General features: G+C 49.3%; 2 protein-coding genes across 2 annotated transcripts; one reads left to right on the top strand and one right to left on the bottom strand.

Annotated features, from left to right (window-relative positions):
• Positions 1-27,177: 27,177 nt before the first annotated feature.
• Positions 27,178-32,976, bottom strand: ZIC4 (Zic family member 4; the record flags this gene model as incomplete). The annotated part of the gene is made up of 2 exons (XM_079539581.1): positions 31,914-32,976; positions 27,178-27,584 (listed from the first exon to the last, which is right to left on the bottom strand). The coding sequence occupies exons 1-2, from the start codon at positions 32,953-32,955 to the stop codon at positions 27,178-27,180; spliced, it is 1,449 nt and encodes a 482-aa protein (XP_079395707.1). The 5' UTR covers positions 32,956-32,976.
• A 10,596-nt stretch (positions 32,977-43,572) lies between these two features.
• LOC306949825 (zinc finger protein ZIC 1) lies at positions 43,573-46,386 on the top strand (the record flags this gene model as incomplete). Its single annotated transcript, XM_079539861.1, has 3 exons — positions 43,573-44,545; positions 45,614-45,777; positions 46,189-46,386. The coding sequence occupies 3 exons, from the start codon at positions 43,573-43,575 to the stop codon at positions 46,384-46,386; spliced, it is 1,335 nt and encodes a 444-aa protein (XP_079395987.1).
• Between the last annotated feature and the right edge of the window lie 24,928 nt (positions 46,387-71,314).

Here is a 71,314-nt window from a genome sequence, read left to right on the forward strand (position 1 = left end):
GACAAAAAGCACCTCTGTTTAACAAGATAATTCTTGCTTTCAGTTTTATTTCTATTTTCAACTTCCTATTCTTTTGTCCCATGACATGGCGCTTTTTTCCCCCTCGGGGACTCCTTTCTCTTCTTTCTCCCCTCCTATTCTGAACTGTTTTACAGCCCTGCTTTGTTACTGTCAGGAAAAAATGTCTGGAGAGCCCTGTCTCCTAAAGAAGGAACAGAAAAGAGAGGACTGGGGCTGCAATGTTGCCTATGCATGCAGAACATCCCAATCTGTTTTTGTGCATTGAGTTGGGGAGAGGGCAGCAGGGAGCGTGCACCCAGCCTCAGCCTGGACAAAGGGAGGCCGGACAGCTGCGCACCCGCCACAAAAGATTCACTCTTCTGTCAACTCTGTTTACTTAGTGTTGTTTCTGACCTCTGTGCTACACTTGTTGCTAATACATATGCTTATCAAACCATTTTAATTGGCTTTCTTCATAACATTAGTCCCAGCACTTTTTTCTGCGTGTGTTTCCAAACAACTTAATTGACTTCTCCAATATTCATCTTCTCGGGTTCTATAACAACGGGTTCCTGCCCTCCCCCCACCCCCACTCCCCAGCCCCCAGAAAAAGAAAATGTCCAGAGGTGTCTGCACAGGCAGAGCTTCCCCTTCCCACAGGGGTGTCTTCGCTGGGATTAGGGCCCCGAGGGACAGCCGTGTCGCAGATAAGCGGGCTGCCTACCCCTAGCTCTTTTAAATGTGTTTTTGCTTTGTTTTATGGCACAAGGTGGAGTGACGCCTGCCCAAGCAGACCCGACACCACCCTCAGAGCCTCCAATGGGGCCAAGCAGCACACACCGCCCACAGTGCCCTCCGCTGATGCACATGGATCCTTATGGTCCTGTGTTCTGCCAGACTGGGGTACAGAGGGCTGCCTCCCACATCACCCAGCCCCCAAACGCATAGCCTTTATCCGCTGTATCAACCCCTTCACTTGAGCCTTTCTCCCCACCACCACCCTTCTTTCTTTCTTTCCTTTTCTTTTCTTTTTGCTTCTTTTCTTTTTTTTTTAAACAATTTCGTAATTAATTGTTGCGCCCGGGTTTGTAATGGAAACAATCCTGCGAGGCCGGATGGTTGTTATGATTTTCTTTCTTTAGCGCTTCTCCCCCTTCACAAGCATTGTTCGCGGTGACTGTCTGGGCTCAGATATGATGTTGGGACAGCGCCTCCCTTGAAATGGAAACAGAGGCCTGAATAAAGGAGGGTGGAAAAAAAGTACTTTGTAGTCTGCATCGTCCATCTTTAATTCAGAGACGCATCTATACTCCTGGGAGCGCCGCCTTTGATCTCTTTGATTTTTACACCAGATCTGTTATGGACTAAAATTCCTAGGTTTTCCATAGAAACATCTCCATTCCTTCGGGATATTGATGTTTTCTTCTTCCTAGGGGTTATGATATGGTAAATCAGATTCAGAAAAGCATGGACAATGCCAGCATTCATGGGTCGGGGGGCGGGGGTGGGGGGGTGGGAGCCTCTCTCTCTTCTCCCAATGAATCAAAATATTGTTTATTCTGTTGCTCTTTAAGCCCAGTCACTTCAGCTGCCTTTCAGTGCCTTCAACTCTGGAAGAGGGGCAGCAGCAGCAGCAGCAGCAGGTTGCGTTGCCATGGGGACCCTACTGTATGGCAGCAGCGCCAGCCCCAAAGACAATGCCTCGCAAAGGGGCTTGAAAAGTGAGGTTTCTCCCTTTGCCACGCAGCCACTTCCGATGGAGCAAGCATTCTCCTTTCGGGACCCTCATCTTGTCACTAGAACAATGTCTATCTTTGCCTGCCAATTTTTTTTTTTTCTCTATCCTGCCTTTGATCTATAAAAAATCAAAAGAACAAAGTCAGGGGAGAATAGGGGGCTTTTTTTGTTGTTGATGCACAGAACAGGCTTTTATAATTTGGGTCTACTTTTGTGCCTGAGGATTGCAGGGGCAGGGAAGGAGGGTAGCTGATTTGTGTGCTGGGCTCCCTACGGCCCTGCCAACCTCAGGCACGGCGTGTGCCAAAGAGTCCCTTCCCTTTCCCTCCTCCCCAGAGCAACTTGAGTCCAGCCAGGTGCTGCCCTTGGCCCTAAGGGTTCTGCTTCAGGCCGGGACCTTCCCACCGCCAGGCCCAGGCTGCCATTGGAAGGCACTAACCCTGCCTGGGTCGGTGGGACTGCCCAAGCCTACTGCTTAATGCTGGTATCAATAACAGAGGTGGATGCAAAAACAGCAGCACACTCATTGCAGTAGATTTTAATGCATAAAAATGGCCAGGATAAAAATGGACGCTTTTTTTTTTTTCCAATTAATGGTTTTGTGTGAATATTAGAGAAATCAACATGTCACTAATGTTTTTTTCCTTAGAAATCAGATAAATCTGGGCAGCATGAGGCTCTGAAATGATATCTTGGCTTTACACACCAGTAAGGCAAAGAAAAAGGAGTGCCCATTCAAATCCACAAGCATGCGTTTGACTTCTCTGTTAGTAAGCAGCAACAGGCATTGTTACACGTGTGTAGGGCAGGCTATAAATAACCCTGGGAGGAAAACCGAGTCCAGCTTTGGTTCCTTCCATGAGGACAAGTGGCTGGTTGGGCTCACATGTCACACTAGGCACCCCCTGGAATTAACCTTAATCACACAACTTAGTTCCTTGCCTCACTTTGAGCAGTAGGAAGTGTTGATTTCTCCAAAAGGACTGCATTACAGCTGCTTTCTTTTCATGAAAACACCAGTGAAGGAAACACCAGAAATGGCTGGTCTGTGCTGTATCAGTTACATTGACATTGGTGCCTCTGCTAAAACGTGATCCTGTACGATTCAGTGATTGACTCCATCATAGACTGCTTTTCCACTTGACTGGAGTCGATTTCTGGGCAATACAATACATCAGGTTGGAGAGGTAATGGAAATTAGAAGATTTCCCAGAATCAGAAATCCTTGGAGAAAGCTTGTTCTGTCCCTGAGTGTTTTTTCTCAGTTATTTCCTAGAGAAACTCCCTAGTTTCAAAATCCCACATTAATGAACATGGACATGGGCATCTGGGTTTGTGCTGCTGGTGAACACTCGCTCTGCTCTGCACGTGGAGGCAGAGGATTCTCGTAGGGAGCTGTGAGCAGGGAGAGGGGCTGGCTGCAAAGTGCTCAGGTGCCTCACTGCAGCCTCAGAGTCAAATGGCAAAGAGCAGGGATGATTTTCAGCCCTTTTGCAGAATGGGAGAACTTCATGTGGGCAGGATGGTCTATGTGCACCAGCCAGCACCTAGAGGCAGCTGAGTGTCCACTGCTACACCTGCTTGGCATCATTTCACCCTAATAGATGCCCTTTAGCATCTTCCTATAACCAGGATGGAACTTCTGGTCCACTGGTCCCATCCCTAGTCCACAAAGTCCTTGAGCCCAGGAATTGACCCTTCACTGTCTGGGGTATCTCTATGCCACAGAATTTGCCAGGAGACCGCAGAAAGGATGCTGCTGTAATCCTGGTTATTGAAGCAGTGGTTTTTCATGGCACCAGGAGGACTTGGAAACCACAACATCACCTTGTAGGCAGTGTCTGGGCCTCAGAGTGAGGAAGAAGTGGATTGGGCCATGTTTCACCTGTTTCAGAGATAACCACTGGGATGAATTGCAGCAGGTCTGGGGCCCAGGATCAACTCCCCTCCCCTCCTCCTTCTGATTCCCCAGGGAAGAGGCTTCCCACCCTATCTGGTCACTTTCTCTCCCCAAGATTAATCGTTAGGTCAGGGCAGATTCACCATTGTGTCTGCCTGTGAGTGCCATTCTTTTTATTTTTCTTTTTTTTTTTCTTTTCTTTTCTTTTTTTTTTTTTTTTTTTTTTTTTTTTTTTTTTCTTTAAGAGAGCCTCTGTCAAACTTCGGGCCCCTCTCTCATCTTTTAGTGCGAGGGCTACTACCCCGTTCCAACCTTCTGGGCAGAGATGCATCAGCCATGCCTTTTAACTTTTCAATTATGCACACTCCCTAAATGTTGTTTTAATAACAGCATTTGGGGAGGGGGGGGGGGGGAAAAGTCGCATCGGGTCGGTGTTCAGCAAAGCCGTGAGATGTAGATGCCTGCAGCAGCTCGCTGCTTCCCTCGCACACACGCAGACACACCCCTGGAGATGGGCAGCTCCCGGGTAGGGGGGCACAGTGAGCACACAGTAAGCGCACACCTCGCCTCGCCCTCGCTCCGAGGAGACCCTTGCTGCAGAGAGCAGCGCCCGGTGGCTGCGGGGCGGGCGGGCACAGGCGTGGAAGAGGCACAGGAAGGCTCTGATGGCCCCGGGCTGAGCAGAGGGCTCAGGGAGGCGGTGTCTCCATGCTCACTTCAGCGCGACGCAGCGTGGAGACGGCGGGGGCAGCGCCCGACGCTCCGGTGCAGCGCGACCCGAAGGGCAGAGATGTGCGGGCAGAGCCCTTCGGGCACCCCGAGCTCCCCGGCTTCAGCAGCCGCACCGCTCCCGGGAGTGATCCCCGCCCTCCTCCCGAGCCCGTATGGAGGCACACAGCCTGGGGCTCGTTTCCCGTCCAAAGCCGCCGTGTAAGGGGTACTGTGAAAGAGACTCGGAGACCTTCATATCTCAATTTTTCTTCCTTAGACAGGAAATATGTGTGTGGAAGGGAGGCGTGGGTCGAGATCGTAAATGTCATTGATTACTTGCAGATTGTACAGAGTATATTCAAGCTTTCACGACAGCTTCTGAAGACGTAACGACTGGACAATATTGCCCGAACAGTACAAAGTCTCTTTAACTACCACAAAGAAATCAGCAGGTAATTATAGTCTCGACTGTACACATAATAGGCATCGGAAATCAGAGAACAACTGTAAGCAGCGATTCTGAACCAAAAGAGGAACAGTAGTGCTTCAAACTCCCATACAATCGCTACTCATTGTGCTGGTTGTCTTATTCTAATTAGAGATACCTGCACAGCATTGCAAACATAGACGAGACACGCACATCCTTACTCTTCCTGCCAGTAAAACTCATCCCTTAAAAAATGAAGCTAGAAAGACAAAGAAACGGGTGGCGATGCCGAGATGTGCCCTGCGCCTCTGGAGTGCGCTCTGTGCGGGGCAGAACGAGCGCGGCTTGGTGGGGGCATTTCGGACAGCAGTGGGGCTGCTGGCAAAGCAACTGTCCTCCAGGTGAGCAGAGAACTGCCCCTGCACAGGGGATGTTAATAAATATAAACGAGAGTTTGGCCAAAATGTACCGAAAACAACAATCGCTTGGGGAACATCGCACAGCTCTTGTTTCATTTGGAGTTTTTTGTATTTGAAATTATTTTTATTGACTTAAGAAAAATTCAAAAGGCACCTAAATGAAAACAAATACACATCTCTAATACAGACTTTGTTCCTTTAAACAAATGTTTTCCTTCTGAAATCACTCTCCCTGCACAGAATCATCCATCTCTCCTCTCGCAATCCTCCTAACAGACCCTAACCCCTAGCAAAACCGAGAAGAACGCTCCTAGCCACCCCCATCCCCTCCTCTCCGTGTCGGTACCCATTTCACGTGAGGGCTTCCTCCTTTTCCGTTCCTTCCAGGTGCGGTTTCCCCCCGGGCTGCCGGGGCCAAGCCGAGGCAGAGGGACCCGTGCGGATGTGCGTGATGGTCCCGCACCGCAGCCCCGTCCGGCAACCCCGTCCCAGCTCTCCCTGCCCGAGGGGAGCGGCAGAGGATCCTACCCCGCTTCGCAGTGAATTACCGCCTGGCCTTGGAGTTCGCTTTGCCTCCAGGAATAGGTGCTACGTTATTCCAGGTCACCAGTGACCTGTATGCTCGGGTGAACACGTGTCCGCATCAAAACCAGCCACACAGAAGCAAATCACGTAAAACACCATTTCAACTCTAGGAAAATTTTTCCCACCAGGTCACTTAGACTTAGTCACAAAGCAGAGAGGAGTGAAGTGGCCAGTACAGCCTCCCAGCCCTGGTCACCAACTCGGGGCAATGTCTGGGCAGAACACTGCGCTGCTGTGACCTTTGCAATGGACGTTGCTTTGCTGTAACTCGGTGCGAGCCGGGTTGCAGCGCTGGACACACTTCACGCTTATCTACGTGAACAGAAATACACCCATCAGGGAGCAGACAGTCTCGAAATAAATTAGATCTGGACTCCTTTCATTTACAAATAGATCATTTGCGAAGTCCGATCGCTATTTTTCTCGTGATCGTTTGCTACACCGTCGTAAACGAGATAATGTCGTTGTTGGAATAAAAAACTGAAATGATGGATCTAAATAATATCTCTGTCTAAGTGGCAACTAGTAACAGTGAAATATTTCAGTCGGTGAGGCGCCGTCCCACTCCTACAAGAAACGTTTTGTGTGAACTGCACTGCTGACTTCTGCCTGTCCCTTCGGTTGTAGTGCTACGCTACACTTAGAGCTAAAGCTGCTTATTCACAGAAATATGAATCAACTCTTTTTTCTTTTCTTTTCAAAAGGCTCCTGACTAAACCGTGCCGTGAAAATAAAACACAGAGGGAGAGAAGGAGGGGAAGTTGTGTTTCCCAAAACTGAAAGACAGTAAAAAAAAGGTCGTCAAAAATATCCAGATGAAGACAGTAAAGGTAAATCAAAGCAGAACAACTGTTTGCAATACCACTTGTACTTTTCCTATTGGGCTGCGCAGTATTTTTTTACCGAGTGGAAGCACGGGCAAGATGTGCAGGTATCCGCTTACATTATAAACTGCAGTCGGTATAAATATTCTGCTCCGGAGAACAGCTTTATCACACGCTCCCAAACACCCAAGTAGCCTTTCAAACAAAAGCCACACCTCAGGCGGCGAGTTATTAACGAGAGCTGCTCTGCCCGCTCCCCGCGGCCGGGTCTGCAGCCGCCCCGCACCGCCGCCCGTCCCGGCACTGCCCCGCCGTTACACCGAGCCCCGACGGGCGGCCCCGACGGCGAGCTGCCGCTGCCTGCTGCCCAGCGCCGGCTATCCGCTGCTGGGGCTTCGGGGGAATTCATCACATCCAAAACGCTGCCATCAAATGGCAACTTTTTTTTTTTTTTTTTAACTGAACTTTTTGCCCTCTCGGTTTCGGTAAGACACATTCGTGGGGCGAAGGATAGGGCAGATTTATCTCGCGACAATCTGCCCGTCTCCATCCTGACGCTGTGTCACCTATGGATCTCTCAGGTGCGCGTCCTTCTGCAGCAGGCAGCTCCAGGCAGTGCCCGAGTGCAGCGCCGGGTCCCGGATGCTGAGCACAAATTCGCCGATCGCTCTTCACCACCAGTTTGGTTTTCTGCCCTTTCATTCTATTCCCGCGGGTTGTCGGTTTCGGTCCGGTTTGGGCTTTTTTTTTTTTTAACTGACTTTTATTCTACGTGTTAAATGGTCGGCTCTTTAACCAGCAACTAGCAATCATCAGACATTAATTTATACGGCTTTTACAAATACCTAAGCTATTTAAAATGCTGAACTGGGTTGTGTGTGGCAGGGAACATCTATCTATTGAATAGGCAGTGTCACACGGTAGCATGCTCTCTTGTCAAGGGTGATTGTGTTTTAGGCAAACATTTGAGCAAACATAAAGGCAAAGGTCAAGTACTGTTCAGTTGCAGTGTGTGCTAATTCACCTAGCTAACCAATGGGGCAAAAGTTGCATTTTATGCGAGCACCGCAGACCAAACCTCTGCAAAGGGCATTATGAGCTGGGAGCTGGCGGGGAGTGCTCGCAGAGAGCTCCCGGGCGGAGGGGCTGCGGGCTCCGAGGTGCCCGGGGTGCATCACCAACCTCCCCTCGCTAACAAGCTGCTCCCAACGAACTGGGGCTTTGGGAGCTCTTCTCCCCCGCTCTTTTATTTATTTATTTTCTTTCTTTCTTTCCTTCTTTTTTTTTTTTTTTTTTTTTCCTTTTTTTTCCCCTTTTCTTTCTTTCTCCTCGTTACGCATTTTTTTTCCTGCACTCTCTCCCTCCCCCCCCCTCCCTCCCCCCCGCGCAACGAAGCGGGCTGAGCGCTGCCGCTCGCTGCCCGGAGCACAGGGAGAAGGGCGATGCGGGCACGTCCCGAGAAACTGCGAGTGGAGAGCAGTGCAGGGAAATGCTCCCATTGAAAGTGCGTGCAGAGGAGGAGGGAGAGGGACTGAGTTACTTTATTATCCTCATTCCTCCCCACGTCGTTGCAATAAACCAAAGCCTTGTTTTGAATAGGAAAGGTTGGAATTTATCTCTGAGGGTGATCTGCCTGCAGAATTTTCCAAGAAAACCTTATTATTTGTCATAGGGAAATTGTTCCTGCTGTCCAGAAAAAAAAAGAAAAAAAAGAAAAAGAAAAAGAAAGAAAAAAAAAACAGAGGAATCAAAGGGCTGGGTGGTGGTTGTCACACTCGCAGCTTAGAAGTCTCTCTCTTTCAAGGGGAAAGAAAAAAAAATTTAAAAAAAAAAAAAAAAGAATTCCTTCCCTCTCGGATCAGCCTGGAGGGCTCGCACTTTGAATCAATAGTCATTTCCTTTGAACCAATGGCTGTGCTTCCATCCAGGCTGTAAGTACAGTAGTTTTCATCATAAACCCGGCTTTCACAGTTGTGATCTGAAAGTGCTCAAGGTTTGGCGTTTGCACGTGCAAAATGAATGAATAAATAAATAAATAAAGTGAGATTTAAAAAAAAAAAAAAAAAAAAAAAAAAAAAAAAAACCACAAAAACAAACACGCACACACAGAGGGAAAAAAAAAAAAAAAAAAAAAAAAAAAAAAAAAAAAAACCCACGCACAGAAAACCCCACAGCCACCTCCAACTCAAAACGATTCGTCTGAACCCGAACGAAAGTTGGTGAAATCCGTACTTGTTGCCTGGTGCTATGGAGGCAGCCGCCCAGCAGTGTGGGGTCTGAGTGCTGCGGGGTTCTGCTGCTGACAGAATCTACATATTTTTTTTTTCTTCCCCTTGACAAAATTCCAGGAAGATCATCAACAACGTTAGGGACGTGATTCTAAGAGCAAAAATGGTTTCTGGCTAAAATGACATTAAAATCACGAGGGCATATTTTCTTCGCAGCGCAGCTTTCACACACGAGCATACACACATGAGAAAACACGTTTTAAAAAATGAACTTACCCCCGCCTGCCAAATCCTCCCAACTTGTGGGACTGTTCCTTAGAGCTGCACACAACCTGGTCCTCCAAACCCTGCGTTAAACACTGCTGATACAGTGAAACGGGAATAAAATTTAAAAAAAAAAATATTTTGTCATTTATTTTTTAAATAGACTAATCTCCTTCAAATGTCTCGGATTTCTTTACAACCCACTGGCTACGGTCCTATAAACACCACCTGGGCAGTTTCACAAGCTTTAAAGTTTTGTGTGAGTGCGTGTGTGCGTGCGTGTGTGTGTGCGGGTGTGTGCGTGTGTGCAGTAAGTTGTTATAAAGGCATCGTTACCATGCGGAGGTATTAACGTGTTGCCCTGATCTTTGGCGTGGGGGGGAGGGGGGTTATTTTTTGGATTTGGGAAGTTTTTCGACACGCACCTCTCACTTTGCTTAACTTTTTAAAGATGAGAAAAGCTGGAAGCTTTAGCTTTCGGGAGACTTTTCTCGTTATTCATCTGTTTGGTCGCCTTAGCTGCACAAAAGCGTATCAGCTGCGTTATGAAAAATGGCCTAAGCCCAGAGAATGTCACAGTGGTCGACTTATTATTTTAGCCCTTCTTAAAAAAAAAAAAAAAAAAAAAAAACTCAGGGAAAGTTTGCTTTTGATGAATTCAATAAAAGCGGCTCTGCAACGGAAGAGATTTTAAGCTAAAATCATACAGCATGGGGGCAAAAGCTTAAACCAGCCAGATGGCCAAAGGTAGCCAGAATCCCCCCGCCTCAAACCCAGCCACCGAAGTTACAGTCCTCCAGACTTTCCGCTTTTTTTTTCTTGTTTATCGTGCTTTGTTTGCCCCCATTACAAATATCTCAACAAATAAATAAACAAAAGTGAACTTTTACGATTCGTTTGTCACGCACCGTTCTTCTTTCCGCCCCTAGAAAAAGGACAAGGCAACTTTCTTTTTTTTTTTTTTGGGGGGGGGGGGGGTGGTAGGGGGGGAAGGTTAGTTTTTAAAAGGACGCGTGGTCTCGAAGCCCCTGGGCAAGGTGTTAGGTTTTAATTTCCAGCACCTCATCTCTCGCCCCCTGGGAAGGCTCCCGGCCGCAACCTGAGCGGACAGCCGGAAGGGTTGCAGGGATTGAACCGCAGGCTGTGCCTCCCTTCTTCTCAGTAATAATTAGCTCTAAATAATAACCGTTTCCAATAGTAATCATAAATGCCCCAGACCAAGGACTCTGTGGAGCAGGGTATGAATTCGGTGTGAATTGTTTGCACTTAGGAAACATCCATAAACTGCTCCCGAATAAACTCTTCCTTCCCCTGTGAAATTCCCGTAATTTTGGTGTGAGGGAGGGGCGGTCACTGGCTTCCAGAAAGTAGCCCTTTCTGGAAGAGAGTTCATAGGTTTGGCCCTTTCGCCTTTATCCGGCGCTGTGTCCACAGGGCTGCGTTCACCTGCTCTGTCAGCAGTCGATGCTTCCGCTCCGAGGTGTCGATGTGCTGCGCACTGGGGGAAGGGGAACTTTCTCCAGAGGTGCGAGCTCAAGGAGTCTGTGTCCACCCCCCGGGTCCCCTCGCCTCTGTTTCCCCATTGTCCCCACTCTGCCATCCCGGCGTCCCGCCCTCCCGACCGGCAGCGTAACACCGGGTCACACCCCGCGCCCTTCGCCTCTGCCCTCCAGCACCGGGCGGTGGCAGCGGCAAAACCCTGAGCCACCTGTGCTTGGCAGAGACCGAGGGCTCCGTGCCGGACAGCCGCGTGTTCCAGTGCTGTCCTCGCGAGGTGGGAGAGTGGGGACGGCAGGTGCTGCCCACGCCGTCGGAGGGAAGGAGCTGACTGCTGGTCCTGCCCAGATCCGAGCTGAGGGCGCAAGGGGCAGAGGGGGATCCCTGTGAGCCGGGTGCTTCCCCGGGGAGGGGGGCATTAAAAACCCGATGTTGGGGTCCATTTGTAAACGATTAAACGAAATGGATAGGAAACATCGCGCAACCAAGCTAAAAGTTAGCTATAAGGCAGGAGTGTGCGTTTGCGTGTCCGGACGGAAGTGCGATTCATGCACCGGCACGGCCACCTTTCATAGCAAAACCGACTCCGCAGGTTCCTAACGCCTAGCGACCTCAGTGTCTGGCACTGCTCCCCGACAGCCCCTGCACCGCTGACCACGGCTGCAGCAGTGCCCGCAGGCAGGAGCAGAAACCTGTTCGCAGTCGTTTCCACCACCGGTGCGGTCGCTCTCGGGAAGCGCAGAAGTAGGTAAAAGGAGATGCTGATGGAAACTACGAAATAAACAGCTCGAAGGCAGCCCCAGCCGATGTGCGCATTGGGCTGAGCAGCGCCGGCCGCCGGGATGGGAATGGGCAAATACGTCCGCTGGGCACACCTCACCTCGCCGCAGCCCCCGCCTCAGTCGCGCTCGGGTCTGACCATGGTTCCTGCCCGCCTGCGGGGCTGTCCCGAATGGGGACGTTCCAGCGTTGGCAGGGGACACGTCCTGGGGAACCCCGGTTACCTCCCGGACGTATTTTTCCCCAAACGTTTGGGAAATCCGTTAAATCAAAGACACCGAGCAGCTGGCAATTGCCCTAAGCATCCCTCAAAAACACAGGCTGGTGAAACTTGGTGAGACTTCATCCCGATGGGAATGACAGTGCACAATAGAGAGGCGTTTAGACAATTTGGAAAAGGCAGTTCAGTCAGTCAGACAAAAGGGTTTTGGTTTTGGTTTGGGTATAATTTGTTCCCCAGAAAATTACTATCAATTCGGAGCGGTTTTGTGGAAGAAGGGATAAATCGGGCGCTTAAAGCGCGTATCTCTGCCGCTCGCTGCCAGGAGCGTACCGTGCCCGCTCGCACGAGTAACCGGGCGGCACGCACCCCGCTCTGCCTACGCCTCGCACTCTCCCGGCACCGTGCCTGGAGTCCCCGGGCAGGAGGGGGGAAAGCGCGAGGGGCTGCAGAAGTTCCCACCGCCTTCGGGGCTCCGCCGCGAGACCGGCCCCAGGCTGCCCCCGGCGGGCGGAGGGCCCAAAGTTCGGGCATTTCAGGCTCAGAGGGCGTGGTGTCCCGGCCCCGCTGCACTCCCGGCCCAGAATGCGCTGCCCACAGTGCCGGGGTGCGGGAGCGTCGGGTGATTCAACTCGCTCGGGGCCCGCAACCACCTCTGTTGCCTGCAACCACACCGCTCCCCTGGGCGAGATCCCGGTTTGCGTGCTCAATCACTAGCTTACGGGCTCCAAGGCACTGCTGTGCCCTCCCAACCCCGCCATTGCTACCGGAACACTGTCGTTCCATTCTCCCCGCGTTGTTCTTCAACCTTGCGGGGAAACACTTAGGCTCCGAGCTTCCTTGCTCCATGCTCCACATCTCCTTGGGACCGACCCTGGAGTTCACATCCAGCACTAACATCCCCGGTGCCGGGAGCAGTGTATTCACACGTCGGGGCGCAGCTCAGAGCGTGGCAGAGGCATTCTCCCGAAGTGCCCGCTGAGGGCGACTTGAGGCCGGGGGCACCTCGGAAGTCCTCGCGATTCTCGGACCGCGGTGCCTTATTCCAGTGTTTACTCCCCGCACTGCAAATGTCACCAGAATGCAACTTTAGTGCTTTGCGGTTAATATTTTTTGCCCGAGGTCTATCACTTGCATTAATTGTCCCAATAAATTGAGATATACTGTGCATAATGCAATGTAACAATATGGTTATATTCCACGTGTATGACTTAATTAAGCTATTTGCAGCCTGATGCTGCAAGTCAACGGGTGTGCAAGTGGATTAACAATGTACTGTTCTCGTATCCTCAGGATGGTGCATAATTACTTTACTGGCGGTACATATCAATTTTTGATGATTGCAGAACACATGCTCACTTTACCAACAAGCGCTTTAATAACTCTCCATTGTGTTTTAAAAAAGCGTTGTTTGGAAATATTTGGAAGCCTCTGCAAACAATGTTAGAGGTTCTGAGCGCGAGGTTCAGACCCCATCTATATTTGATGAAGCGGAGGATGAAGGCAGCGGCCATCCCAGGCTCCCCGCTCCGGGGCCGGAGCTCGGTGTCCGACGGTTCCCCATGCGGCCCCGGGGGGAGGCAGGCGGGGGGGCACGGCGCCCCGACACATGCTCCTGCCATTTGCCGGCGGGGTAATGCAATTAGGAAACTCGATTACAGGGCGAGGCCGGGGGATCCCTGCGTCTTTGTTCCCAGGAAGATGGCGCCGGGCTCTGGCCGGAGGGACTCAGCGTGTGCCTCCCAGCAAAGGTGGAGGGGGATGAGGGCCAGTCTCTCCGGGGGCAACTTAATTCCCGCAGCCTAATCGTGTTGGGGAGGCGGCCACCATCCGTCAGCGCGAGTTCCCGCACGGCGCTGAGCGGGGACGGGCAGCGTGTCCGGCCCGGGCACCGCCGCACCCGGCCCGGCGCCTGAGAACGTCCGAAAGCATCGGGCAAAACAAAAGAAAAACGTCCAAAAAGCTGCAGCTCCGTAGTCCTGGCAAGCTGCCCCCGCGGCTCAGGAGCCCGAGCAGGAGGGCCCCGAGGGGCCGCTGGGGCGGGTGGGTGCGCCTGGCTGCCGGGCTCGTAATCAAACGCACATGGGTTTCTTGGCTTGGGAGGGCATTTAATAACTCCCGACTGCGGGAGGCGGCTGGGGAGCGGGCTGGCAGCACCGTCCGGGGCGGTGAGCAGAGCTCCCGTGCCTCCCGGATCCCCCATCCAGGGCCGGCGGTGCTTCGGAGCCTTCCTGGAAGAAGTCGATTTGTTCCCGTACCTGAAGCAGGTGATGTTTATGCAGAGACATCTGAATGACAGCAGGAGTGAAGGACAAATCTAATAAAGCCTAATAAACCGTGAGAGTCTAAATGTCATTAAACTTACAAAGATGAGACTCCAAATCACCAAAAAGGTAAATGTCTTCATTAGTCTGATCTCTGAAGACTGTCGAACATTTCATTAATTTATAATTTATGATTGTTTGACAAATATTGAAAAGTATGTAAATATGAGGGGGATAATGTCTTTTCTGCGGGAGATAAGGAAATGACCCAAACTGTACGTGCCTGCTAGATTACACACGAGGTTCCATCTATCTGTTATCAAACTGTGCTTTCCCTTTATACAACATATTGTGCAACTGACAAGTGAAATAGTGCAGATAAACCAATGGTTTAAAACGTAATAAAGACAACAGCCATTTGCATTTTTTACATTTTATTACAAAGGTAATTTACTATGACACATTTCTGAATGTAATTTATGAAAACATTTTAAAGCAATTATATAATGTATACAGCACTCGGAGACGCACAAAGTCAGATAAATAATAATCTTATGGATCTTCAGAGACTTTCTATAACGCCAGAAATATAGACTTGAGCGGGGGAAAAAAGCAACAGCAGTAAAACATAAAATCATAGAAATAAAATGCTGAATGATGTAATAAAGAGGAAATGAGTATACTACTTCGAAGTGGAATTGCAGCATTAGATATTCAAGGAGACAATCTCATCTATTGCAGAGAACTAGGTCTCTGATTTTTTTTATTTTTATTCTTTTTCTTTCTCTGCCTTCTGAAATGGGGTTCTTAGCAGAGGTTCTGAGGGAAGGAGGAGAGCAGTTTGGACGAGAGGACGGGTGGATTTCTGAGGGAAACATCTCACAGCGCTCTTTGGTGGACCAAGAAGTGGACCTTCCAGCGGGTGTCCTGGGGAGGAGAGGAGCAGCATCTCCTGTTACGAAGGGGAACTACTCATTTATTAGCCCTCTACGGAGTGGGAATCGACCCGAGGAGGCGACGCTTAGCATTGATCCAGAGGTAGTCCATGCGCTCAGAGCTCTGGCACTCAGGCCGAAGCGGCGGCCAGGCCACCCCTGCCCTCTGCACCAATGCCTGGCCAAGGTCTCTACGGTTTCCCCGTGTGTTTCTTCCATAGGGAATTCTACACAACGTTTCTGTTCTTTCTCCTGGTGAACGTCCCTAGGTGCCTAGAGCAAAAAAGCATCCCTAGGAGAAGGGCACGAAGCTCATCGCGTGGGAACGCCTGGCTTTTTTTCCAAGCCACCCAGTAGACAATGAACGATGGGGCATAGTTGTGTAAAAGACCCTCATTCCCCAGAACGGGCTCTGTGTCTTTGTCTTTACATAAAACTGTGCCCTTTGGCCAAACGCGCCTGTTAATGAGCTTGTAAAACAAACCAGAAATCTCAGCTCTTCCTCAAGTCCACAAGCGAGCCGCTTCATTCCCAAATCTTGCAAATATGTTGGGAGTGTTAGAAGTGGGACTAAAAGACCCCCTGGCAGAGATGGTTACCTGCTGCGACCCTCGCTGCCACAGTCCCCTTCACCAGACATATTAAATCCCTTGCCCAAAGAAAACAGGCACTTGTCACAATTGAAGCCTGACCTACAGGGGCGGTGGGATGTAACCATTTAGGGGACTTCACATTTTCCCCTGAAGCCCTTCTGAGCAGAGGTCCTTCGCACGCCTCCACTAGAGGCCTGCAGGGTCCAAGCTGCCCCAGTCTGAGCGTTCCCGAGATCCTTTTCCAGAGACGTCTCTCCTCCTGAGACGTCCACCTCGCTGTCCTCTCTGCTCAGCCCCATCACCTCACCCCTTGCCTTGCAATCTGTTCTTTGCGGAGGATCCGACAGAGGGGCAGGTGAATCCCCCCCAAAAGACCTTTGTGACGCCACCCCCCAACCCGTCCCGTCGGTCCCCCCTCGACGGAAGGTGCCAGGCCGAGCCCTCGGCTGCGGGGAGCGGTGCCTCCAGCCGGCCCCCGCCCTCCGAGAGCACGCTGCCATTCTTTCCCAGCTCCGAAGTATGCGTTTTATTATAGATTATTTAATTTGATGAGCAACATTCCCACCGCCCTGAGCACAGGCTAAGTGGAAAAAGGTTTACTTGGCATTGCGAACCAATTTCAGCTAAAAAAAAAAAAAAAGAAAAGAAAAGAAAAAAAAGAAAAAAAAAAAAGCCAACGACACGCACGCGAGCAAAGAAGCTCTCCACATATCGCCTGAGGGCTAAGCAAGCTTCCAAGGACCTGAGTCGTAAGGTTCCCCACCCAAAGCTGCCCTCGGCTCTTTTCTAGCAGAGAGTCAGCAAGAAGGGGTGTCCTCTGTCACCCAGCATCTGGACAGCCCCCCTGCCCTCCCCGCTCCCCCCGCCCGCTGCTTGCCAGCATCTTGGCTAACGACCGGCGATTGCTGAGCACTGGAGAAATGTCCCACGTAGCTGAAGTTCAATATCTGTCAGGCGACTGAACGACGGAAAGATTCATTTTTAGGGCGTGAATGATTTCTTAGCCCGCTCGCGGCTTTGTAACTTCCAACGAAAAGGCAGAAAAAAGGCAGGAGCGGCCGCAGGCGCGATTCGGAGGAGCCCACCGATCGCTCAGTCATAAAAGTGTACAATGGAGGGACTTTATTGTCCCTCGTTAAGCGGTTCATAAGTGACCCCGTTTATTTCTGAATAGCCGTGTTTTGATGACTTATAGTATATGCAAAAACAAACTTTCCCGCGGTGTTTTTTTTTTTTCTCCGTCATGCTTTTCTTTTCAAACAGCCAGATGATTTTAAAAAGAAAAACACCCAGAAATGATAAATCGCGTCGCATAGCTAATGGCTGGAGGGCGCGTTTACCAATTCATAATCATTTATTCTTGGTGATGTATGACCCTTACTCTTAAATCTCAAAAGCTTCTATTTGAAGGTGTAAATAGCTTTTTCCCCCCTTGCAGTAAACCTTACTGCATTAGCAGTGATTGATCTCCTGTACAATTCGTCCCAGAGTGCTATTTTAGAGGGGGAACACTGGCTTTTGGAGATTAACTGGGGAGTCTGTTACATATTAATGAACCTAGGAGATATACTAACGTTTTGGTAATTTAGTTATTTGTGTCTATAGCTTTCGCCGTTATTTTCTCTTAGACCCCCGCGGTTGTTATACATCGAATTAAAAAGTGGTCCTTCAGTATCATTTTTTCAGTGGCAACTAAACGCCATTTAACGTGAAAAACAAATGTTGACTTGTCTGTTGAAGGAAGTGTGTTTCTTGGCAAGACATCAAAGTGTTTTAAACTGTATTAGAAGGGTTTGTTAGTTTTCTTACCCGGAGCCTACGGTAATGTCAGAAAATAGGCTCCCGGTGGAGGCGGCCGTCGGAGGGGGGAGCGGGCGCTGCGCGGCTCCGCGTAAAGGTGCGCGCTCGGGAGGAGGTTTGAGCCGCAGCACAAACGCACGGGCACCTCTTCGCCGGGATTACAGCCTTGATTAGCGTGCTAATGAATGGGGATGTTAAAGAGCCGCCCGGAAACCCGTCTGTGAGAAGGAGGAGTGAGAAACTCCTAGGTTGGGCTTAGCCCACCGAGAGACCAACTTCACTGAAATGCCATTAACCTACTGCTCCTTAGCAGACAGTGGGGCAGAACGCCTCGGAAATGCCTCCGACGGGGCCGGGGAGGCGGCGGGAGATGGGAGCCCTGCCGGGCTCTGCCCGCGCTCTGGAGTGGGGCAGCTGCTGCCCGGCTCCGGTCTGCAGAACCGGGTCGGGAAACGGGGGAGGCGAGAATAGGGGGTCGAGGGGAGCCCGGCGGGGTCAATAGGAATGATGCGGGTCCGCTCCCCATTGACTCGGGCGTCTTGCGCGCGTTTCTAAATTAGAGTTCATTATCCTCGGAGGTCGCTAATATAGGCAGCTCCGCTAAGGATGAACGCGTGCAGCCGGCTCACTACAGCTGGCTTCGTCCCGCTCTGCCTGGTGGGCTCGGGAAGAGGGCGGAGGCTGCGGCCGTCCAGCGGGCAGGGACAGGCGGCCGTCTTTCCGCCCTCCGCCGCGCCATGTGTTGCTGCCGACCGAAAGGCTGAAGAGCGGCCGGCCACCAGGCTGGGGACAGCAGCGAGCGCATCCCCGAGTCAAATGGCTCCGTCCCCACTGCTGGAGAGAACGAACACGGTTCTCCCCCCTCGTCCCGTCCCGGAGTTAAACGTTTGTTTAGGACAAACTAGAGAAGCAACAGCCTTTGCTAGAACCTTGTTGTCCCCTTCTTCTCCTCGTGAATAACAAAGTGATCATAGGCTACTCGGCCAGTTGGCGAGGAAAGAACTTTTGTTTTCTGGGGCGATTTATGTTCTTTATAAATATGTGGTTTGGAAAATAAAAAGAGACTTGAAAACGTTGTTACAATGAAAAAGGACAAATTAGAAGACATTTTCTGTGATCAAAGGAGGAAGAGAAAGCGAGTAGGGGTATTCAAAAAGCTTGACTTATTCACACAACTCCTTTGGAGCCCAGGGGCAACAAGCGTGTCTTACATTGAAAAGGCGGCTCTATTCAGAGTGCAGGTGCGAAGTGGTGTGGCACATTCTGCCACATTATGTAAAGGTTGTTGGAGATTAGTGTTCAGACTTAATAACTAAAGCGCTTGATTTACATTGGAAAAAAGCCTCCTCATCCGTGAAAGCAAAATAATTTAACGCGTGATCATTTCGAGTGCTGCTGATATCCTAATACTTGCATTGTTCTCGGCCAAGTACTAGAGGAGCGCGGATTGATGCTTTTGGGAACCTATCATTTACAGCCACTGAACTCTGCTCAGAACTGGAGGTCCGGAGGGAAGATAAAAGAGGGGCACAAGATAAAAGTTTCTCATTGGAAAAAAAGAAAACAATATAAATGGGACAGATCCCCTCCTCCCTGCACGCAGCCCCGTCCCGGTGCCAGGCTGCGCCCAGCTCTGAAGAGCCCAAAATTGGGCTGAGGGCTCAGGCGCTCTCCCGCTCCGCCTTCCCCCGTCGGAGCAGAATTACTTACCTTACTAATTATTCATATTTATGTAAATGTCATTAGTTAATGTAACTTTCTATAAAAAGATAATCAGGCGAGAACGGAGCATAGGTATTACCTTAAGTGCATTGGCTCTGCTCGTTTCATTCATATGTTAATACACGTGATGCAGTAGTGCCAGGCGTGGGGAGGGGGGAGAGGAGGGGTGAGGAGGAAGGCGAGGGAAAGAAATTAAATAATAATAACAAAGACCACAAAGGCTTGAAGTTTGCATTGCGGGATCAAGGAGCACGATGCCTTGTGATGCGCTGAACAAAGGGGGACCGGCGCCGGCCCCGCCGATCCGGCTGCCCGGGCATCCCGGCAACTTCCAGCGGCGCTGGGTTGCTGTGCTCCCCATCAAACCACCTCGGTCCGCCCAAATTCCCGTGCTGGACGGAGACCCTCCGCTTCAGAACGACCCACAAAGAAAGTATCTTTACTCGGGACGCGCACCAATTAAAATTGCAATACCTTTCTGCATCCCTCTTTAGTGTAAGCATTTGGGGGCCATTTCCATAAATTCTCTCCGAGAATAAAGGCTATAATGGGAACAAGGTGAGAAAGCTGTTAACCATTGTTTCAGCAAGAAAAGGTCGTAAGTCAGGCAATTGGTGTCTGACCTGTCAGGATAAGGTATAAAGGCTTTATTCATGCAGTCGCTCACGATTTTCTCAGCTCTCACAAAAGTGTTTTTATGATTCTGTTTTCTTACCTCGTTCCTTAATTAAAAAGCTGAATGATTAGAATAGCACCTGCATAATGTCTGGACGACGCCTGCATACTAATTCGCGAGTCTTTACATCTAGTAATTATAACATAAAATCAGAGATTGAATAAAACAGAAGGATTTTGCCCCTAAAGCCCTGCTAATCCCCTTTTAAAAGAGTCTGCTGAAATAATTCAGAACAGTTTCCGGAAGTTGGATTACTGACTCTTTTTTTGGCTATTTACAATGAAATGATATTTCACACTTAAAGGAGTCTCTGTATTTCTACAACAGGTTTTTAAAGGTGGCCCGCTTTCCAGACAATAACAATCCAGTGACTCCTTCCTTCTTTTCCTACCGATTTTTCCCCGTTCTCCCAGCAAGATCTTCATCTTTATCAGCTATATGCGAGGATTAATCAGTCTTCAGGTAGAGAGAACAAAACCTCCCCCTCGAGCCCTCCCTCTGAGTTCCCTTCCAGGACTTCCAGCCCCACCACCCCCGGCCCTGGAGGAGCAGCAGGGCAGCGGCAGAGCAGCCCGAGTTCAGCTGCACCCCGTTTCCCCGCCGCCCGCAGGAGCTCCCGTTGCTACACTGTTACCCCCCATGATAAAGGATAATTTAAGCCAGCAGAGGCTAGTCAAAAGTTGGAGAATACTTTTTTTTTTTTTTTTTTTTTGTCTTCCAAAACTGCTGGGTGGGGAGGAAGGGATGGGGGAAAGGGGGAGATGTGCGCTTTTGTTTGGCTTCAGGGAGGGCTCTAGCAGGTATCCCGAGGGGCAGCAGAGAGGGGGCAGGGACCGCTGGCAGAGCAGTGCCGTCGGGAAACGCTCTCGGGACCCCCACCCAACCCCGTGCACGCCGGGGTGGCCCCCCACGTCCGCTCATCACCGACACAGCGACTCTGAGAAGGTTTGGCAGCAGTGAGGAGCCGATCTTCTGGGTGGCATTGACCTGAGAAGGGAAAGATTAAATAGCCGATTTTATTGGGCGTCCTGTTTATTTTAGTGAAAATCAAATCAAAATAAAATAAAATAAAAGGTATCGGTATTTCATCGTTGCCCAACGTGCTCCCAGCCGCGGCTGAGGAAGGAGCCCGATGCCCGGAGCCGCGGGTCCCAATCCTCTCCCATTCCTCGGACCGCTCAGAACACGATGAGGAACTGTGGCGGCTTTTGTATGCTGTTGCCATCATTAGGAACACCTTGATCTCTCGTGATATATATATATATATATTTCTTATGCGAAAGAGTTGTTTTTGCGGTGACTTTTGTCGTCGTCCCCCCTCCCTCCCCCCCCCCCCCCCCCCCCCCTTCTTCTCCTTCCCCAGAGTAATCGTAAAAAACTCTAAATCATCCACAAGAAAAATGGAGTCATTCTGTCAGTCAGCATTAAAAATCTGAGAGTTTTAACTAAAAGCTTTAATTGCTATTCTGGCCCTTTTATAACCATGGGAACGCCGTGCTCTGTTGGGATCTGTGCGATGTTACACATCCCTTTAGCAGGCACTCCCTTGTATGTTCACTCTTGCTTACTTTCATTTGTATCCCAGGAATATCCTTGCACCAGGCGACACGGGAAAAGACAAAGGGTATAAATAAACTAACATATGGCCCAGAGGTTTTAGCGGAGCTGGAGCCGCTTAGCAGTCATGTGGGCGATGCTGGGGAGCCGGCTTCTCTCCTTCCCCCGCGTAACCTCCGCGCTCCTCTTCCACCTTATCGCGATAAGCCACGCGCCTGTCGCAGCCGGCCTGGCCGGACCAGCTGGGTTTCCCTTTGGGCTGTAAAAATCGAGACACCGAAGGCATGGGGAAGGATGAGTAAGCTTGTGTGCGTGTCTGTGCCCGTAAAGTGTGTGTGCATGGAGACAGCTGGAAAATCCCATTTGGGGTGATGGTCCCCGGGCAGGGGCTCAGCCCCGGGTCACTGCGGGTCCGACCCCTCGGAAAGGAGAGGGGAGGGCCGGGCAGAACGCTGCACGTTCAGACATCGACAACGGGTTCTTGGCAATGTAAACCAGTTCAGGGCTTCTGTCCCAAACTGCTCAGTCCTACTCGGTGTGTCTGACAGCCCCTCCCGCCCCTCCGCTTCTCCCGATATCGTGGAGGAAATGGCCTTTGGTTACTGATTCATATTTCTAATCTTCCTTTCCTGAACATACAATGTGCTTTTGTTAAATGAATGGTCTTTAATTAATGCACTTGCACAATGCAGGGGCTTGCACGGGGATCGATGATAGGAAGCAACAGGGGATGGTTCCCTCCAAAATGGTTTGTCAGCATTGAGAAAGAAAAGGCAATGTCTTTAAAGGGCCACTAATAATGCCCACACGTCTCTCACCATGCTGTCTGAGGGGACATTCCTTCCCTTGTTGACAGTCAAGTGCAATAAGTACATGTCTTCGCTCAATCATTAGAGACCATAGAATTGTATTCTTTAATTAGCATGTACTGTTAGCCCTCCTTGCCTTTTTGTGCCTTTTTTTTTTTTGTCTTCTACACATCAGCAAAAATGTTTTCCTCTCTTTTTCTTTCATTCCCTTCTTCCTGTAATTCTTTACTTTCTTTCATTCTCTCTCTTTCTGTAGTCAAACGCATTCTTAGTGACAATATTCGTGCCACCCAAAGCCAGCTTTTTGTCATCTCTGTGTGTTAGTCAACTTCTTTCAAGTTTTCCATTAGGGAAAAAAAAAAAAGGTAAAGGCAGCGCGCATGCGCACTACACCGGCCGGGGTTGGGGCTGCTGTGCTCAGGGCTGCATTCACCCAAATGGCAAAGCTGGGCTCTGAGCAGCCCTGCCAAGGGAATTCTGAGCGAGCTGGGAGCTGCAAGGCGTCAAAATCAGTCGGTGCAATTCGTATGGCCCGGAAGGGTTATCTTCGTGCTACTTCACCTGATGAATTCATTTCCTCTCTTAGATATATACATACAAATACTCATCAAATGAAATAAGTGGCACTGTGTCAGGGCTCATTTTAGGGGGATATTTCCTCAAACAATGTTATCCCACGCCTTCCTGCCAAGAGAACACACACCATGGGACAGAGGCAGGAGCAGCGGAACTGGGGGGGCTCTGCCAGGAGCCCTGCGCCCATCCCCGGCGGTCGGGGACCTCCCGAGAGCGGAGCTGCCCGCCCGGAACCGCGGAGTGCGGGGCAGACAAGAAAGGGACGGGGCTCGTTGGGGAAAACTCGGGGCACTGGGATCTGCGTTTGCACGCTGCACTTCGGGCAATGTTTATAGAATTCATCGGAATCTCTTTCTCTGAAAAACGAAACAAAACAAAAAAAAGCTATACCCGAAATGAAGCCAAAGAGGTGCTTTGGTTTGGTTTTGTTCTTTTAATGCAAATGCCAACCTAAAACGATTAACATTAGAAGAGGATAAAGACCAACAAAAAAACACGCCTTATATCGTACAACACATTGACAGTACACCGCTTCGAGAAATCTTTTTCAACGAATATAAAACCAACAGAAGGACGAATTACAGCGCTCTGGGAGCGGCTCGGCATCGTCGGTACAAACACATATTTTTAAAAGTGCACATTTGTAAAAATAACCCTAAAATTGATACGTTTATAAATATTTATTGTAAAAAAAAATCCAAATATTAAAAATAAATAGTATGTTCAAACGCACAACAGAAAGTTCCTCCTTTACCAAACATGTGATGAAGGAAAAGACGGAATTTAAGAAGTCAGATACAGTATATCAACGTTGCAAATGTTTTTGCGAGCTACATTTTCAGAGGTGTTTTCTTCTCCGTACAGTTCACGAGGAGTGTGGTAGATTTCCCCATAAATATGATAAGAGCCAGAATCAATAATAACAACAATACTAGTAATAATAATACCCCCTCCACCGCAGTTTGACTCGGTCTTTGATCAGGAAAAGTCCCATTAAATTTTTGGGGTTGCTCAGAACGGCGGAATTGGGCTCAGATCACTCTGTAGCAACTAAAACAGAAGTACACCGATGAGTTACAACTTCGAGGAATCCGCTTTACAAACAGAGCTTTGAACGATCTCCGATGGGAAACTCCTAAATAAATCTTGACCGGGGAATCGGTACGCACGGTGATGTTTATCAAATGAAGATACAAAAGGGATGCGGTTGGGCTATCTTTACACTTACGGACAATAAAACATGGGAGCATATGGAAGCCATCGCTTTGAATGCGTTAACCACTTCGATACATCGCAGTATATACACGCTTAATAGGTATTCGGACTGTTGAAATGATCAAAGACTTTCACTCTGATGTCTTTGCTGTTGCTTTCATTCTAGTGAAAGAACACGTTTGTTGGTCACATACTGGTGGCAACGAGACCCAACGTTTCTGCCTTCTCTCAGGAGCTGCATTCTGCGCAGCACATGTGGAGGAATAATTTATTAGACGGAAAAGTTCAGAGGATAAAATGCCAAAATGGACATCATTTCAACTTTAGAGCAGTAAGGTCATACAGACATCCACGGACATCTGTAGGCAGACAGTTTCACACAGACGCAGCCACGTAGATCCAGATGTATGTCTATACACAGGATTCGGTAGTTTGGTATTTTCCGCACCCTCTGGGCCCCCAAAGTTATCTTTAAAAGTTTGATTTTATCTCTTTAGAAACGGTTTAAAGCCAACGGGCAGGGTGAGTTTGACAGAGAGGAGAACAAATCGCTGACAAAGAACCTTTTACGTTTCATCAGCGTTGTTAGGACGACGAGCAGGAATTTCTCAGATAATAACTCCCACTTCAAAGATTTCTCAGCTCAATAGAAATTGGACCATCCTTTTTATTCAACCACAAGGGCTGGCACTAAAGACGACTCAACTGTTTGAATTTTTTTTTCACCGTGTTTATTTTTCCCCTATTCACCAGGGTACTTGGATAAAATAAACAACAAGACAATTACTGGAACATGGACTTCTAACTTTCCCGGGCCCATGGCCCAGCGCCCATGGCCCCGGCCGTGCGGGTGTCAAGTTCCCCGCCCCCGGGGGCTGCGGGGGGGTCCCTCGAGCCGAGCCCTGAGCGGAGCCGCGGGTCGCGGTGACATCCCCGGCGCAGCCCCTCCGTGGGGCGGTCGCCAGAGGGGTTCTTCCCCGTCCTACCGAGGGGATGGGGGTGAGGGGAGCGCGGGCAGAGCCCAGAGCTGCCCCTTTTAGGGGATGAGGGGAGCGGAGCCCTCTCGGGTCGAGGGTGAAGCCCGGCGGAGCCCAGCCCCGCAGAAGGGCCTTGGGTGGAAGAAGCATGTCCGTAGCGAGGGGCAGATTGAGTGTATTAAGCTAGCATGAAACCAAAGGTCAGTGCAAATGTATCTTAATAGACTGTCTCAAATGGAGTGTGCCTCCTTTGAAGGCCGCTTGCTATTGCTCTCCTCATTACCATAGCGATCCTAACGTGGCATGCTGATGCACCATAAAACTCACACTTTCAACCCCAAAATCAGGCCCTTTGAACAACCCGAGCTTGATTAGACCTTTCTCCTTTTCTTTTCCCCCTTAAAAACCATTTCCTTGCCTTTAGAAACTCGCCCTCAAATCCCAAACGCATTCTCTGATCCCGGCAGAAAGCAGAAACAAAAGTGAGCCGAGGCGGCGGTTCAGGCGGGCCTTTTCTTCCCGACATTCTTATCCATTTTTATTATGATCTGGAACAAGTGCCCCGTTCGCGTGGGTTTTGTTTACCGGAAATTAAATGAAAATGATTTAGTTGGCGTCAAACAAAAATATATACTTGTATACACAAGAAAAAGGGCCCGTTAGACGTAAATATTATGTCCTTAATGAAAAGACTGGACGGGCTCCAGACTTCGCCTTTCACTATTTAAGTATGACTTGCCTATTGCCATAGAAATCCTAACTTACCATGAAGATTCACCGTTGTGAAGAAATACTTCTTTGTGCGAGCTTTCTTTGATGTCTAAGGCATAAGATTCAGGCTTTCAGCTGCGTCTGTCTAGATTACCTTGAGAGCAACGGGGCAGACATCTGTAACAAGCAAATGAAAAATTAAAGGTGATTAGCCTGCACATCCAACACTTCTGGAAATAGAGAAATAAAGAACTAAACAGAGCCGGGGACAGGATGGACACAGCCTTCTGCCCGCAGCAGGCTCCGGTTCTGAGGTGTGACTTTGGGGCTGCGTGGCAGAAGGGAGCAGCGCCCAGCGTGGGCTCCGCACCCATTTCCCCCGGCCCAGTGGTGCATTCTCGCCCTGACACACGGCGAGGAGCGAGGCACACAAACCCCAAAAGTTGCCAGGTTCGCGCTGGTGAAGTGGGGACGTGGTGCCTTGGGAACAGCATCGGGCTGCAGCAGGAGGGGCTGGGTTTGCCACTAACCGTCTATCTGCTTTCCTCTCGCTTTTATCTTGACATCTATAAACACACACGTGTGTATGTGCGCGTGTGTTTGCCGGACACAGCCGCAGCCACCTGGGCGGAGAGGGTGAACGGGGCACAGGGAAAGAGCTCACAGCAGCCCTTCTGCACCCAGCAAGCCGTGGGAAACCCTTCCAGCAGCCCGTGCTATTTATTTGCCTATAGTATCTGCTATTCTTAAACATCATTAAAGTAATTAAAACGGTACCATTCGGCAGTTTCAAGCTACCCCACTGGAGGCTTTTGTGTGCTTGTTTTGTTGTTTTTGTTGTTGTTGTTGTTTTTTGTTTTTTTGTTTTCCCCTCCTCTTTACTCCTTTATTTCACCAAGAGGAGTGAGCCATGTATGTTTGTGTAGGGTCTAGCTTGAAGCTCCGGGCCATGCCCCAGCCGCGCTGTGCGAGCACCGGCACCGGGAGCGCTCCGCAGGGCACAGCCCCGTTCTGCCGGGGGGCACTGGGCCCCCACCCGCTGCGTGACGTCATTGGCGGCTCTGCCCTCAGCCCCCACAACCCCAACCAGACAGAGACCGCACCTGGGGGGGGAGAGGGGGATTTGGGGGAGTCAGCGCCGAAGGAACGTGCAGCCCCACACCGCCTGGGCCGCCTGTGTTAGGCACTGGGGGAAACAGATAGCTGTATGTATTGTTACGTACTGCTGCAGGGAACGGTGGGAGATTCTTTACAGAAACGTCCATCGAGAGAGTTAATTAACGAAAGAATTTAATGGATTAATTCTGTACAATTCGGTAACAAATAATTGTTTATATACTTTTTTCTTTTTTTAAAAAAAAAAAACAGAACAACGCTCTCACAGAAAGTAGAGGACCAGCAGAACACTTCAGCACGAGACACTGTTGACAAGAGAAAATCTGTACAGCTGCGAATCTGTTGTGAAACCACTGTGGGTGGGGAGCGGGAAAGGGAAGGGAAGGAAAAGGGATAAAGGAAAAAGGAAAGGGAAAAGAAAACGGCTGCTGCAACTCTGTGCGCTTATGGCCAGGCGGGAGCGAGGCGATCAGCGGGAGGTGCGCTCGGAGGAAGGAGGCAGCTTGGCCAGGCCGAGCGGGAGCAGCGGGGTCCGGCAGCACGGCTGTGCCTCCCCGGGGCCGAAGCCAAGGCCCGTCCCCTCCTCTCCGGCTGCCCGCGGCCGCGCTCCCGCTCCCGTCGCCCGCCGCGCTCCCTAGCAGCGGGGCCGGGGCTGGGCGGCGGGGCGCGGGGGCGGCGGGGCGGCGGGGGGCGCGGGGCGGCCCTGACACACGTACCATTCGCTCAGGTTGGCGGCGGGCGGCGCGGGCGCGGAGGGCTCGGCGTGGGAACACGAGGCGGGGGGGTCCCGGCCGGAGTCCGAGGAGGGGGACACCAAGGAGGGCGTGGAGGACTCGTAGCCGGAGCTGGGAGGAGGGGATTTGCAGTGCACTTTCATGTGTTTTCTCAGGGAGCTGGGGTGGGTGTAGGACTTGTCGCAGCCTCTCACTTTGCAGTTGTAGGGTTTGTCGCTGGTGTGGACGTGCGAGTGCTTCTTCCTGTCGCTGCTGTTGGCGAAGCGTCTGTCGCAGCCCTCGAATTCACATTTGAACGGCTTCTCCCCTGCGAGTGGCAAAGAGAGAGCACAGCCGTTAGCACGGGGGCCTCCGGGCAGCCCCCGCACCCCGACCCCGCTTTCATCCTCTTCGGCCCCGCAAGGCTCCCCCGGGGCCGCTCCTCTCGGGCCCCGCCAGCCCCGGCCCTTCCCCGCCACGCTCCCCTCATGCCCATCCGGCTCCGCAGCGGGAGCGCTCGGCCCGAGGCCGCTCTTCCCGCCCCTGCCCTCGGTGTCAACGTGGGGTTTTGTGCGCCAGACAAAGCCCCCAGATAAGGAAAACTTCGATGCGATGTGCTCGTTCCGGGTAAACAATGCGCGCTGTCCCTGAGGACCCCGGTGTCCTGCAGAAAGAGCGGGCAGTGATTTATTTCTGGGAGCGTTTTTACGTTAAATACATTTCTCACACTCCCGGAGGTGCACGTGGAAATATTATTCGTCACCTCACCAGATCACATCTCGTGCACTCCTTTCTCGCACTGATTACGATCCCGCGGAAGAACCGCGTCCCCCCTCCCTTCCCCGCTCCCCAGTTGCTGACGCAGTAGGGCAAAGCACAAAATCTTTCTAAAAGACATCGATGGTGTGGGCGAAACGAGAGGGATTCAGCAGGAGAAAGAGTAGGCCGGGGCACTGCTCTGTCTGGGGCAGCATTCTCTTTTCATTTGAACCTACTCAGTCATGGAAGGAATCGCAATCGGGATTAATTTGTCTGGTAATATGATAAGTGACGTTAAGCAGAATAGAAATATAATTGTGATGCCAAAGTCACGCATAAGTTGGGATGGTGCAGACCGTGCACGGTACACGATATACAGGCAGCTTTCCAGGAAACGTGCCACGGAGAGCTTCGGGCTGAAATGACGACTGCGTTATTGTCACTGACAATGGCACACTGCAAACCCAGCTTGGCAAGGAACGCTCAGGTTCTGCAGCAGCCGGGTGGGAAAAAAAAAAAAAAAGAAGAAAAGCCAACTCATCCCCTTAAGCAAAAAAAGTATCGGGGCGAGGGAGACACCACGAGATGTGCAGCCGAACCCTAATCGTCAAGTACAAACAAAGCCCCTGCACTCCCATCATGGCGTGTGTGGTGGAAGGGACCCGGCACATTTGTAAAAGCTCCGGGCTTCTGGTTTTTAATTTGTTGGCGGTTTTTATCCCCTCGCGGATCGTCACGATCGAATTTCGGAGGGGCGCAGCCCACCTCGCGCTGGCTGTGAGCACGAGCACATAAAGGAAAGCATTCCAAATATTTCACATGAATGCACTTTATGCAAGGTGGGTGGGAAAAGGCTCACGGCTCCGCGCTTCGAGCGTGTCCTTTCCTCCGGAATACCCACTGACGGTCTCCGCGAACATTTGCACAGAGGATTGGTAAACACCTGGCATCGGGGAGAAGGGGGAGAGGTTAAAAATAAGGTCTCGAAGAAATTAATGCGGGTCCGTAACCAAATGCTGTCGGTATACAGCGGTGCATATGCACGCACACATATAATCTAATTACAGCTTCACGTAAGGCAACAATTTGACCTTCAGCATCTACGTTGAGACAACAAATCAAGGATATTAGTGTAGTACAAGCAAGCAGTAAGTTAGGAGGCCCCAGGGAAAGCCATCCTCATAAGCGCTTCGGTTGTGCAACGTGAGTTACAATCAGGTAAAGGCGGCTGCGGCGCGTTCTGCTTCCTCCGGAGTTGCAAAACGTTAAACTTCGCTTAACCCCGTGAGAGAGGCGCCGAGCAGCCCTCGTGCAGTCAGAGAGCAGCGGGGAGAGGGCAGCGCTTCCGCAGCCGCCCGGGTTGCATTCTCGGAACGCCTCGGTAAAGAGGAGCCGGCCGAGCTGTATTCCTTTCCTGAGAGAGGGTTTTCTTACGTGGGAACCCCACCCGCAGGGAAGAGGACACAGTGCGGTCCTCCCGGGGCGGCCCGGGTACAGAGGTGCGGCGATGCGGACACTCAGAGAGTTCTCCGGGCGACGGAAAAGCGCAGGACCCAACCCGCCATGTTACCCCCCCACTTGTAGCTGCGCAAAACCGTCCTCTGCTCGGAAATTGTGGCATAATCCCCCGTCTCCGGGAGTGGATTAAGGTATTTACCAACTTCTCCGGGGGGCGGGGGGCCGGAGGCGGCGGCCTCGGGCTGCGGGCGGGGAACGGGGGCGGCGGGCAGCGCCCCACGGCCCGCAGAGGGCCCCGGGAGGCAGCACCGGGAGCCAGCCCGGCCCCCCCACCCCCACCCCGGGCTCACGGGAACCTCGGGCCTGGGGAGCAGAGCCCCGACAGAGAGCCCTCCCCGGCGCCGCAGAGAGCGGCGGTCATTAATATTTGAGGAGGCAATAATTTTCCTGTTGAATCTAGAACTGTCTTCATGAATAATTTGTAGCGAGTTCTATGAGGGTTTCAGAAACATTTCGCTTTTGACAACTTCTGGGTGTTTAATAGAAACGGTGGAACCATAAAGGCCCCGCAGGAGTTTTCACAATACAGCAATTAATCACCGGGAACGTTAAAGTGAAAAGTACAGACGCGCGGAATTATGTTTAATAAACGCACGGCTCCGATCGCGGCTCTGCCCTGAACCTGCCTCGCCGATGTAGGTCACTTTCCCCAAGAACTTAACCATTTTCTGCTTCAGAGACTTCAAACAGTGAGGCCGTTAAAGAGCAGTAAAAGTTTGTTTACTTAAGAAAAACGCCGTCATTAAGGGATGAGCTCCGCCGGGCGAAGGCTGTACCTGTTCCGATCCGGCCGCAAGCTGCGTGACCCGGGGCCGCTCCTTTCTTCTCGCAAAGCGGCCGAGAACGAAGAGAGGAACCCAGCTCCTCTTTGCCCCCCCACCTCCCACCCCCTCCCAGATGAGCTACTCACAGAGCGATGGAAAAATAATTAGGTGACGAGTGATGCTCGCTGTAAAACCTCCGCGCTATGTTTAGGCGATACGATACGAAATTAGGATAGATGTCATGCATATTACAGCACGTCGGGTTGTATCGTAAAAACGCGGCTCCTAGAAGGTCGGGCCGCAGCGAGCGTGGGGGGAAGGGGACTTTTAGGAACTGGAGGGCGAAAAAAATCGTTTGGCTGTAAGCAGATCTTACAATAGGATTATGGAGTTTCCCTCGCAGTGCATAAGGCAGTACAGGAGGGGGTGGGGGTGGAAAACCCGACACTGGAACAGATTAAATGTTCCAAAAAGGGCTTATTTCTTATCGTCCTTAGGAAAAAAAAAAAAAAAAAAAAAAAAAAGAAGAAAAGAAAAAAAAAAGAAAAAAAGGAAAAAAGAGAAAAAAAAGAAAGAGGGGAAAAAAGGGGGAAAAAAATCACAACCCAACTCCACAGACTACAAACACCGGCTGCTAAACTAATTAATACAACTTCACAAGCTGCTCCTGAAAGTGTGAAAACTTTCTACGTGTCATTTCATTAATTATAAATGCTTTCCTGGCCGGAAGAGTTCAAAGGCAGTTTTGAGAGATCGTCCAGCGAGTGACTTTATTTCTGTTAGCCAGAACCAACAGACGCTCCCGACACATGTCCCAATTTCGCTTCACAGATCTGCAAATGACATCTCAAGCCGTACAGGCCGAAACAATACAGGGGGTTCTTCTCTTTTTTCCTTTTTTCCCTCCCGAGATTCAGAACTTGCAGCTCCCCGTATCTGCGAGCGCACAGAGTCCGTGGATGGCAATGCTCATGAAATATGTCAGTGTTATTCAGATCAAACATTTGAAACTCCCTCTGCCCAAAACAAAACTGTTGAACGAAAAGGTCGCAGCTGTGTTATTCTCACAACGTTCGACCAGCAGCATCTCAGCGACATCGCTCAAAACTGACTAGACAAGTTGTAAGTCCTATTGTTCACTTTTAATTTGGGAGCTTGCACAATGATTTCATTTTTTTCCCCAACTACATTAAACTGCCAACAGGAAAGGAAAAAGAAAGAAAGAAAAAAAAAAAAAAAAAAAAAAAAAAAAAAAAAAAAGAAAGAAAGAAAAAAAGAAAGAAAGAAAAGAAAGAAATCCACGCCCGTGTGAAGCAGCAGCAATAGCTCTACCACTCGGTATGGTCACAGCTCTCCCCGCACAAACCTCACAGCCACAAAACCAGGAAAAAAAAACATGGACGAGAATTCCGAGATTTGTTCTCGCTCACCTTTTTTTCCCCCCATCTTCTCCCCCTCCCTCCAAGCGGTACAGAAGCAAACAAATTCGAGAATTTATTTTCTGGAAGGACTTGGCGTGCATTCAACAACAACGCAAAGGACACATTCAAAAGAAAATAAAGCAAAACAGTACGCTGAATAATACAGAGAGAGTAAAGAGAGCTTTCCATACTGACCTGTGTGAGTTCTTTTGTGTATTTTGAGATTCTCTGATCTGGCAAACACTTTGCCACAGCCTGGGAAAGGGCAGGGGAAAGGTTTTTCACCTGTGTGGACTCGGATGTGATTTACGAGTTTGTATTTGGCCTTGAAAGGTTTCCCTTCTCGCGGGCACTCTTCCCAGAAACATATGTGATTGGACTGCTCGGGTCCTCCAACGTGCTCCACGGTGACATGAGTCACCAGCTCGTGCATCGTGCTGAAAGTTTTCGAGCATAATTTTTTGGGAGTCTGCTCCAACTCAATCCACTTACAGATGAGTTCCTGTTTGATGGGCTGCCGCATGTAGCGGAAGAAGGCCCCCGGGCCGTGGTGCGGAGCCAGGTTCACGTTCAGGTTCATGCCACCGTAGCTATGAAGCGAAGAAGCAGCAAAAGGCTCTGTCCTGGAGGCTGGCACTGGAGTGAAATGTTCAGCTTTGGCGTACATTTCTCCAGGTAACCCCAGCCTTATCTGTCCGTTTAGATGGCCACCTGGAGCTGCACGGGGCGGCTGCTCATGGAGTCCAGCGAACAGCGCGGGATTCCCGGCTTCCGAGGGGCGGTGGTGCCCGCGGTGTCCGGGGCAGCTACCTGTTGTCGAGACAAACAGTCCGTGGTGAGATCGGGCAGCGGGGTGCTGCTCGCTCAGCCCGGGCATGGCCGAGTCCCTGACCGCAGCTGTGTGGGACACGGGGCAGGGGACCGCCGCCGGGCCGAACGCTTCTGTGTGACCGGAGAGCGGCTGGGCCGAGCCCGCCGGGCGCGGGCGGTGGGGCTGAGGGGCAGGGCCGAGCTTTAGGGATGCGAGGTGATGCTGAGGAGGAAGATGAGGATGGTGGCGGTGCCCCATGTGTTGGTGCGGCCCGCCGAGGCGGGACCCGGCGGCGGGGGGGTGCGCGGCGAGGCCCGGGCAGCGTGGCACGGACTGCGGGGGGTGGCGGAGATGGGGACGTAGAGATCCCCCCGGGTCAACGAATCTCAGCGCCGCGTTCCGCCCGCAAAGAGCAGCGGGGTCCATCACTGGGATCCCCGGAGCACCCACACTCTTTAGCTGTTAACGCTAAAAAGCCATCTGACGGCGGAGGGGAGAGGGAGACGGTGGGGGACGGGGGGGAAATAAAGAAAAAGCAAAGAAAAAGCGAGGGGGGTGAAGGGGGAGGAAAACTTTTTTTTTTTTTTCTTTCTCCCCCCAAAAGTTTCCCGTCCCGCTTGCTCCGGCGGCGGGGCGCACGGTGTCAGCGGGTGGGCTGCGCGGGGGTGGCGGGGGCTCGCTTTTGGCGGCGGCTGAGGCCGGGGAGGTCCCCGCACAGCCCGGCCTCCGCGGGCCCCCGCAGACCCGCGCCGCGCGGCCGCGGGACGGGACCGCGCCGCCTCCGGGCTGCCGCGCACGGCCCCGCGGCCAAACAATCGCCCTGTTCTCCCATTGGCCGCCGCCGTCGTGGCGTCACCGCTGACAGGTCCCGCCGCCGAACCGAGGGTTATCGCTCGGCGAGGGCGGGGGGCTGCGGGGAGCCGCGTACTGCGCATGCGCGGCCGCCGGCTGCCCCCGGCCCGCCGCCCTCCCGCAGCCCTGCCGGGGGCCGGGGCCGTGACAGGAGCGTGCCCCCGGTCCCGCCGCCGGGCCAGGCCTCCGGTGCGGGTAAACAAAGCCCCGACGGGCAAGGAGAGCCCCGGTGGGAAAGCCCCGGCATCTCCCCTCGGCCTCCTCCTTTGTTTGGGGCCCCGGCGCTCACTGGCGGCCGCCTCCACGCGCAGCCCCGCGAGCCTCCCCTTGGGGTTGTGCAGCGTCCCTGTGCTCGGGTTGGTACTGCGGCTCTCGGCCGCTCAAAGGGCTCTCGAAAAAGCTGCGCTCACCGCCTCAGGCGAGTTTTGGTGTTATATGGTTGTTGGTTTTCGGGCAATGGGAGAAATCGTGGTGTTTGGGGCTGAGTATGAGTTCTTAACCCAGAAGAGGGGGTATCTCCCTTCCTGTCTCTCTCTGACACTTATAAGTAAATCCCCATCCTCGATTTGATGAGAAGCATCGCAACACACCCATAACGCCTCCGTTCTGTGTTTCTCACCTGGAGGAGAGAGCACAACCGAGGGGTGCGACCTGCCAGCTAAGAGTCAGGCTCTGTGCACTGAGGCCTGACAGGTTTAGATAAGCTCAGGGTGTAGAAGGAAGCTACCACTTCAATGTAAAATGGGGATTGTGAACTTTCCGTGGAGCATGGGAGAAGACACGTGAAAGACAGTGCATGCTTTGAGAACAAGAAACATGACTGTAAGTAGCTGCCTACAGCAGCACCAGATCTGGGGTCCTACCACAGAGGACTCTGCCAATGAGCAAGGGAAAGCAGCAATTAGTTCCCTAAGCCTGGCTCCCACAGCTCGGTACCTGTCTCGCTGTCACTTCCCCCTGGATGCTCTCTGTCACACCAGATGAAGCTCCCATTAGAGGTTTCCACACTTCCACACAAATTTATCAGCTTTACAATAAGTGGTAAAATATGAAAATGTTCTGCACGGTCAAGGCAGCTGCTCTCAGAACAGAAGCTACTAGCCAACGAGTGGAAACGATAGGATGTAAACATGAGACACCCAGAATCACATAGGACATGTTCCTGGCACAGCCTAGCATGCTGCCTGGCTGCAGTTTTGGCTCTCGCTCTACTTCCCCCATAGCACAGAAGTGATACTATGGTCACTGGCTGTAGGAACATCCTCATGTACATCTATCTGAGTGGAGATATGATGAAAAGTGGCAAATGACGCTGTCAGCTCTCCATCCTTACAGAACATGTTTACACAGGCATTTTACAGCACACGCCATCCTCATAGTATCTTAACTTCCAACTACTGGCTCTAGGGAATGGTTTTAGCGGTCCTATTCATGAGCAACTCAATAGGAGTGCTCAGGAGACACACGTTAGGAAGTACGAATCTGTTACTTACAAATGCACTGAGAGCGTGAATTCCAAACAAAGCTGCTTTCCCTAACCTCCCGAAAACCTTCCACCTCTACATACTTGTTATCCAGTAATTCTGACACTTCTCGGGCAGGAGAGAATACATCTGGAACAGTTTATCTATTAAAGATGTTCTAACCGGATTTGCCCTGCGTTCACTTCAGTTACTGCAGTGTTTTCTGTTTGGACACCGATGGCTCTCGGCTCGCACCCCGCTCCCAGTCCCGCTTGCAACAGCGAATAAGCCCCGATCCCGCTGTCCCGGGGGGCGGGCGGGGTTCCCGGTGCCGGCAGAGAAGGGCAGCACGGCGGGGGGCAGCGGGGCCGAAGCTCGGCGCTGCTCGTGGGATGCTTGGAATCCCGAGCGCCGTTAAGCGGCCCTTTGGCTGCCGCTCGAGGGGTGAGAGAGGTTTCCTGCTCTTGGCAGCTTTGCGAGCTGTGTGTGACCAGATGAGCTCGGCAAACGCTCAACTGTGTCAACATCAGCCTGTGCGTGGCCAAGGTTTTATTATTATTGTTATTATTTCCTTTCCACCCACCTGGCTACGATATGGGCATCCCCTTCTGGACCCCCCCGGGACTGCTAAGCTGGATGAACCTGAACACTTCCAGGCAGAAGGCAGCAATGCTCAAGCAGCAAAACAGAAACATTCTGTTCAAACTGAGCCAGTCATCAGGGTAGGTCCAGTGCTAGGACAATGAGATCTTTAGGGTAGACCTTAGGATAGAATGAAGTGCAGAGGAACCTCGGTGCTCTCTTGGTGACAGATCCAGGGGCAATCAACGTGTGCTCCTGACAGCTCTGTGCTCGGTACAACTTTCCTAGCAGCTGTCCTCAAGCCTGCCTGCGTTGATGGTCTGCTCCAGAGAGCTGACAGGTTATGGAGCGATACATCCGTTTTTTTTCCTCTGAGATGACTCCGAGGCACCTTTCTCCTTTCCTTGGCCCCAGGGCTATGGCTCTCCCCGGTCCTACGGCCCCTGTCTACGGGCGGGTGTCTGCAACACGAAGCCCACGGCGCTGCCCGCACCGCGTCCTGCAGGACCAGCCCAGCACCGCAGAGCCCCGGGATGGGCTGTCCTGGCTGTGCCGAGCGGTTTACAGAGCTACCGTGGTTTTGCTGTGAATTTCCCCGACGTAGTAAGTCACTTCTCCCTATTGCTACCTTTCTGTGAAGGCGAAAGGCAAAGCCCCAGGAAACCGGGACTGCTCGTGTTGTGCTCTTTGAATTGGGGCCAAATACTGCTCCCCCCTAGAGCTGTGCTCGGTGTTAGGAGAGGTCCTGCCCCGGGCTCTGACCTCCGGCCCCTCGGACGTGCCCTCCCACCCCTGAGCACAGTTCCCTGCTCGATGAGCCGGCCAGAACCCCTCCGATCCGGGCTCTGAGGGGATGCCCTGAAATCCCCACACAGCAGCTTCTAGGAGTTACCTTACAGGCTTCAACTCCTGGACTGGAGGAAAGGATTAATCTGAAAATCCTAATATTTACTCAGAGGAATAATAAATAAATAATTAAAAGAACAAACAAACAACAACAATGAAGAGAAACTGAGAGGACCGAGCTGCGTTCCCGTGCGATCCCACAGCCATCAGCTTCGCGATGGGCCGGGAGGGCGTGTGGGCAATGGCTGAGCCGGGAGAAGGCACCGCTGCTCGGGGGGAACGGCTCGGTAGAGCCTGCCGGTACCCTCGGCATCTCCTCGCCAAGAGGGGCACCGAGCGGCTCGGGATTGCACTCTCCCTTTGTTCCTATTTCCGCGCCCCATTCCCGCAGACGGGGCTTCTTTATTTCAGGGAATTCAGCCATCAGACGAGCAAGGACTTGTGCCTAGGTTTGTCTCTTACTTTTTGTGACCTAGAGCTACCCTAGGACGAGCAAATCATATGCTTATTTTAAATAGAATATTTCATTCAGCACCTCAAGATTAAGGTATTCCTGTCAGATAAGCTGTCAGTCACTAACTACTTAGACACCACATTGTAGAAGCCTAGTAGCCCTGGTAAAGATGATACATATCATGTAAACCCCATCAACAAGATCAAAGTCTTCTTCTTTAATAGGATCCAATACATGTCAAACCTCATTCCAATCAAATCGTCCGTAAATGAATTCAAGATGAATATGTCATAGAATAATGTGACAGTGCAATCACTGGGGGTCAGGGGTTGTTGTTTCAATGAGAGAGTCGTCAAATATTAATTCTAGAACCTCCAAATGAATAGGCATTCAGCAGGATTAGGCAGCTGCTGGTGGGGCGTTGTGTCGCTGATTTGTGTTTATGCAAGTATGTTAAACACTAAGCTGAAAAAAATATTGTCTCCTTTGAACTGAAAAATAGACATATTTTAACTTACTTGACTTTTCCAGGATGTTTCTGTAAAGTCGTTTTCTTTTCCTCATTACAAGGGGAGTCTTGTGCCTCATTTCCTGACTTGGTTCCTGTTGGGGAAGAGGGGTGGAAAGTTAAGAGCATAACAGTTTGTGTGTGATATGAAATGAGTACGGCTATGTATGGCTTGGGCACTGTGGAGGCAAGTAGAAGGAAAGAAAAAACCGCCGAGAGAAACAAACCCCAAGAGTTAACAGCAAGGGGTGGGCGAGAGGAGCTTTCTCCGAGGGGAAACTGTAGGCTGTCTCCCCAGCAAAGCATCACATGTTTTATGGAGTCATGAAGTTTCCATGGCTGATGAAGGGGGGAAAAAATTATGAAAGGGCATCTTTTCAACTTCTCCTTTGATCTGACATTCACCTTCTGGCAGACTGTTGTGAGGCGGGTTTCTATCAACTCGGCTATATTGTTTACAGATCCTTCCTTCCCGAAATTAAATTTCGGGCTCTCCGCGAGCCTCCAACGCAAGTTGTTGTCTCATCAAGGATTAGCATTGTAACACCCTGGCACTTCTCCCTGCCTATAATTTTCAGCTTGCTCTTTGCACTCTGCGAGGCAGAGCACTGTCACTGCTGCAGGCAGAACTTCGCGCATCTCTTTGAGCGGCAGCAGTAGTACAGATCTGGGCTTTGATACAATGTCCGAGGCCGAATTCTTACACATACCTTTGAAATTCTCGAGTGTTTTACAATATAGAAAAACGGAGGAGAATCCTTTTTTTTTTTCTTTTTCTTTCCCCCCCCCCCTTCGGAAAGAGATCATTATTACTATTTCTGTTGCTATTATTATTATTGAGACTCCAGGGCTGGGGAATAAAAATCTATACTAACACAAATAATTGATGATATTAATTATGAAACTTCATCAGCTTATCACAGGCATACTCCATCACGAATAATTTGATGCCTTCAACCTTTTCACTGCTGTGATGAAAATTACTGAAGAAATAAAAAGGACCAAAGGAAAACCCTCAGGAATTATTTTACTTGTCAATTTCCATTCATGTTCACATGTTTATAGAGCCAGTGAAGTAAGCACTGCCCTACTGGCAAGAGTTCTGCAGGAGTGGTGCTGTATGGGGTAGGATGGAGGAGCTGGGAGAGCTCAGCTCCCGAGCATTCTCCGAAACTTGTTGAAACTGGACAAAATAAATAAATAAATACAAATTTGCTGCATTTAATATTTCAAATGGTTACCAGATGACAAAAGCGAAGGCAAAACAGTTGTGGAACTGAGTAAATATTGACTAAAACTCTGGGACGACCTCATAGCCTTTCTGATCACAAGGTGCCACTGTCAGAACGGGGAGCGGGATGTCCCATCATCCAAGCAGGGCAACCCTGCCCGTGATATCGGCTGAACCTTGGGGCTCTGCTGCAGGGTTCCAGACTGCACCGGGGCCCTCGTTGCAGCCAAAGGGCTCGACGTTCCCTCGGGCCAGCAGCCGGTGGAATCCAGCCGCTTTTCCCCAAAGCAGGGGGAGAAATGTGCAGCCGTTCATGCAGCAGTGAGGGGCCGGGAGATGCCTCTGCCTGCAGCCTCCGCAGGAGCAGCGGTGTCCGGGTTTGTTGGCACTGCCTCGGGATGCGACAGTCAGGCCGGGTACCCTTTTCTGCCCCCGGGAATACGTGGAAGAAGTCGATGCAGAGAGAAAGTTCCTCGGGACCAGGTGGACAAAGCCCAGCAGCTACTGTAGCCTTAGGCTACAGTCGGCTACACAAATGGAAACGGCGTCACAGACCGAAACCGGCCGGGTTGCCCTGGGCTGGAGGCCGTGCCTGGCAGAGCAGCCGCGGGACACCGAGCTCCCTGTGCCCGGGGCTGGCACACGGAGCCAAGCTCGGGTCATAGGTCACCTCAGCTGCGATGTGGGAGCCTCTCCCCTTTCCCGAACGGCTCCAGGGATGGGGTCCCGCCCCCCCGAGGGCGCTGCGCGATGCTGGCTGCAGCACCCAGCTTCTTGGCAGCTCCCCCGGTCCTGCCCCGGGGAGTGGGATGTGGATAGGGGTGGAGGGGGCCGGCCGGGCTCCGTCCCTCCTATAGCCGCCTATAAAGAAGGACGCGCTGTGCCGAAGTGCCGGCTCCCCAGGCACGGCCCCATGGCATCAGGCGCGGCGGTGGGCGAGGCGCTGGGCGGGGAGCGCATCCTTGGGACGCCGTACCACGGGTCTCAACACTGTCGGCGCCCCTCGCCCTCTCCTCGATACCCCCGGCCACCTAGGTGACCGCGGGACCGAGCTGGTCCCGCCGTTGCCCTTCTCCACCTAGCTGCCGTCGTCCCGCCCGGAGCCACCCCCGCCTCTATCCGCAGACCCCCGTCCCGCTCCGCCCTGCGGAGTGCCGCCCAGCCCGCCCCTCAGGGTCCGGAAAGTTGGCCGGGGCCGGCGGTGAGTGTCGGTGCCCCCCTCGACGGCACCCCGGGGTTTCTCTCTCGTGCGCCCGCCCCACACGCCGAGGTGCTGCCGGGAGCCGGCCCCACGTGGGTTCGGGGCCGCCGAGGCGCTGCCTCAGGGCCCCGCGGGGCTCCGACCCTTCTTCCCAGGGGTGGCCGAGCCTCCTCCTGCGGAGACCCCCGAAGGCAGGGAGCTGTCCCCCAAGTCTTGGGGAAGGCGGTGGGGGCAGCCACCCAAGGCACTCCCTCCTCCCCGGCACTTACCCCTTCGACCTGTTGAAGGTTTCCCCTCATATCTGAACTGGCAAAAATTAAGGGGGGGTGGTGGGGGGGGGGGGGGTGCGTAAGGGGTGTGGGGTGTGACTGGGGGGAAGGGGGAAGGGAAAAGAAAGAAAGAAAGAAAAGGAAAACAATGCTCCCCCCTCCCCCCCTTCCCCCTCTTTCTCTTCACCCCCTCCCCCCCCCCCCCCCCCGTAAGAACCCACCACCTCTTTGGCGCTTCCATCGAGGCGGTCATCCTTCATTTCTTCTTTTCTTGCTTTCTGGAAGCAGTTAGGGAATGTATGATGAAGCAGAAATGAGCCGTCAGGATGATATTTTAATGGCTTATATGTCACGTTGGTGCATGTGGCTTTGAACTGGAGCAGCTTTCGTTTCCTGCAGAGAGCGTGCCGCAAATCCCACTTGATAACTTCTACAACCCACAACATTTTTTTTTCCTTACATTCACTCTTACACCGTATATTTAGATATGCTTCCTAAAAATACACTCCCGTCCGCCTTCCTGCGAGCTTTGTGCGGACCTGGCACTGTCACTGCTCCCCCTGCACTTGGAGGCATCCTCTCCCCACGTTGCCCAACTTTCAGGCTCTCCTGATGCCATCACCCTGAAGATTCCCCCATTACGCTGACAACTCTGTCCCATCGCTCCGGTTAATTTTAGAACCAAACGCAGAGATTAATGGGACGTCCGCACAGGATCACGTCCCGCAGAGGCACGCAGGGCGGGTGTACCTGTTGCTCTAAGCTACTGCAATTCCTCCGAGCGGATTTTGCAGAATGAACGCGTACGTGTAGATTCAGCCCCTCATTATTCCGAAAAGCTGCAAATCCTCCCAAGCTCCAAGAGGGAAATTACATAATACATCTGCTCTGGAAGGGACCCTCACGCACTGAGCACAGGCAAAGTGCATCTGCAGATAAACTGCAGCGGAGCGCTCCTTGAAGGCATATCAAAGTTTATTTGTTGCTCGGTCGTTGGTTGCTTTCCTCCTTGGGCTGCATCCATTGCCACCCCTCCTGGCACCGTGCACTTCCCAGCGCTGCTGGCGGTGCCGCTGCCGCCCGCTCCGGTACCTGCGCGGCGGTGGCTGCCCGCGCCCTTCATTAGCACCGGGAGTTGAAAGTTTCTTTGTTTGCCACCACGAATTGGAGGGGCTCAGATTTAGTTGCGAATAAGCCAAGTGAAGGGCTGAACAAAGGCGAAATTGAAGGATTCCGAGTCTTAGCGAGCTTTTTGTGTTTTCGTTACTAGAAAATAATTAGACCTAATGAATATGCAGGCGACCGAGTAAATAAACAATTTGCCGGGTTTCTGTGCGCGTACACACACATGTGCACGCACATAAGTGTATATACACACACGTATGCATCTATTGTAAAGTTTCGCGAGGTCTGGTTTTTTTTCAGAGCCGAAGCATCGTTTAAAATATTGTACAAATGTTGCTCGGCTTAATTGATTAAGCCACAAAGGCTTTCTGCTTTAAATATCACACTTCTACCTCTCGACAATCATTTTAATATATAGTCAATGGTTCTTTGTAGCGAGAACAAAAAAGAACTATCCGCAGATTTTCAATAGACTTTGAGCTGGGGAAAGACAGGTTAATCGAGGGTTGCATCTAGAAAACAACCAAGTGTTGTATGTTTGCACTGAATCCAAATGTCTGCATTTTTCTAACTAAATCAAAGGGAGTGTTATTTCTTTTTCTGCTCACTCATCTGAAGGTAAGTAAATTTTCCCTGGCGATCAAAAGCCTGGTCAGCAACAAAGGCACCGCCTGCTTTTTCCACCGTCCTGGTGTGGCAAGTTGAGGAATTTCAATAACTGTGACAAGGGTGACTGATTTGTGAACTAGAAAAGGTTTGGATGTCAGAAAATTTACATTGCTCCTATCGATGGTTTGAAATGAAATAAAAATAAAGATAGATGGGAAGGGGAAAAAAAAAAAAAAAAAAAAAAAAAAAAAGGACGCGGGAGTTTCATGCAGCAGAGCGAGGAACGATGTCTGCTTGGGAAATTGGGAAATCCAGTTTTTACCTGAATGAAAGAGACCCCGTAAAAAGAGCGAGAGAAAAGGGTGTGGGGGGTGGGGGGGTGGGGGGAGAGAAAGGAGAAATGAAAAAAAACAGAAAAGAGGAGAAAGAGCAACAGCAGAAGTAGAAAGTGAAGAGTTCTCACCCACCTGTGTGTTGATGGGGGCAGAAAACAAGATTTATTTCAGAAAAGTGGTGGAGGGCAGAGGCAGCTCCCCCCAGAATCACGCCTGTTGGCTACAAATAAAGCCCAGCGCACCCAGCACCTACTCTCGGAGAGTTCCGGTATTAACCAGGCGGCAAACAGCAACTTCAAAAGCAGCGAGTCACTACGGGGCTCCTCTTTTCAGAGCCTAAAAAGTTGCTCAGTGATCTTAAAAAATCGGGATCACCACGAAACCATCATTACCGTCATTATAGGAGTGCTGGAGCGAGAGGGGCAGAGAGAGAGGGAGACAGGGGGAGAAAGGAACCCAAAGAATAATCAAAGATTTTGTTGTTGTTGTTGTTGTTTCCTTAGCACACATAGACACAAAAAGATGCGTTGGAAATATTTTCGTGAAAAAAAAAAAAAAAAAAAGGTTTATTATTAAAAAAAAAAAAAAAAAAAAAAAAAAAGTTGCTACTCCTGGAAGCCCTGTTTGTCCAAAGGGCTGTCAGGGCGCTCACAATACCTGCGATTGATGAGGCGGAGCGGCCAATCAGCGGCGGGCGGCGGCCGTGCGCGCCCCTCGTTGGCGGGGCCGGGGGGAGTTACGCGGGGAAGGGGGAGCCGCCGGCAGCCAATCAGCGCCCACGTCCGCCCGCACGTCGCCCCGCCCCCGGCTCCCATTCATCAAGGGGGGGGCCGGTGTCGTCCTTTCAATTCATTTATCTGCAGGAATGATTGCCGCTATCAGTCTCGCGTTCACCGCCCGGCTGAGGAGGTGAAAGTTTCTCCCCAGGAAGATAAACCGCAAAAGACAATATTGTGCATGATTTGCGCCTTTTTTTGCAAAGCGAAAAAAAAAAAAAAAAAAAAGGCAAAAAAAAAAAAAAATAGGGGAGAGTGTGGGGAAGCTCGAAGAGGAGAGAGAAACAATCTCTCGGCCACTTCGCGACATTCCTATAGCCAAAAAAATCACTGAAGGAAGTTTCTTTTTTGTTTTGTTTTTCTGCTGCCCGCGCCGAGCTCTCGCCGTTATTGTTATTTGCGGGCAGTTTCTTTTTGCGCCCACCCCAACCCCCCTCCCCACTTCAGCCTCCCAGAAAAGTCAAAGCAGAGAGACAGTGAATATTTTTTTGGGGCACCTTTTTTTATTATTATTATTTGCGTCTGCGAAGATCTCTTTCCCCCCTTTCCCACCAGCCTCTGTTGTTTTTTTTGTTTTTGTTTTTGTTTTTGTTTTTTTTCCTCCCCCCCTTTTTTTTCTCCCCCCCGCGCTGATGCCGAAGGGGGTGTTTTTGATGTGGTTGCTTTGGTGGTGATCGTCGCCGACTTTCCAGAGAGGGTGTTTTCGCCGCTGCCGCTGCTGCTGCTGCTTCTCTCCGCGTTGTGTGCGTGCGCGCGTGCTTTTTTTTGGGTTGCTGCATCGACGCTGGGAAGATGCTTCTGGATGCTGGACCGCAGTATCCCGCCATAGGAGTCACTACGTTCGGATCGTCTCGCCACCACTCCGCGGCCGATGTCACGGACAGAGAAGTGGGGCTGGGAATCAACCCCTTCGCCGACGGCATGGGCGCCTTCAAACTCAACCCCGGCGGCCACGAGCTGGCCTCGGCCGGGCAGACCGCCTTCACCTCGCAGGCTCCGGGCTACGCGGCGGCGCTGGGGCACCACCACCACCCGCCCCACGTCGGCTCCTACTCCAGCGCCGCGTTCAACTCCACCCGGGACTTTCTGTTCCGCAACCGCGGCTTCGGGGAGGCCGCGGCCGCCAGCGCCCAGCACAGCCTCTTCGCCTCCGCCGCCGGCGGCTTCGGCGGCCCGCACGGACACGGCGATGCCGCGGGACATATACTTTTCCCCGGGCTGCACGAGCAAGCGGCTGGCCACGCTTCGCCCAACGTGGTGAACGGGCAGATGCGCCTGGGCTTCTCCGGAGACATGTACGGCCGAGCCGAGCAGTACGGCCAGGTCACCAGCCCCCGCTCCGAGCACTACGCCTCGAGCCAGCTGCACGGCTACGGCCACATGAACATGAACATGGCAGCGCACCACGGGGCGGGGGCCTTCTTCCGCTACATGCGGCAGCCCATCAAGCAGGAACTCATCTGTAAGTGGATTGAGCCCGAGCAGTTGGCGAACCCCAAAAAGTCCTGCAACAAAACTTTCAGCACGATGCACGAGCTGGTGACTCATGTCACCGTGGAGCACGTTGGAGGACCCGAGCAGTCCAATCACATATGTTTCTGGGAAGAGTGCCCGCGAGAAGGGAAACCTTTCAAGGCCAAATACAAACTCGTAAATCACATCCGAGTCCACACAGGTGAAAAACCTTTCCCCTGCCCTTTCCCAGGCTGTGGCAAAGTGTTTGCCAGATCAGAGAATCTCAAAATACACAAAAGAACTCACACAGGTACGGTAACCTTCTCTGTAGCCTTTTTGTCCGCGCGTGGACTCGCGAGGCCGGGTCGGGCCGGGCCGTTTCGGGGCCGTTCGCTGCTCCCGGGGCCGCGGAGCTGCAGGGCGGTGCTGGCTCGAGCTCGGGCACGGCGGCGGCCGCGACAAAAAGCGAGCTGTGCCCGGGAGGCGGAGGGGGAGAGAGGCGCGGTTTGCTGTCGGAATGGTGAGGGCAGGGGGGGGGAAAATAACCGCAGCGACCTGGTCTTGGTAAATTTATAGGTTTTAATTAATAGTTCTTCGGCAGTTTTGAGTGTGGCGCGATGAGAAACGGTGCTAAATATTGCAGGCGGCTCATCCGTCTCCCCTGTGCGATTCAGGGGCTGGTAAATATTTAATTCCGTGGAGCGATTGGAAATCAAGCGAGCCGAGCGCTTTCGCGTGTTATTGTTGTGCGGAGGAGGGCGGGCGCCGGGGGCCTGAGAACTTTTCCCCGCCGCGGGAGGCGGCCGCGCTGCTCTGGGCCGGGAGCGCTCCCCCCCGCACCGCCCCGCGCCGAGCTGCTCCGAGTAGGGTTCGTGGGGTTGCGGCCGCCGTGCGTGTCTCGGTCCGGCCGGGCCGAGCTCGGTACTGCGGAAAAATACGGGGGAGGGGGCCGAGGGTAAAATATCACGACAGCGAGGCGTGAAAACGGCAAGCAGACTCTGAGATCGGGTGGAAATAGCGGCACGCCGGCTCTGCCTCTCGCTTCCGAGCGCCGCGAAAAGGGAGCGGGAGAAGCGCCTAGGGCTGGGCTGCAGCTGGAATTCGCCCCTGCGAACAGAGAGAGGGGAAAAAAGAAAAGTTCTTGGGTGCTCTACTCCTCCCTCCATTTGGAAATGGGCGCCGAGAGCGGGTCGGAGGTGCGGATAGGACAGAAGAGAGCAGGAAGGTCTGGGGCTTTGAGCCCCGCTGAACTTAGAAAGTTGCGAGTGTTTGTGGTGGAGCCCCGTGCTCCCGTCCGGCGCTGCGGTGGGGGCGAGCAGAGATCCGGCGGCCCTGCCTAATCCGATCCGTTTTTTCCCCCTCCTTCCCTCTGCAATAGGTGAAAAACCATTTAAGTGTGAATTCGAGGGCTGTGACAGGCGCTTTGCAAACAGCAGCGACCGCAAAAAGCACATGCATGTGCACACTTCCGACAAGCCCTATCTCTGCAAAATGTGTGACAAGTCCTACACTCACCCCAGCTCCCTCAGAAAGCACATGAAGGTAAATGGAGGGCGCCCGCTGTGCGGGGCGCTGCGGCTCCGCCTCGGGCCTGGCCGGGGGAAGGGGCTGCGGGGACGGCCGCGGGCAGCACCCGCCGGGCCGTAGGGAGCGGTGCCCGCGGGCGGAGCGAGGAGAGAGGCGCGGGGCCGCCGAGGAGAGCCGAGCCCCGGCCCGGAGCCCGCTCGGGGCCGCCCCCGCCCCGCCGCGCCGGGCAGCGCCGTTTGTGCGGCCGGGGAGGGAAGGGGGGAGACCCGGCGCGCAGGGCCTGGACCCGAGGAATGCCCCGAGGGGGGCACCGGGCCGCAGCTCGGCGCCGGGTGTCGATGTTGGGCGCGTCCCCGCGGAACGCCGCCGCCACCGGGGCCTGGGGCCGCCGCCGCGCTCTATTTCTGCCCGGGTTCTCTCTTGCAGGTCCATGAATCGTCCTCGCAGGGGTCCCAGCCTTCTCCCGCCGCCAGCTCAGGCTACGAGTCCTCCACCCCTCCAACCATCGTGTCTCCATCCACAGAAAACCAGACCGCCAGCTCCTTATCCCCTTCCTCCTCCGCAGTCCACCACACGTCCAGCCACAGCACGCTTACATCAAATTTTAACGAATGGTACGTTTAAAACGCTAAAACAAAACAGCGAAAAAACACAAACCGAAACAAAACAAAAAAGCCCCAAGCGAGCGAATCCAGACCCTATTTAAAAGACTCCAAAAATAATGAACACTCTGAAATCAGAATAAAAAAAAAAAAGAGCAAACAAAAACAAAATGCTGCCAGTAGACCCAGGACTGAGTAAAATGAAGACTCATTTTTTTTGTTTGTTTGTTTTTCTTCCTTTTTTTTTTTCCCCCTCTTTTATTTCTCTCTCTTTTTTTTTCCTGTTTATTCTTCCTTTTCTTTTCTTTTTTTTTTATTAATTATTATTATTATTTTTTTTCCTTTTTACTTTTTGGACTGTTCAGCTCTGCTCTGTTCCAAGGCTTGGTAGGCGAAGGGTTTAGTAGGATGCATAAGAAGACAAGGTTACCAGGGCAAATGCCAACCGTGTAGGGCTGTACTGGAAACCACTGATTAGAGCTCTCCAACTGCATGTCTGCTCGGGCAGCGGCCTTCCCCCACTCCCTCTTGTAAATACAGAATTATTAGCTTCAAAAAAGTTAAAAAAAAAAAAAAAAAAAGAGAGAGAGAGAGAGAGAGAGAGAAAACACAAAAAACATGAACGTACTGTTTCATTTTGTACATAGTTATACCGCAGTCGAAGCCGGGGAGCCGTGGAGTTGTGGTTGCATCTATGTGGGGGGAGGGGCGGGCGGGGGGGGAGAGGAGAGGGGGGTGGCGGTGGGGGGGGCCGAGGGGAGAGGTAGAAATCAAACTATTTGTACTGAATGGCAAGAATGTTCTAGTAAATGTGTACCAAAATGTGAATTACTTTGTATTATTACAGTCTAAACGTCGATCTAACAGAATATTATTGGTATTAATGTGCTTTTTTGTATAAAGTGCAACATTTCGTCCCAAAGTCCAGTCTAAGTAGTGCAGTAAAATGTTGTTACACGTCCTGTCAAGAAATTCGTATAGTGAAAGCCTGGATCTGCGTGTCAAACTGTTACATTTGTTTATGTAAAGTGATATTAAAAAAAAAAAAAAAAAAAAAAAAAAAAAAGAGATAAACTATATCTGTCCGTTGCTTTTGGCAAATACAAGAACATAATGTATATAAATCCTAATTTCCATATTTATCCGCATGTAAAGGTCCGGTTATACATGTTACAAGATATTCAATATTTATGGCTAGAAGAATTGGTATGTAAAATTTAGTTTACAGAACTGTTTGGTAACATTTCGTACCTTATTAAAGATTCTTAAATCCCACGAATGGTGGTAGGAATCCTTATTCGCTCAGTCAACCTGCTGCAACTCCGACTAGCTTTAGGATATCAGGATAAAACTGTCCCAGTTTTTCACTGCTTTCCATTATGTCATCACTAAAGCAGCGAAGGTGATATAAATGTGATAAATGAAAGGATCCCTGCTGGCATTACTATAGTGTGTAATTAGTATTTATATCAAAATTTATGAAACAAATTTTCGGCCGCAGTATAATTTAAATGACCTTTGCAGACATAGAATAACAACCATAAAAATAACAGAAATAGATTGCATATGCTACATAAATATTAATGTGGGGAATTGTTACACGAGAAGTGCTTCACTCCACTCCAGCACTGCCCATGAATCTGCATGGACCGGGTCCCTAAATTAAATTAATTCGGATAACATATATTAGGAGATTTAAAACAGAGGAGATTTCGGTTGCTATTTTAATTTAGAGCATTTATGACCATAACTAATTCTCAGGCAGTGGATTCATGACTTTCCTTGGGCCTTTCACTCCGAGAGATGCAGCACTGTGTCACGAAGGCTGTTGTTGTTGTTGTTGTTGTTGGGTGTATTTTTGGTTTTTGATTCTTTTTTGGTTCTTTTTCTTTTTTTTCCTCCTTTTTTCCTTTTTTCCCCTTTTCTTCTTTTTTTTTTTTTCCCCCCTGATATTCCTTAAGACGTGATGTTAATTTAAATCAATTACTTCTTATGCTATGTTATTATTATTACTATAAATTTGCCAGTGTTAATAGCTTTCTAAAAAATAAATCTAGAGGGTAAGAATTATTTTATGTAATTTGATTATCTTTCTATCTCTTTTATTTATTTCTCATTTACTTAAGAAATTCGTTCCATTGGCTGGCGTTGATACAGTAAATTTGTAAATGAGAAGACAATATAAAAAATCTAAATTACTTGTGCTTAATGACTGTAGCAGAACGCCTTTTCTCTAAATCAGATTGTCTTTCTTGCAGTTTAGTTTGATAGATTTGCAAGCTGTACTGCTTCCACTAACTTAGCTACGGTTGTTGGAACTGTTGGGCTTTGTTCCTGGTTGTAGCTTGCATGATCGCCCCATTAAGCAGACAACATATCAACAGACAACACAAATCATGAGCTTGGCTAAAGCTGCGAGCGCTTGTGATATGTCATAGAGTGAATTGCACGGACTGACCTTCCAGTAGACCAGGATGACACTTTAACAGCTTCTTTAAAGAAATATTATGTGTACGGCGACTCAATGGGGATATGAACCGCGGGGGGGGTGGGGGCCGGAGGGGTGGGGGGGGGGGGCGGTGGAGCTCCGCTCTCGGCTCCGTGCAGCCGCTTCCAGCGTTCCGGATTGTACTGGGGCAAACCAACGCGAGCGCATTTCTTTGTCCCTAACATTTCCACAGCTTCCCGAGCGGTTTGTCAGCTCCCCTCTCCCCTCAACCCGTTCCTTTTTAGCACAGAACTTCTCGGCGCGGGGTTTTGGAGCAGCGCTCTAGCAGCTCGACGCGAACTTTCCTTTCCCTCAGCGTTTATTCTAAGGCGGAGCGCCGCGCCATGCTGAGAGCGCCACCTTGCAGGGCCCGGCGGCACCGGAGCTGCTCGGCCCCGCTGGGACCCCGGCACGGAGCGCTGCTGCCCGGGGGAGCGCACTGCGCGGGGCACGGCCGCACGGAGATGGGGTTTAAGGCGCCCAGAGAGCGGCTCGCTGTTCGCCGTCCCTGATGGGACTCGGATAGAGAGACCAGAGCTCGGCTAATGGAGATAGTGGTGGGAATAGGGAACAGGGACGGCCCTGTCCCACCGAGAGACGTGCTGCGAGGGAAGCACCGTGCAAGAGAGGTGTTTTAAAGATGTGTATGGCCAGTTGGTCTGAACTTGTGTGCGGTCTGCAGTGGTAGCTGAGCGCTGAGCTGTGCCTGTGTGTGTCTCGGCGCTTGGGACCGAGTGCTCGGCCAACTTTTGGGCTGAGGGTTGTGTGAGCACCCTGCAGCACGAGAAGGTGTTCGGTTGTCTGGCTGCTGCTGTTGTTTTCTGTCTGGGGGCACGGTGCGGTCCAATAGGTGTTCTGCGTTGAGGCGATTAATGCTCTGAACTCCAGCCCACGGCACGGCGGTGCTGCCCGCTCGGCCGTGAGGAGGGGAGCAGCGCCCCGAGGTGCCCGGCAGAGTGGGGGCATCGCGCAGGCGGAGAGGCTGCGGGGCGGCTTTCCCTGTGCTGGTTCCCTCGCTGAAGCCAACTTATCCCCAGCGATGCGCCCTGTGCAGGACTCCTCCCGAAGGTTTGCGGGGAGGAAAACGAATCTCGGCTCTCCAGCCTCGACGGGGGCCGTTATTTTGCTCTCGTCCTTAATGTCTGACTGCTCGGGAGCTTTCGTCTGCGGGCCGCTCGCTCCTGAGCTCACCGTGCCGGCAGCCAGAGGCTGGGCCCCGCAGTGCGGAAGCTGAGAGCGCCCAGGGAGTGCCTGGAGGGGCTGTGTGAGGTGTGTGAGGTGCGGGGGTGCCGTCCACTCCAGAGCAGTGCTCACGCAGCACCCCCGGCAGTACTGGTGCTGTTGGGAAGCAGAAAGTTAAATACAGCACAATAATCGGGCTCTTCCATTTGCCCCCGAAGAGTCGCCTTTCAGGTCTCTTTAATGGCTTGTGAATGATCGCTTGAATTTTTTTAAAAAGGCGAGGCCGGCATTCAAAAGACAAAGTTAGCTTCCTTAAAGCGGACCCTGCTTCAAATGGGGACACAAGCTGCACGCTGGCCTCCACTGTTTGTCTCCCTTTTTTTAGCCGTAAAGAAGTGGCAGTGCTCGTAGGGCTGCACGAAGAGTCGAGAGTTACAATCGCTGCCTTTCTGGCTACGCTACTCTACGGCCTCGACTTGGTCAGCTTTTCCACGTCCGGAGCTTTTGCTCCTTTGCGAGAGGCTCCGGTGCTCCGCCGCGGGCCGGTGCCGGCTGTGCGCTTGGAGAGCGGGAGCGCCTGAGGACCGAGTTCGGCGCGGAGCCGCGGTGTGGCGGCGGGGACACGGCAGCAGCGGGAGGGGCACAGAGCGCCCGGGAGCAGAAGGCTGCCGGGACGGGGCAGGGCGTTCCGAGTGACCCGATGCCGGAGGAGGCGGTGTGCGTGTTACCGCTGAAGCTCAGAGGGCAAGGAATTTGCGAGCGATATCCCCACGGGCCACGGGGTACCGTTTATTGGACACGGTTCCAAAACGCACAGACCCACACGCGCACACTCGCAGCCCCGCGGCCGGGCGCCGCGCACCGCGGGACGCGCACACGTGCGCGCCGCGCACCTCGAAACACAGCAAAGAGCCCCGCGGTGCGGCGTTTCGGCGGAGAAACCTTTGCTTTCTTCTCCAAAAGCAGCGGCCCGGCTCAGTGCGGGGCTGTGCTGCCGGCGAGAGGCCGGTAGAGCTGGGAGGCCCGGCTGGGCCCGCTGCAGCCCCGCAGCCTCATTCCCGCAGCGCGGAGGTGCGGGCTCTGTTTTGGGGTAACCCGAGGGGCACGCGTGAGCTACGCACATGCTCACCAGAATCACCGTTCGTGTTACCGGTTTTATTAAATATATGTATACGTATCTATACCCTCACCGCTATCTATCTGAATTTATATGTAAAGAAACGGCAGTGTTTCCAGAAGGACACACATCGGTGTGCTTCACGAGGAGGTGCAGTGCTGGAGGTTCACGTAACCTCAATTATTTCGTGCGGACGTCTGTGTAGAATGGATCGCGTTTGTAACAAAAGGGACATATTCTTCAAATTCATTTGGAGAGATTAATACCCAGGGTCCTTGGTTGGGGCTGAGCGCAGGATGGATTTCTCTGACTTGCTGAGCACACTGAAGTGGATTCCGTTCCATCGCAACCAAGCTGCGATTTCAGGTTCACTGTGTATTAAACGTAGCCAAGGTTTTTATTTTATATCAAAATATTTTTTTTTCTCTGCACAACTACACGGGTCAGCTTTGGTTCATCTTCGATAACAAGAAACACGATCCTGTGAGGCGAAGGGGCTATTTTTATCATGCAGCTGGAAGCTGTCATCAATTCGTAACATTTATTTCGGATTTAGAGCGATAGTATAAAATAGCATGAAGTTTCCAGATGACGCCCGTACTGCAGACAGGATTTTTCAAGTATAATAAATCAAATTAATTACCTTTTAGATATATAGGATCATACTACCTCTCTATGAAAGTGCTGTTAAGAACTGCTCCGTGTGTGCCTGAGGGGCTGGGGATGTGTTTACACCTCGGACCCAGTGCGGCGCTGGCAGGACCGCGGCACATGGAGCGCTGAGCACCGACCCACGGCCACACTCCGCCGCCCGCTGCCCGAGGGAGTGGGCTGCTCTCAACCCGACCCGAAAGTTGTGCATTGGCACGGGCTGAGACTTTCAGTTCCTTTCCCATCTTTCTCACTTCCAAAATCACACGAAGAACGGAGCAGAAGGAAACGGGGGAAAAAAAAAAAAAAGGAAAGAAACCGATGCATCAGGCAGCCCCCCTGCGCACCGCCGGACATGTGCTCGCTGTTTGATGTCGCCTCTGTCGGAGGGCGGCCGGGGGCAGCGGGAGGTGTGGGGCCGCCCGTTCGGGGACGGTCCCTGGGAGAGGCGGCGGTGCGCGGGGGCGGTGTATGCGCGCTCCCGCCGCGCACTCCGGCGGCGCATGCGCGCCCGCGCAGGGCCCGTCTCCACGTGCTGCTGAATATTTATGGCTCCGTCGCCCCCCAGCTGCCCGCGGAAGGGAACCGCGGCCGCGCAGAGCAGCGCCGCACGTGCTGTCCGCTCCGCACAGCCGCGCCCCGGTCCGACCCGGCTGGAGCAGCTCCCCCTGTCCCTCCCCTCCCGTCCCGTCCCGTCCCATCCCGTTCCGTCCCATCCGTATCTTCCGTCCGTCCTGCCCCTACGCGCCCCAGCACGTCGGGAGCCCCGCAATTAGCGGCACTCCCTAATCTTTCAGCCAGGGTGTCTGCCAGTTGCACCCACCGGAACAGTCCGGGCCCGTGGGAACGGCGGAAAGGCTATCGTGGACTTTCTTCTGCACCTCTCTCCTTAGCAGAATCCTATGGCCCATCACATTTTATTGCTGAGATACGGACATCATAGGACGGACCGGAGTAACATACGCACGCATTTATTCTGCTTGCAGGCATCGAGGGTTTTTTACACAAATAATTCCCAGCACTCATTGTTCGGCGGCGCAAAGTGGCCACAAAGCCTTTGTAGGGAGGCAGGTCGGCACCGCCCGGTACCAGAGCCGCGCTCCCGAGCATCGCTAACGCGGCGGTCCATTCCCCGCGCCCGTCGGAGCGCAAGGGGCAGCGCGGCCCCATTTGATTTGTTTGCTCCCATTCAGAGTTAAGACACGACAATAGTTTTGACAGCACCTTGAGCCTCTCCCGCCCGGTCGGGGATCGCCTCAGCCTACGCCGAGAGGCGGTGATGAAGCCGGTGTCCATCATGTCGCCTGTTCTCTTCAAAAAGGGCATATCCTGACCTCGCTTCCCCACGTGGAAGGTTATCTCCAACCTTTACACAGATGCGTCTGAATGCACAGAAACACGCATTTTTCCCCTTCCGACCCGCCTTTATTATCTTTCCTGTTTTCTACTTTCTCCCCTTTGGCCAAAAGGAAGTTCCCCAGGTGTCTGCAAGTGCATGTGAAGGGACAGTAGCCCAGCAGCACTCCCGAGCCACCCCGGGAACCCCCTGCATCACTTCATTCCTCAAAAAACTTGATCCCCTCCAAGTGCGACGCTGAACCTTTCCATTTATTGTTCACGGCTGCGTCGCTCCCTTCCTTCTATCCCGTCCTTTTTCCCGAAGTCCCAGTTTGGGATTGCCAGGGCTCCCCGAGATGCCCCGGGGCTCAGGCAGGAGCAGAGCTGGGCATCGGGACGGTAAAGTTTGGTGTCAGGCAGCGACACTGCTTCTCAGCCAACTGGACGAGGATGGGCTCAATTATTATTATTGTTATTCTTGTTATCATTCTTGTTATTGTTGTTATTGCTATTATTATTGTTATTATGGCAATTGCTGCTGTTATTTACCATTACAGCTTGTTATAATTTATTATGATGATATTCTATTTGAAATCATCCATTTGCAACTTGCAAAGCACCACTACATTCACCTTAAACCTGCTTTCTGTCCCAGCCAATGGTGGCAGGGGCCGGTTAGCCTGTCCCCCCGGAGCATTAACCCTTGTCGCGAGCTGCAGCGAGCGAGGAGCTGAGCTTTGGCCCCGAGGAGCTGTGTGCATGGATCTGGCACAGCTTTGCTCCTTTCACTCCTGGACCTTTGTTTTGGTGGCGAGCGGGGAGAGCAGGGAGCGCTGTGCTCGTATTTCCCTCCGGCTTTTACACACACACACACACACACACACACACACACACACACACACACACACACAAATCCCCTTTCCAACTTTCTGCCTTTTGCGCTTCCCTCCCAGTTTTTCACTTCTCAGACCTACTGGCAGCATTTGCCGAGATCTAGATCCCCGCCGTGGTAAGTGATGCTTTTCTCCATTGCAAAACTCGCTCAGCTCTCGGCTCGCTGTCCCAGGGACGGGTGTAGAAGTTGTGTTTGTTTGGAGCAGAATTGCCCAACCCCACTGGTTTCACGTCAAGCAGCAAAGACTAAAACTATTGTAGTGTCTTAACTCTGAATGGGAGCAAACAGACCAAATAATCATTGCTGGCTCAGACAGTAGCATGGAACTAATGTCATTCTTTTTAAGTTTGCAAAGCAACTTTTTTTGTTGTTTTGTTTTTGGGAGAGGGAGCCTGTGTTTTGGGTCTGTTCTTGATATTTACATTACACACCAGACCATAACAAACTATACAAAGAATGCAGCTGCCATATGTGCTTTGTGAACGTGCAATTATGACTGGGGGTTCGTGCATTCAACGTAAGTGTTGCAGACACGCCGCTGCCACTCTGCGAGGTCAGCGCAGTACCTGAAACTCACTCCATATTGGGGGGAAGGGGTGGAGAAACGTGGCGTTTTTAGACCCTCTGTATATATATATATATAAATCAACTACAGTAGATGCCTCCAGGACATTTATTTTTAATGTACAGTTTGCAGCTCTGACTGGATCAAATTCACGATTATTCAGATGAGGCTGAATTTGAATAAGTTGCTGCTTTCTCTCCCCTGCCCTCCCCCATCACCCTCCCCCCCCACCCCTCTTTTTTTTTTTTTTTAAATTAAGAAAATGAAGAGGACCTCTGAGTCCGGCTGACCTTTGGCTGGCATAATTTAGCAAGTGAGAAGCAGATCAATTTAGGCACTCCGCTTCTCCGGCACTGCGCTCTGCTCCCACGCCCGGAGCGGTACGGGGTACCCCAAGCTCCGCAGCCGTGGAGGGATCTGTGCCGGCGGAGGGACTCGGGCTCCGCCAAGTTCAGGGCGCGTCCCCGCCGCCGGGAGCTGCCCCCGGGGCACGAGGCCCGAGAGCCGCGCAGGGACCGCGGGCGCGTACGGGCGGCGGGGCCGGGCCCGGCAGGGAGGGCTCCGAGCTGCCGCCGTTCCGCGGGCCCTGCGCGGCCGACAGGGGCTGACCCGCGGGATTCGGCGCGGTTCCACGGATCCCCGGCTCCCGCCCTGCGTGCTAGGATCGTCGGAGTTGATCTGGTGGAGCCTGGCAGGGCGTTGCTCACATGACAAGGCACGGGCAAACTCTGGAAAGAGATTGATCACCAGAAGTTGCTATAAAAAAAAAAAAAAAAAAAAATCCCCCAAAACAAAAAAACCAACAAAAATTAAGAAAGAAAGAAAAAAGAAAGAAAAAGAATTAAAAAAAAAAAAAGAAACCGCGTTTCGGATTTTAACCGATCATTTGTTGAGCATCTGCGGACGCTGCTAGCTGCTGTTGTAGAGACAGCGGAGCGTTCTTCAAGTGCAGCCCAAAGTCTTTTTTTTCCCCCGCTGGAAGAAGTGAGAGCCATTCCCTCCCTGCAGCGGAGGAAAGGGGCAGGGGCACTGCGGAGGGGCCGTCCCGAGCTCCTCAGGCACAACTTCCATCTGAAACGGGACCGAGTTCCAGCCGGCTGCAATTTCCCCCTCTCTAATGAGTCGCCTCTGCTAATAAATGATGCCCCTGCTCATGTTCCTCGGCGCTCTGCAGCTGAGTCCGAGCGAATTTGATCCTTTATTTGAAGATGTGTTTTAATAAAACTGCTGTAGCGCTGACATTTTATTAGGAGGTGATCGTTTCTAAATTAATACTTAATCTATGATAAATGTGCATGTTACCAAACTAGATTCACCTCCATGCACTCCTTTCTTCATTTACACGCATTTTATAGCTAAGAACCCAACTCAACATTTCCCTGAATCATCAGACCATTAATTTGTAGGGGAGCTGGCTGCTTCACCCAGATGGATATGATTCTGAATAAACTCAAAAGAAAGGAAAAAACATATGTTTTTCTGTCATTTTCTGCTCCCCCTCTGCAGCCCCCTCACTTCTTTTTTTCCCCTCTGTGTTGAGCACTGCCTTCAGATATTTCATGATCTAAAAGGCAGAGCAGAGGGCAAAGACTTGGGGAATAGTGCCTTTTAATTTTGAAACTTTCTGAACTTAGAGCAGTTCAACATGTCCTCAAATCTGCACCTTCCAGGAGCAAAGGAGTAATGTGTCAGACACTTCATTTCTTTCACTTCTATTAAAAAAATACAAACCGAATGCTGCGAGTTTCAGAATTCTCCCTCAGACCCTTTTTTCTTTTTTTTCTTTTTTTCTTTTTTTTTTTTTTTGTGCACCTTTTACAGTCAGAATGTAAAACAGTCACTGCGGAAATTGACAACAACCTCATGCAGATCCCACTGCGTATCCCTTCCTCCATTTTATTTCATGTAGGTTTTGCTAATAATTTGCAGCAGAGAAATGGAAGATCTGCCCAGCCAAGATACCTTAGCAGGTTGCAGGCCAAGCGAGCTCAGGCAGCTCAAACATTAGCAATAAGCTGGGATGAGATGGAATATTTCTGGAAGAACATTTTTCTGTTGAAAAGTATTATTTTCCATTTAGAATTTCACCTTTCTTTGATGCTTGAATGGTGAACATTTACACCAAAGTCAGCAGGAAACACTGCATTGAGATTGGTTACGGTGGAACTTCAGGTTTTAAAGCGTAGAACACGAGAAAATACCCTAACAGAGCAGGAGTAGTTTTGGCTCAATATCTAAAAAACTGCCATCTAGAAAACACTCTGAAAATATTCATCTGGTGGGCAATGCGAGTGCTGAGCAGAAATGTACGTTCACCAATTCTGTGATACAGATTAGGAAACACTGCAGATATCACGACTGATAAATGAGTAATTGGTAAATTCAGCATCACAGCATTTACAGTATCTTTTTCATATTCATAAATGTACACGTTTAATTATTCTAGTTTGGATTTCCTTGCCGTGACCTTTTGCTTTGCTGAAAGCTGCCCAGCCCTCAGACTTGTGCTTACTTGTGCTTACTGGCACACTTGGTTTAGGAGCTGTGTTTATGATACAGACGGTTACACTGCAGATGTGAGTGTCTCTCTTTAACCCATCCTAATCTCTCCCACAGGTGAGTGAAGCATGTCATCTGCTTATGGCAATGTCAGAGTCAGTCAGGAGTTTTTAACCGAATAGATGCAATTCTTTATTTTTACTTACCATCACCGCTCGTAGAATGCCTGTAACTGAGGTGAACGTGATCACTTAGAATCGTCTGCTTGGTTTGTTTGAAAGGGTTGGGATATTTTAAAAAAGTAAACAAAAAATATTTTTATGTGCTGGATTAGTTTTCTTCTGCGGTTTTTATGGGAGTTACTCAGTCTGCACGCCTGACCAAAATTTAATGCGGTTCGTGTGTCCACAAACATTTTTTACCATATAGCAAATTGTTGAATGCTGCTGTAAGCAGCAGTGGAAAGAGGCTGCCAGGAGGTATAACTACATTAACCGGTGCCACACAGGAGATCTGAAATAAGGGACTGAACCAAAACACACTGAAATCAATGGGAGACTCCTGTTGAGCTGGAACAGGCTTTGGGCTCAGAACAAATGACGGTACAGGTACAGCTCTGTTCATCTCCTTCTGGTTTTTGCTTGGGCTTACTGCACATTATTTACAGGTAACATTCTTGGGCTAGATTAAAATTATTGATTCATCTCCGGGGTAAAAAGATCTGTGTTTGGATGCAGGTACCCACAGTAAGGCTGGACTGGCACTGCAGAGCTGGTGGAAATTACACACGGGGTTCACCTTATAAGAGCAATGAGAGCCTTTGGGATATTTCTAAAATTCCCATTCTTTTACAGAAGGGTGTAATTCTGTATGAATGCAGTAACTGCCTGAAAGAACTGCTCTGGTCCTTTTCAGTAAATCTGTTCTTTCAGCCACATGGCCACAGGTTGAAATTTGACCAGATTACCAAATCGGTCTGCTTGTTTGCCAAGGAGTAACAGCAGCAAGGGACCCCTTCTCACTCCCCAGTGTTGTTCTACAAATATCACTTAATAATTAATTCCCTGCTAATATTGGAACTTGACTGTGAAAATGCTGTTTTCTGCTGGGAGAATTCAAATGCAGTAAACACTGCTATGGCAAATGGATTGTTTCTATTGGGATATGCTATAAATGGGTTTTGTTCTGTTCCCACTGGAGCCATAAGTTTAGGATCAGATCCTGCTTAATATCATATTTCTCCTTCTCATGATATTTATTGACTGTAGCAAAAAGCTCAGCTATTCAAAAACTCCACCCCTTTTAAATATATGGACTTGCTTATCTAGAAAAGCTATCGATGGAATTTTACATTTTCCTCCCCCAGCTGCAAAGCCCTTACAGACTCCTTTACAAACTTAGCCTCGTGTTTAGACACTCTCTCCCTTTAAGTTCTATTGTATACAGAAGAACAACACATTTAATTAAAAAATTCTAACAACACGAAGTTGTGCAGTATTGTTAGAAGTCACAGAGGAAGGGCCAAATTCTTCTTTTCTTAATCTGGCAAAATTCCCACTGACATCAACACTATGTTCTTGATGGAGCTCGAGCACGTACTTTAAGGCTACACCAATTACAGGGAAACTGTCTTACTGTCAGTGTAGTGTTTGTATGTAGGCTGACAGCTACAAGCAGAAAGCTGCCTGCCCATAGTTTGTTCTGGTCATAAATTAGGAAATATTAGTATGAAATCCTAAATGTTTCAGAAAGCTGTAAACAACTCACTTTTGATATGAAAGTAATGCAAAAACCGCCTGACTGTCCTCTTGCAAGAAAGACACTGAGTTAAACCATAAGCAAAGTTCTGCAGACTTTAAAGTTTTCCCCAGCCAAAGTTGTTACTAGTTAAAATATTATTTTTACCTGTAGAAGTATGATGAAAGGGTTTTATGATCCAGATCTGTTTATATTCTGTAGGTCTAGTAAAGAAACAAAATTTCCCCTCTGTCATGCCCAAATAAACAATGAGCCTATTTCAAGTTCCGCTCAATAAGTGTGCTAAATGCATAAAGTATTTTGAGTAAATGCCATGCAGCTGTTTGGTAGCTTGCAATTACTGTGGTATTGTGTCTGCCTGCGTTGTGTGAATGGACATAAATCCAGCTATTTCTGACACATCATGTTGGATTTCATATAAGTCTATAGGTTTTGTTCCAAGTAGATGAAAATAATGAAACATTGTAAATATTAGATAGTCTTGCTCCAGTGTGTGGTGCTGTAAATCTCTGGAGATTTGCAAAGAGACAGTGACAACATGAATGCAATTACACATGATACTATTTTATGGGCTAATTCTATAAAGCAGAATCTCAGCTCTGCTCTGACAATAATATTTCATGGCGACTTTCTGGATGTCCCATGGAACCTTTAAATGCATTAATTATTTGCTCATCCCAAAATAAAATTTGCAAGTGTATGGAATTAAACAATGGGCCCAACATGCTTCAAGAGGAGTTTCACTGGAGAGGAGGCTCAGGACAGAGCCATTTATTTTAGAGCTCTGATTAAAAGGCTGAAATGCAGCTCTATCTGACAGGAGGCTCTGCTCTGGCTGCCTGCTGTACACATCCATACTCTGCAAAGCCTCTTCACTTCCCCCCAGGCTGAACAGAGTCTGGGCTGGGGAAGAAGTAATATTTCTCCTCTGAACCATGGCTCAACAGGTGACTTTGAAATAACCTATGAGTTCTCCCACATTTGTAGAGCAGAGATAGCGGTCGGTTTGGTTCTAGGAAAAGACATGCAGGTATTTTGTCATGACATGCTAATTTAATAAAATGAAACCTGGAAAAACACTCAGAGTCTTAGAGGATTCAAAGGCATCTCAGAAAAAAAATATCCAGCTTTGGGATTGTTATAGCAGCTGTAATAATCTATTATGTAAATCATCTGGGAATCGAAACATAATATTTTGTAAGATAGTTTTTTGTCGAATAATAAATATGCTATCATTTAGGCTTAATGTTTTTCCAGAAGTGTTATTGTTAACTGATGAAAGTGAAACCTTAGAGTACTCCTTATTTTGACTGAAGATGATTTAGTATTTATTTATAGCAGTGCCAATGATAACACCCATATATCTGTTGAGGAGGACATATGTTTCTCAAAATTGGGTGTCGGAACTAGTGTTGATCCACACCGCCTTATATTTATCCTCTGGGTGGCACCTAGGTATTCTCACCAGTTTGAATCAGAGATTCCAGGAGACAAAATATGTGCAAACAAAACAAACCAAAATCAGAAGTCTTTGGTCAGATCATTATTGTTTACTTTGATTTATATCCCCATGCAATACCAAAGGCCCTTCTGCAACAGCGGTTACTCTTCATTGCCTGAATGCAGTCAACTGGCTTCTATAGGAACGTGAATCAGGCCCTCTCCATTTGTTTCTTCTCTCATAGAAGAGGCACTGATGCAACGTGTCAGTCCATCAGCCTGTTGACTAACGTACAGAATGATTTCAGTAATGACTAGGATGTGTACTGCACATTACCACATTTTGCAAATTAGCAAGTAATCAAAAAGCACCATAAAAAAACAAGGATACTGCATAATGAAATATACTTTATTCATTTATTTTTACAACCATATATTAGTTTTAATTATTTCTGTTAATAACTCATTGGCTGCTAGCACATGGAATTACAGATTATTTTTTTTTTAATAAGTTTCAATAAGCGAAGCTCCTGTTGTCGCAATGGGAGGTGCGAGTCTTCATGAGGAGATGAGCAAGTGCTCCTTCTTTGAGTGGCTGACCTGATTTCGGAGATAATCCCTGCAAAAGTCCTGGAGCCCTCGGGGCCAGTCGTGGGCTGGTGGGGGCTGGGAGGGGTTCCATCTCCTTGGGAAGGTCACAGCAGTCGGGTGGCTGCTGACCTCTGTTGGCTCCTTCCTCAGCTCCTCAGACAGTGATGGGAAAATCTTGTCTGAGTTAGGCCAGAGCTGGGCTCTGCTTGGCTGCTCTCAGCTGCTCACTGAAGAAAACTTCCTCCCCTTCTTCCTCCTTCCCCAGTTCATGGAGAAAATCCAGTCAGACAAGAGCACTAAAGGGCAGGGGAGGAAATAACGCCAAACTGTATCTTTTACTCATTTTGTTCCTGGTGAAATGTCCAGTGACAAATCAGCGAGTGAGAACATCCTACCTGGGAGTGCTCCATGTGGAGCAGGCAGTAGGTCTCCCAAGAACTGGCAGTCAGCAGCCAGCTTCCATTCCACCTGTCCATCCTGAGCTCAGCTTGGACTCCTGGCTTGGTGGAGAGCATCCCTCAGGCTCCCCACCTCTTACAATAGAATCACAGAATGGCTTGGTTTGGAAGGGGCCTTAAAGCCCATCTAGTTTGAACCCCTGCCATGGGCGGGTTTGCCAACCACTTGATCAGGCTGCCCAGGTCCCCATCTGATGTGGCCTTTTAGAAGTGCCCAGGTAAATATTGCAGATATATATATGAGATGTCTGTGCAATGTGTACATTTTGGTTCCTCTCACTGTATGTTTGCTTTTCTTTCCCATATGTGCATTTGTAATTTGGGACTTCCATAAGCTTTCAGTCATTGAAACCATTTCTCTTTTCCCCTTGTATTTTAAGTTTGATCCATGAATGGCCTGTCAAGAGTTTTATATTATTGCGAGCTGGATTTTGGATGGTAACAGCAGCAGGCCACTAACCATAATTGTGTTGCTGTTGCCACTGTAACAAATTTGTGTTATTTAGTTATTTTGTATCTTGGGAAGTGAATAAAGAGAAATGTAGTACTGATGAATATTTATTATACTGCTGTGGGATCTTAAGTTGAAGCATGTTTGCATCAATTCTGTAGAACTGTTCTTAAAATTTAACAGAGTGGATTATATCTGAAACTGGGGGGACAGCAGTTACAAAGCCTTCTGGAAATCATATTTTTGACTGAGGAAGATATTTTTTTATAGCACTATGTCAGTAATAATATTAGAGATCGTCTCCTTATAAAGATCAGAGCAGGAGACAGATGCTTGGTCAGATCCTATCTGAGAGTTTTACAGGATGCTAAGCACCCTGTGAGGTGCTCAGATTTCCCATTTTTGACATCATTCAACCAACTGCAGATCTATATCCTGAATATCTATATTTCTTGGTGATCATATTTTCAGACAAAGGAAAATTTTAGCCTCCTCATACTCTCAGTGGCCTGTGCCTATGTCACACAGGGAGCGAGGGAAGGCTACATCCCTTCCTGCTTAAGGGGTTGGTGGGATATCATTAACTATTTTGAAACATGATGTTAGTGTGTATAAAATATGTTAGCGTTTTTAATTGCTGGCAGGTTATTGATTTTTATTTCATATTTACTTTTGCAGATAGAATTGATTACAGGTAATAGGAAACTAATAGAGTCAATCATGTTTCCCTCCTTCACATCAAGATTGTCTTTTTGAAGCAATAGTAACTTAGGAAGCACATTTTTTTTCCTTTGTTTGTTTGAATCACATTGGTGATACAGTGTGCACTGGAAACTTGAGGTAATGAATAATATTTGAAACAATTATCCTTTTCTTAGAGGTATAGTAGACAAGAGTTATCACATATGTTTGAAAGGACCTTCATTTTTTATTTTCAGCTTAGTGAGAAGAGAAGCTATCTAACATCCAGCCACTAACTGCTGATGGCCGAGTAGACAACAGAAAGGGAACTCTCATCACCTGCTAAATCCCACCGTCTGTCAGTGCAGTTGGGAACAAACTGGCTTAGCCGGTGGGGCTTAACCCTTTGTCATCAGCACACTTCTGTTATTTTGAGATTCACTAAAGATGAATCATTTTGGGGGTTTAAATAGGGGCAGAATAGAGCCCAGATCATCTCGTGACTGCTGCAAACAAACTGACTTTTATCCATTCAAACCCAGCTTATAGTTGTGCTCTTCTCCTTGGCCACTGAGTACATGTGAAATACAACTCTTTCTAAAGAAGAAAACCTCAGACGTTTATATGGGAGCATCCCTCAAGGTCATAAAGTGAGTGTGCCAAAGACAAAAGGACTTTAATTTGACCATAATTTATGTGAGGGCTTTCAACAAGGCAGTGGAATTGCATATTTTTTAGATTTTTTTGCCTTGTAATTCAATTTCTCAGGGAATGCTGCCATCAATATTTTATTTTGAGCACTGGGGTGCAAATGGCATTACCCATGTTCCTCTTTACTCCTGACAGTGTACTTGACACCAGACACTTGTTCCAGTGGCATATTTGTCCCCTGGCAGATACAGACACAGTTTTTCTACCTTTCTTTTTCATTTTTAAGTATATATTTTTACTTTTTTTTACAGTGTCCCTCACTTGTGAAAAGCCTCAATATTTAAAAAGGCTGGAAAAATAACAAGAAGGGGGACTTAAGAAAAATTTCCAAGTGAAATTAGAAACAGAGTCTCTTTAACATGGAAATTTGATTTCTCTACAATTTGAGGACTCATTTCTGCAACTGTCACATATGTAAAATTTTCAGTGAAGTCACAGAGGCTTTTGAATACAAAGAAACAGCACAATCAAGCTCTGAATATATATATATTCCATATGCTTTTCTCTCTCTCCCACTGACGTACATGTTTTAGTAATTCCATCCAGATAAAACTGCCATCAATTTAATTTTTACAGTCCTTAAACCATTTAAAAAGATACAATTAATACTATCCATTTCTGAGAAGAAAGCTCATCTTTGCAAAAGCGTTTAATTAGCATCTCCATCTTTTATTTCAAACTGAAATGTGAAGTATTGCATTGTCAGGACATCCTTGACTGATACCCTGCGTGCATTGTTTGTTTGGAATGGCCCAAAATCACACGACTTTACTGAATTACAACCAGATAAATATATCTAAGCCTGAGGGCAGGAAGTCCTGGCAGCTGAGACATGGGGAGCATGCAGTTCGTCCATCCTAGATTCTTCTTTTCCCTTTTACTAATAAATCTATTAGAATGCTTTGTTTGTACTCTCTGCATGATAAATAAAGTCTCTGTCTGTGGTGCCATATTAGTGCGTAGTACTGATGTCTGTAACCCCCACCTATTCTTGTGGAGAGAGGAGACCTCTGTGAACCAAACCTTCTCAGGTCAGGTTTTGTTTGGGTTTGCGCCTGTTCCGAAGCAGGGAAAATATCTCATATCAGAAGTATTATGGGACTGATGAATCACACCTCTGCTTCATTAAGGTCATCTGCAACAGTTATTGGAGATGTCAGACCACCCACCACAATTTTGATTTTCTAGAGAGCCTACATTTATCTTCTATATAAGCATTTAAAATCTCCCTTGTACAAATCATTTGAGAGGAGGTCGTAAAAAGTGATGGTGGCACTTTCTGCATCTTCATATAACTCTCTGTTCTGTTGATCCTTTTGGTAACCAATTTTTCTTGCATGACAGAGCATGTGCTGTGGCAGACATTTTTATGAGGTAGCCTAGGACAGGGCTAATCACATCACCCCATCTCAGGTTTTGACCTTATCACTGTTGTGCACTGAGCCTAAAAATTGGGCACCGGCAACCATATCGCAGGAAAATAAATGGGAAATGACAATTTAGTTAAAAAGAATAGTGGATTTTATTTTATTGAAACATAACTAATGTGACTTTTATTTATTGTTCTTGTATGACTGTAATTAAATAGCTGCCATGTCAAGAGATTAAAAAATAGAAAAAAGAAAAAAAGAAAAAAAAGAAAAAAAAAAGAGCAATTTCACTAGCCAGGACGCAATTCATGGTTCTGCAGCTGTTTTACATTCAGGCCTTTTAATGAAGCCAGCAGAAACTCTACCTGGAATGCCATGAGAAAATTATATTCTTATATGAAACATCATTTATAACATCTGTAATAAAGCAGGCTAAATCATACCTCTGCCATTTAAAATCATAAATATTATGTTAGCTTTTAATGGTGGCATTTGTCCTTTTGAATTTCTTGATGACAGGTTGCTCCGAGAAAAGTCTACATAGACTTCTTCTGTATAGTGGCTGATTAAGAAAAAGTCATTATAAAATATTTAATACGTATATAATTACATGCAGTATATAGATGTGAGCCTGGTCATTGATTGCCTGCATCAGAAACAGAAGAATTTGTTGATACAACCATTATTGTTTTCCAAAGGATGAATGAGTAATATAAGCTATTCTTGTTTGATTACATGCACACATGTATATGTATATGTGCATGGAACCACAGAAACAGAATTATTTGAATTGGAAGGAACCTTTAAGTATCATCTACTCCAGCTCCCCTGCAATGGACAGGGACATCTGCATATGTTATGTGTTATTTGTTAGGTGTTTTATGTATTATGTATATGTACATATATGTTCACACTAGCGGTTTGGTGACCTAATCTTTAATAATCTGTTTTAAAGAATATAACTCTTCACTGCTTTCCTAAAGCTCTGATTTACAGCTGAAGCCAGTGTTCAAAGTAAGAGACAAACCCTGACAGTACTAATAAAGATTTTAGCACAATGTAGAAGTAGTTCCTGAAAATTCAGAAACAACACCATGCATCCCTGCGAAATGGAAAATAACAGTGACTTGCAAAATGCCAGGCTGCAGAGAGGGATGTGGTTTGGAGGGCAAATTGGCCACAGCTTCCACTGTAAAACCATTTAAACCAAACCTAACACCAGGCAGCCAAATCTGATCCATATGTGCACAACCTGCAGTGCTCTGGGAACCCCGCGTGCTGCGGCTGGTGCTCGGGCAGCTGTTCCCAGAGCACTACGGCGAGATGGCGAGGGCTGCAGGAAGAAACCTGCCTTCAGCAGAAGCGTTGTGCTGTTGTGCGTTTCCTGGGTTAGCTCTTACACTGCTGAAACGCTCGCAGCCCTTCTACCTATTGCATCTCACTACACCTCTGGCAGAGCCCTCTCCAACCGGGCATCCCCATACTGATGAGCCCCACCCCTGGGTAGGTTGCTCCCAGAGTGCCCCATGTCTTCTGCCAGCCCTGGTACACCGTGCAGCTGGGGATCATGAGGGCAGCTCTGGGTAAAAGCTGAGGCAGCTTATGGTCAGGAGAAATGAGCAGACAGGCTTCTCCCAGCAACTGCCAATCAATCACATCGAGCACACGGACCAGCGGCCAGCCCTGCAAACACTCAGCCGTCATTTACACTAACACAGTTATCTTTCCCTGATGTTCTTGGAGAGAAGCAGGTCCCAGATGTTACCTGCTTAATAATTATCCTGTTTCCCAAGGACAAAGCTCCCTGCAGCTCCTGCACCGAGGGCTGCTGACTGCTCCTCGGAGCTCTGCTTCACCATGGGCTGCTGACGGGTCTCATTGAAATGGCTGCACGTCAGGTCCCCACCTCCAGGAAGGACAATCATATTAAGGGATGATTTTTTTTTTTTGTGCCAGTGTTCAGTGTTTTTTTATCAGGTAAAATAAAATGGGTATTAAGTCTTTCTGTTGCCCTTCCTTTCTGTTTTGTTGATGCTGCAATGATTTTGTCTGAGTTTGTAGCCCATGGTATGTGAAGATTTCAGATGTTCAGGACTGTCTGTCTGTTCCAGGCACGGGGCAGGAGATCACTCATTGGGGTGATTTGTTGCAGTGATATGAGGGTGCAAATAACAACGTGGGGCAATGCTAGCATTTCCTCTTAGCTTCCACTTCATTGTGTCCAATGTAATGAAAGGTTATGACCTCTAGAGCCTAATTCTCATCCCACACTGTTGATCTGGATATTAAACACATTGTGATTGACCTCTCTTGATTTATAACAGAGTAAGTAGACTCAGATTCATTCTCAGTTGGACAAGCTTATCCACAGCTTCCAGATGTTGGCTATGTAATGGGTCCCTATGTGTAAAGAAGGAGAGGTGTTTCTTGGAGCCCATATTCAATTTCCAGGCTTCAATCCCTCTTTGCTTTAACTTTGCCCACATGCTGGTATGTTGTGGTGATAATTGGACATTTTGTTTTTTGAATCATCTGTAGAATCTGCAGCCAACTCACTGAAATATGGATGAAGAAGGTGCTGGAAAAAGAGGGTGAATACATTCAAGTGTTGTAAATAATTGGTCTCAAATAAAAATATATGGAGAAAACAAGAAAACTGCTATTAAGTACACCTTTGCTTTCTGCAGTAGAACACAAGACAGATTTACAACGTTAATTATTTCCACCAGCTTTGAGTCTGAAATATGAACATGTCAGGTATTTAAATACTAATTTACTTTTAAAAAATCTCTACTTTATTAAAATATCATTATGCATATTGGAAAGTTAAAAGTCAAAGCTATATAGCTGCTGAGGTAAAATTCACATTTATTGTCCACTGAATGTGATGGAAATTGAATTTGTCAGGGAGCTGATTGATATCTAGAAGTGTTTTGTTTTCAGTGACTGGCACTGCCGAGTTACAACCATCTATCATCTAACAGGTAATTAGTCAGATTTCTCATCATGAGCCTTCAATCCTGCTGTTTTATTATTGAAATACCACAAACCAGTAGGCATCTGAATGCAGATAAAGTTCTCTGTCATGGTCTTAAGGACAAAGACAACATTTTGCGACTCAGCTGAACTAAGTTTGAATAAAAGTCATTGAAATGTGAGGCAAAATGTTAATATATGTAGGAAAAAAAAACCTCATCTGGAAAACAACAGCAATGTGGAATATTTTTCTGAAAATGTTTAATACTAAAATCTTTATTCTCACAATCTACATGTAAGAAAATATCTCCCTGCTGCTGAGGCAGAAGGACACTGACTGATCTTAGAATGGTGGAAGTTAGGGTGAACCGTCTAGAACTGGTACTTCCCTGTGCCTCTTGCAAGTGGCAAACACCAACTCTGCTCCTTGCAGGGATTCTTTGGTAGTGTCCAGAGAAACCAGCTCTGCTCCTGTGTACACCTGAGGCAGCTCCCATTTGTCTTCAAAGAAAGCAAGGCACAACTCATGGCACTCGGCTCCATCTGAAAGAAAGTGAGGTATAGAACATGTGTCACAGCTGGCCCTGGGAGGCTGTGGTTAAACAACAACAGCTTTCTTGGGAGGTTGTTGTAAACTCATAGTATATAGCTGAATGCACATCTTTAGATTGTTTTAATAAACAGGCCAAAATAAAATATTTGATAACACAATTGTCACCTACACAACAGTGATAAAGCTGCATTTATTCCCCCACACTTTTTCTTTTTGAAGAGATTTCTGTAGATGATAAAACAACAGTTAAACAAATATTACTAGATCTGGATATGAAAAGTAAATATAAAATGTTACTGGAGCTTTCAGGAAAATAAGCAGGATGAACTGATTACACTACTAAATGTGCTAGACTCCTGAATCTGACTTTGTACTCAGTGGCTACAAGGAAATTGAAAATGTGCTGTTGTTCACCCTAGAAGCATTGCTTTTGTAGCAGAATTAAGTTGCGTGAACTCATAGTAGTAAAATATTATTTAATACTCTGTTTGGGGACTAATTGATCTAATCCAGCTGCACAGCTCATAGCACTGGAATGTCAGCAGCCTTGGTGGTTTCAGAAAGACAAATCTTTTTTTTTTTTTTTTTTTTTTTAAGTTAACTCTAATGTAAAAGAAAATATCTTTATTGGTGGATGTTTGGGTTCACAATATCCCAGTCCTCTCTATTATCAAGACACAACTGTCACTGGTTCTTAATGAGTCATAAATGCTGTACTTCTCTAGAGAACTTCTGCTGTTGAAAATGTGAGTTTTTACATACATCCAAAGTTCTGAGATAGAAATGATAGTTCACCATAACTGGTAAAGTGCTCTCAGTTTACACAGCACACCAGAGAATAATTGCTAAGAAAGTTAGCTAACCATTTTAAAAATTGTTTTGATCCAAAATGTCAAAACACTTCTAGAATGAATATAATGTCCATTGGGTATTGTGCTTTTAATGATTCAAAGAATTTGACAGTAGTAGGATTTAAATCACAGTGTACATTATCAGATAACATATATGTGGATATTGTATTACAGCATTTAATTTGCAGTTGTTCCTTAAGATTATCTTGTATTGCAGAGCCAAGTAATTCTGAACTGTGAGTTTGTTGCATATGCTTGAGCTGACATTGTCACATGTGAGCAAGAGGCTGAGACACAACTGAGAATGAAAGAGAAGAGTGCATATTAAAGAGACAGCTGAACTGTAAAGGAAGGTAGCTCTTGTTCCACACATTAAGTTTGGAATGGATGAGGATCAAAACTTGGGAGTTCTGAATAGCTCCAAACTTTTTGGAAGAGTGAAATGGAATTTACACTTTGTGGCTGAGACCCATCTTTCAAGTAAATGCTCCCTGCGGAGAGGATCAAATAACCCCCTTGATGGAAAATGCAAATATAAACCCAACCATGAGCCACAGCTTTTCTTTACTCTCCTTCGGTGTAAGAGGCATGTTTTATGTGAAATTTGGATAGCTTGCATGCTTGGGCAAACTTATCCCAGCAAGCTGTTTGTAAACAAATTCCTTTCTTCTTGTGCAGTCACTCTGCAGTCCAGCTCTTACAGTCTCTCTGTGACAAGGACAAATTTCTGTCCTGAGAGGAGTCATCGAAGAGAAAGTGTAGATAAAGATCAGGAGTCATACATGAAATTGGGATAATTGACAAAAATCCCCTGGCTGGATGTAGTGTGACTGTCAAGGCAGGACACAAGTTATTAGCAATAGTAAATATTCCAGAAATCTCACTTCATGGAAACTAACCAATATAAACACTGAAGTCAGCCAATGCTACACTCTAATTAGATACAACTGTGTTTTCAAAATGATTTAGTGGGTCAGAGAACCATTCTGTGACACTGCTCTCCGAGATAGCTGGGCAGAGGCAGTCAGCTCTCCCCCAGGTCCCCAGGCTTTGCAGAACACTGGTGAGCAACCAGTGGGCAGCTTTGGAAAACAAGGAGAGAGAAAGCCTCTTCTCCAGCAAAGCAGAACTTGGATGTTCACATCTGGCTTCAAAGATGGCTTTTCTGGTTTTGCCCAGGGTCCCCTTCCTCGTGCAGGTCCCATGCGTCTCATGGTCCATCCAAGCATTTGTTCTGGAGAGCCTGGCTGACCCAAGAACGTAGCTGGGGCACTGATCAGGCTGCCAGGTCATGGAGTAATAGCAAAAGCTGGGATTTTTTTAGGTTATTACAGAATAACAGGGTTTTTGCAAGGAAATGTCTAAGCACTAAGTCATGGGCTATGTCAGGAATGCAGAATTCTTGTCTACAAATGTGAGCCACACTTACAGTCAATGTGGTGGGCTGCAGTCTCACAGGATGAGACATTTTGCTAAAGCCTTCATATCTGGATCAAATTTCAAGCAGCATGGACCAGTTGCTGATGTGATTGCTGATTCTGGCATTGTATGTTATAATTTTAAATAATTGATACTACTTCTGGCTGTGCCTGTTTCCTCCGTGAGCAGTTAGTAGTTTAAAATTTAAGACATCCAGTGTGTCAGCATTGTGAATTGTGATTTACTTTTCTATCTCCCACCAAGCAAGAACCTAGCTGAAGGCAGGAGATCAGACCTGGCACCTAGAGAAATGTCAGGATGCGGTATTCTTAAACAATCACCTCTGGATAGCTGTTACATGACCACAACATGGTCTTTCCTAAATGACTATTAGCTATCATTTATGTCAAGTGCAGTTTCCACCACTATTGTCTTTCTGGTCTCTAAATAGAGTAATCCAGGCACTAGCACTGTTCATTTTTCATGCAGTGTAATTTTCTGCCAAGCACTTGACACCCACTATATGTGTTGGTCCCATATCTCAAAGGACTGTGGTGACTCACTGGTGAGTTGCCACTGGTAAAACATGGGCCATGGCATAATGAAAAATAAGGATTTATCTTGACTTTGTGCCCACTCTTTGTTGCCTGATGCCAGGATCTGCCACCACAGTGGCTTTACTGCAAACCCTCATATAGCCAGAATCCAACAGAAAAGTCCTGTAACAGCCAATATACCCGCAAATCCTCTTAAATTGGGGGTTTTGTGGCTCAGCTATGTAGATGATTAACGTATGCACAGAGTTATTCAAACAAAAATCTGGAATAAAAAGCAATGGTCAAATGTTTGGTAGTAAGTTACAGGCTTGGTGGAACCAATGTGACAACAGTGGAGAGTCACAAGACAGGAGCCTTCTTGTCTCTATGTAATTTCGATGGAGGTGAGATCAATTTTGA

The sequence above is a fragment of the Tetrao urogallus genome, assembly GCF_951394365.1.
Source record: "Tetrao urogallus genome assembly, chromosome: 9".
Classification (NCBI taxonomy): Eukaryota; Metazoa; Chordata; class Aves; order Galliformes; family Phasianidae; genus Tetrao; species Tetrao urogallus.